This window comes from Gigantopelta aegis, chromosome 1, assembly GCF_016097555.1.
Source record: "Gigantopelta aegis isolate Gae_Host chromosome 1, Gae_host_genome, whole genome shotgun sequence".
NCBI lineage: Eukaryota > Metazoa > Mollusca > Gastropoda > Neomphalida > Peltospiridae > Gigantopelta > Gigantopelta aegis.
This window is the reverse complement of record NC_054699.1, coordinates 31,552,373-31,622,361: the sequence shown is the minus strand read 5'-3', so window position 1 is coordinate 31,622,361 and position 69,989 is coordinate 31,552,373. Positions and strand designations below refer to the sequence as shown.

Sequence of the window (69,989 nt, the reverse complement as noted above, 5' to 3'; positions counted from 1 at the left end):
ATAGCTGAAAGTAAACATTTCATAAATGGAACGAAAGGGAATATTATTAATTTTAAGGACACCTCAACACATTTTAAACTACATGTACGGCTCTTTGATGTTTAGCATATATTCTTACACACCCGTTGGTGAGAACACCATGCGGCAATTTTGATAACACATACTTGTTTACACATGTACGTGTGTTAACAATTCAAAAACATACGACTGGCTGCTCCTAGGTGATGACCAGGTCACCACTGCCATACATCCAATGAAAAACTATACACAATGGAAATCGATTACATTGTGACGTATAGTTAACCTGACAATCAAGACGTGAGTCTATGACGCGTAAGTTAGCTATAGTGCATCGGCTGTAAATAACGTTTTCGTTGACAAATATGTTAAATTTTGCTTAAAACCTGGGGTGTTTTTTTAGGATATGTAAGAAATAGAATAATACATTCGTGTCCGTTAGATACCATTTATCTCCCAACTCGTTGTTTAAAAACGTATGGAATTCGCTTTCACTCGTTAGATACATTTTAAAACAACTCGTTGTGAGATAAATTGTATCTAACGGCCACTCATGTATTATTCTCTATGTGTTATTTGTTGACTGAGAAAAAGAGAAGGAACTCGCTGCCACAACGTGTTATACCGTACCAATAAAGCAGAATATATATATATATATATATATATATATATTTTTTTTTTTGGGGGGGGGGGGGGGCACATTAGTTTGTATGGCCAAAGTTTAACGAAGAATGGTGCGCGAAGTTAAAACGGTTAACGTGGATGTTATACTCTAAATTGTTAATTAATATATAAACAATTGCTCGAGAACTTATCTTATAGGGTGTATACTACCAAATCAAATCCCATAGACGACAATAGCAACATATGTGGCTAAAACTCCTACCTGCAGCGTATCAATCGAAATAAACACCACGGATATAAATACTACAAGCCCTTACATTTAAAGTGAATCAGAAAACAATTGGGGTGGTCAAGCTGCTCATTTCAGAGATAACGGATAGCGGGTGTTAACGTCTCTATCAAAACTTCCGTGCATCTCGAACTTTGAACCAGCCGGAAGATATTTGGTTTAGCACTACCTTAAGAGTGTAGCCTATTATAATATATTATTATATAACATTTAGTGAAATATCTTAAAATATCAGTGAAATAAAAGTGTTATCAGTCACTCAGTGACGATAACACATTTTAGAGTGAAAATGTCACTATTTCACTCTAAAATGTGTTATCGTCACTGTAGAAAGTGTTATCTTCACTATAAGAAAGCCGGAACTATTTTAAAAATAAAGGTAAATTGCCAAAAGTTATATAATAAATAGAAAATTTCATGTGTTTTTGAGGGTCAAATATGATTTATATCTCATCTCGTGAAGTTTGCAACCATATCACACTCGTCGTGCAAGCGCGGCTCGTGAGATATGCTTGCAAACTTCACTCGATGAGATATAAATCAAATTTGACAAAAAAACAACAACATGAAATATCCTCTATATATTCTTTCAATAATTTGATGGGTTATTAAACCTTAACAAAATACCATTCAGCAAAGCACACACCCAGAGACGACATTTTATCTTTATATTAATCGCACAGTGTTAACTGATCTTAGACGTAACTTCTTATCATATTTGTGTAATATCAGATATAGACAGGACAATGCAAACGTACAACGCCTATTTTGTAGCAAATACATTAAAGGGACATTCCCGAGTTTGCTGCAATTTTAAAGATGTTATCGACTAACAGAGACTTTTTAACGAATGTAATTACATATCAAATATATTTTTCTGCATAAAAAATATTAGTGGCTGTATATTAAAGGTGTTTCTGATCGTTCTAATATTTGTACTAGGTTAAATTTCATTTTATTAACTAGAAATTATTTGTTCGTACGTATGAAATTATTTCAAGACAAAATCCAATATTGAGATGATCAGAAACACATTGAATATACAGACACTGATATTCTAAACAAGAAAATATATTTAATACGTAAGTTTAATCGTAGAAATATTTTATTAGTCGGAAACATCTTACAATGCAGAAAACTCAGGAATGTCCCTTTAATATTTTCAAGAACTTAACTATCTATATAAACACGGCATTCGAAATTAGAGCAAATATGTTGAAGGATTAAGTAACGGTTATGGGTATGTAGTGTTTTGTAAACCTAGTCAATGAGCTGGTGTTACTGTGTATAGGCCTACTATTACTGATGATATTGAAGGATTAACTAACATTGTGTAGTTTTGTAAACCTAGTCAGTGAGCTGGTGTTACTGTTTATAGGTCTACTATTACTGATGATACTGAAGGATTAAGTAATAGTCTGTAGAGATTTGTAAACCTAGTCACTGAGCTGGCGTTACTGTGTATAGGTCTACTATTACTGATGATATTGAAGGATTAACTAACATTGTGTAGAGTTTTATAAACCCAGCCAGTGAGCTGGTGTTACTGTATATAGATCTACTATTACTGATGATATTGAAGGATCAAGTAATAGTTTGTAGAGTTTTGTAAACATTGTCAGTGAGCTGATGATACTGTGTAAAGGTCTACTAAATTAAGTAATTTAAGTAATTAAGTAATAGTCTGTAGGGTTTTGTAAACCTAGTCAGTGAGCTGGTGTTACTGTGTATAGGTCTACTATTACTGATGCTATTGAAGGATTAAGTAATAGTCTGTAGGGTTTTGTAAACCTAGTCAGTGAGCTGGTGTTACTGTGTATAGGCCTACTAAATTACTGATGATATTGAAGTATCAATTATAGGCGTGCAGATTGCGACTCATTTTAGGGGGTCAAGTGGCAACTACCGTACTACCAGCTAATTTTGGTATTTCATGATAGCATATGTCCTGACTATCTCACAGGTGAACATTACCCAGAATTCCTGTGGGGGAACATGCTCAATTGACGTCATCAAAATGGCGACCGTGTTTAGTATATTTATCAAGCAGTCCAGTAAAATGATGAATACGTTCCAGATAAAAGCATCAAATTTTGTCCTCAGGTTGCTCAATGTCATAATTTTCTAGTTTTAATGTGAACCACTTGCCCAAATTACATTATGGCGGCTAAATTGGATTTTCAAGATGGCCGCCATAAAAAAAAAACCCTATTCATACCAATATATCAACACGCATGTTACCTAGGATCGCAATTCTTTGGTCTGACCTGACATTTTTAGGGGCAAGGAAGGAAAGAAGGAGGGAAGGAAATGTTTTATTTAACGACGCACTCAACACATTTTATTTACGGTTATATGACGTCGGACATATGGTTAAGGATCACACAGATATTAAGAGAGGAATCACGCTGTCGCCACTTCATGAGATACTCTTTTTGATTAGCAGCAAGGGATCTTTTATATGTACCATCCCACAAGACAGGATAATACATACCACGGCCTTTGGTAGGCCTATACCAGTCGTGGTGCACTGGCTGAAGCGAGAAATAGTCCACCGACGGGGATCGATCCCAGACCGACCGCGCATCAAGCGAACGCTTTACCACTGGGCTACGTCCCGCCCCCAATTATATAATTAAAAATATTACTAGCTAGATGTATATATAGGTAACGAAATATTGAGAAATAATATTGAGGAAAACAAACGTCTATTGTGCATTACCAGCTTCTCGCTTTATTATCGTTGTGTTTTTGATAGTCTTTAAGAAGAAAATGTACTCAGAATTCCTGTGGGGGAACATGCTCATTTGACGTCATCAAAATGGCGACCGTATTTAGTATATTAATCAAGCAGCCCAGTAAAATGATGTAAACGTTCCAGATAAAAGCATCAAAGTTTGTCCAAAGGTTGCTCAATGTCATAATTTTCTATTTTTAATGTGAACCACTGGCCCAAATGACAAATATTAAGACGGCCAGAAACACATTGAATATACAGACACTGATATTCTAAACAAGAAAATATATTTAATATGTAAGTTTAATCATAGAAATATTAGTCAGAAGAATCTTACAGTGCAGCTAACTCAGGAATGTCCCTTTAAGAAGAAACTGTACAAAGAAAGAAAGAAATGTTTTATTTAACGACGCACAAAACAATATGGCGTCGGAAATGTGGTTAAGGACCACAGCGATAATTAGAAATGAAACCCGCTGTCGGCTCTCCACGGGCTACCCTTTTTTGAAATGCAATCAAGTCATTAGTAATTAGGGCAGTACTATAGGGCATATCGATTAGACTATTGCATTATCCAAGATGGCCGCCACACTGCGCAGTGGAGGATGATGCAAGATGATGAAAAAGTGACGTCACGAAATATACGCCCTCATGAATAGTTTTTAAAATGATGTAATCTGTCCAACCTTCTAAGTAGGTGTGGTCTTCGGTCAATGAACCCATGTACCAAATGTTTGAGAAAAAATGTTTTATGGTGTTTTATAAAAAACCAAAACCCCCCCCCCAAAAAAACAAACAAACCAACAAACAAAAAACAAAATAAAAAAACAACAACCAACAACAATAACAACAACCCACAAACACCCACAAAAACACCACAAACAAACAATAAAAAAAACCCATACATAGCTAATACTTTATCAAATCAATTTAAAATACAGATTATTTGTTTACGTGTACCATTATACAATTGTGAAAGCAGAGAATCGTGGAATCACTAACTTAATAGCACTAAAGTGAAATTCCCAATTCCGATGTTCGTAGAAAGCAAAGTAATACATCTAAGTAACTGTGAGGCATACACACTTTACTCAGGATTTAGAACCTTATATAGAAGCTCAATGGGGATACAAATGTCTGTTTAACTCTTTCACTGGTAAAGCTAGGGGAGTTGCAATAATGTTAAATAATACATTCGAATACAAAATACATAAAATAAAAACAGATAATTCAGGAAACTTTATAGTACTGGATATAACGGTGAACAAAGAGCGAATAACACTTATTAATACATATGGACCAAATAACGATAACCCGGACTTCTTTTCTAAGATTTTATTGAATATAGAAGAATTTGATAATGAGTATTATATAATATGTGGTGATTTCAATTTAGTACTTAATCAAGATCTTGATACGAAAAACTATTTACATTGTAATCATCCTAAAGCACGTGAAAAACTCCGAGAAAATATAGGAGCATTTGATTTGAAAGACCCTTTTGCTAAATGCTAAGAAGATATACTTGGAGAAAATCAAACCCATTAAAATTGGCAAGACTAGATTTTTTTTCTCATTTCAAATAATTTAATACCACATGTTGTAAAGGTTTTAACTGACAATAGCTACAGGTCAGACCACTCTGGTGTAATATTGTATTTGAAACTAAATACAATCCAAAAAGGTAAAGGGTTATGGAAATTTAACAATTCACTATTGACGGACAAAGATTATGTAAAAATTAAGGAAGTAATAAATAATATAATTTCACAATATGCTGTTTTAATTTATAATGCACATAACTTAAACTCTATTCCAAAAGACGAAATACAGTTTGTAATAAATGAACAACTTTGTCTTGAAACACTGCTGATGGAAATAAGAGGGAAAACAATATCCTTTTCGGCGTTTAAAAAGAAGAAAAATAATGAGTTAGGAACTAAACTTTGTGAAGATATAAAAGAATTAGAAGACAACGATAACACTAACTTTAAAGTATTAGAAGAAAGAAAACATGAATTAACAGAGCTAAGAAAAGAAAAACTCAAAGGACATTATATCCGAGCACGGACAAAATGGATCGAAGACGGGGAAAAACCAACTAAATATTTTTGTAACATGGAGTCTAGGAATTACCATAGCAAGCTAATATCAAGATTAGAATTAAGTAATGGAACAGTAATAATAGACCAAAAAGATATTCTAACTGGAACTAAGTGTTTTTATCAAAAACTATATTCTGCGTCATCGGAACAACTACACACTAATATAGTGGAAGAGCTATCAGTTTATAATTTTAACAGGTTAACAAATGAAGAAGCACAAGCTCTAGAAGGAAAAATAACATACTCTGAAGTTTTAAATGTTCTTAAAAATACGAAGAACGAAAAAAGGCCCAGGCTCAGATGGATTTACAGCAGAGTTTTTCAAATGTTTTTGGACAGACTTAGGGTATTTTATAGTTCGGTCAATAAATTATAGTTATACTATTGAGGAAGTGTCCGAAGTACAAAAACTAGGTATAATCACTTGTATCCCCAAGCAAAATAAGCCTAAACAATTTTTGAAAAATTGGCGACCCATAACTCTTTTGAACTGCACTTACAAAATGGCTTCTGGCTGCATTGCAAATAGAATTAAAACCGTCTTAGATAAAATAATAAATAAAGATCAAACAGGTTTTATTAAAGGAAGATATATTGGAAAAAACATACGATTGATATATGATATAATGCAATACACTGATACATACAATATACCTGGTCTGTTAATACTTGTGGACTTCGAAAAAGCTTTTGATTCTGTATCTTGGTCCTTTATCGAAAAGGCATTAGATATATTTAATTTGAAAAGTTCAATAAAGAGCTGGATTAAAACATTTAACAAAAATTCAGTATCCAGTGTATTACAAAATGGTTATTTATCAGAAACTTTCAAATTAGAAAGAGGTTGCAGACAAGGTGACCCCCTGTCGCCATATATTTTTCTAATTTGTGCTGAAATTCTCGCAATTCTGGTTAGGAATAAAACAAATATCAAAGGCATTACTATTAATGGTGAAGAATATCTAATTTCTCAATATGCCGATGATACTACTTTCACTCTTGATGAATCTCCTGAGTCTCTGTACAATACAATGACATTACTTGATTACTATTCTGATATCTCCGGTTTAAAGATAAATTACTCTAAGTCAAAAGCCATCTGGATAGATAGCAAAAAATATTGTAAAAATGTCTATCACCATACACGTTGGAAACTGGAATGGGGTGAAAACCAGTTTACTTTGCTTGGTATTAACTTTCCCATAAATTTAAAAGATATTATAGCATGTAATTTTGGCTCTAAGATCAAACAAAGTCTGAACTTGATAAAACTGTGGTCATTTAGAAAACTGACTGTCCTAGGAAGAGTTACAATTGTTAAAACGTTATTAATACCAAAAATTACGTATCTACTAATGTCATTACCAAATCCATCAAAAACAATTATAAATAATTTAAATAAAATGTTTTTCCAATTTATTTGGCAAAATAAACCAGAAAAAATAAAACGAGAATTATTAACTCAAGATTATAGATATGGGGGTATAAAAATGCCAGATATACAACATGTAATGACATCCTTAAAAATATCATGGATAAGAAGACTTTCTTTAAATAATAATAAATGGGTCAACCTATTTCAATCTACTACTGGTTTAAGTACAAGGGACCTAATTATATATGGGGACTATTTCATTATATTTAAAAAAGAAAAGATCAAAAACAGTTTCTGGAAAGATGTATTATTCAGTTGGGTACTATTACAAGAAAAAGAAAGTCTAAAAACGACAGAAGATATACAAGGACACAATATTTGGTATAATACCAACATCTTAAAAAGTTACAAACCGTTTCTATATAATGAATATATAAAAAAAGGAATAATTTTCATAAACGACATACTCGACAATGAAGGGAATATTTTGGTATTAGAAACGTTTAGAAGAAAATATGACATAAAAACTAATTTTTTAAATTATGCATCATTAGTAGATGCTGTAAAATCTTTCCTACGTTCATTAAACAATATTAATGACAAAACATTCACATCTGTTAAAATTCCAATTTTACCTTTCAAAATGAAAATTCTACTGAACACAAATGCAGGATGTAAAGATCTGTACAATACGTTGAACAAAAAAACCATAACTCCAAAGTCACAGATAAAATATGCAAACAAAGGATTAACATACGACTGTTGTACGTGGGAAAAATACTATGCTCTACCTTTCTATTGTTTAAAAGATACAACTTTAAGGTGGTTTCAATACAGACTGTTACACAGAATTCTGGCTACTAATACTTTTCTTCATATGATACATTATGTTGATTCAAACAAATGCTCTTTTTGTAATAATGAACCGGAGACATTGCAGCACCTTTTTTACGACTGCATTGAAGTAAGAAACCTTTGGGAAGCAGTTAAAAAATGGATTTTTGAAAAAACTGGTCTTTGCATCCCACTAAGCAAAAATGTAGTTATGTTTGGAATGACAGATGGTGATCTAAGATACGTAGTAAACTGGATAACTGTCTATATAAAATATTACATTTACAACATGAAAATACTTAAACAAAGTTTGCACAAAAAGGCCATTGAAAATATCCTGATAACTAAATTCCAAATAGAAAGATGTATCTATTTTAAAAATTGCCAGTATGACAAATTTAATGAAGATTGGGAGAAATGGTTGAATCTTTTTGCTTGAAAATCGGAGAATTAATTGATACTACTTTCTTCAATTTCATCACTGCACATCTTATTAACCTAAAGGAAAATCTGGGCTTGCTTGGATATACTAAAAATTCTGTAGAACCAGAAAACCAATCTTAATCTACAATACGAGTAAAGAGTAAATAATACATGCTTCTTTCTCTCTTTTTTAGTTTCTGTTTATCTTTTCTCTTTTTTACCCCATTCATTTCATCTGTCTATTCTCTATCCCCTGTCCCCCTCAGATCAAAACCATTATTGTATTCATATTTATGTATTTTTTTTACAAATTCAAATGTATGTAACTAGAAGGTATGAATATATACATGTATTTTTGTAAGGCAATGATTCAAGGCTCCCCAACCTTGACACTGTCAACTGATCTGGGGGCAATAAAAATCATTAAAAAACCAATAAAAAACAAACAAAAAAACTGTGAGGCATCAACTCTTCATTTCTGTGGGACAGACATTTTAATAAATCGTTCTAGAGATTCTTTAACTTTCTTTAAGTTGTGCCTATTTGTGCCTACAGTGTGCCTATTTGGGTGGGTGTGGTAGTGTTATGATTTATTAGCATCTTCTATGGAGTCTTTGTACAAAGATACAATTTTAAACAATAATACATTTGTAGTCATAATTATATCACAAAGATAACAATAAATACATGATCAATATGGGTTTTAAATCAGTAACAAAGACTTTCAATCGGTTTTAGTCTAATGAGAGCTCGTTTTAATGACATCTCACCAACATATAATGTCAAATTCACTTTAAATGTAGGACCTAAGTAGTATTTAACAGCCGAGCGTTGATTTTTGTACAATAACGTCCCTGAAACAGACCATTTGAGGGTGTTAACCTAAACTTGAAATGAAATTATTGTTGTGAAATGGTGGAAATTGCATTACGTAATGTAAAAAAGGGTGTTACATGAGACCCTAACCCTCTAGGGATGACACGATTGCTTCTATTTCTGAAATTTGTATTCCACTAACTTTCTTTTCCCTTATTTTTGTCTTGCCCATCCTAATGAATATTTTATAATGTGTTTTATTTAGTCATTGTTAACAATTATATTGAAATATTGCTGTTGAGAAAACCAACCAACCAAGCATACAACCCACAGTGTTTTTGTTTATGACGTATGAGGGTATACGTAAGCATCAAGGTTAAAATTAAAGTTTATTTTGTTTAAAGGCACGACTAGAGCATATGGATTTATTAATCATCGGCTATTGGATGTCAACTACTTGGTAATTTTGACATACTTATAATTTTAGATGAAGGAAGGAAGGAAATGTTTTATTTAACGCGTACTCAACACATTTTGACGTCAGACACATGGTTAAGGACCACATAGATATTGAGAGAGGAAACCCGTTGTCGCCACTTCATGGGCTACTCTTTTAGATTAGCAGCAAGGGATCTTTTATATGCACCATCCCACAGACAGGATATACATACCACGGCCTTTTTTCACCCCAGTTCTGGAGCACTGGCTGAACGAGAAATAGCCCAATGGGTCCACCAACAGGGATCGATCCTAGATCGACCGCGCATCAAACGAACGCTTTACCACTGGGCTACGCCCCGCCCTATAGTATTAGAGAGGAAAACCGTTACAATTTTCCATTAGTAGCAAAGATTCTTTTATATATACAATCCAACCCTCCCGCCCTACGCCACTGTTGTTGTTTGGATACAGCGACATCTATACTTTTATAGTTGAGGTATCATCATATGCATACTAGCTCCCATTATTGTAGGGTGGGGGTGGGGGGGGGGGGGAGGGGGGGGGGCAGGCTGGAAGCCCGAATCGGGATAACTACAGCTATATAGGGCAAACGAACCACGCCGATTAAAACTAATTTTGAGGATAGAATGATGGAAATACATAGTAAAATGGTCTCAGATTAGCACTAGCACATTTTGCCCGAATTTGAGGTTTTGCTCCGGCATTAGGGGTCAGTTGCCCTCCGCAATTCTCCCCATCTCGTACGCTTATGGGTATCATGGAACCATCCCTCTTGGTGATGACAAGATCAATTCTTATTTCAGTCTGAATTAATGAATGTTCCATCCAGTGTACCACGACTGGTATACCGAAAATCAAGGTATGTGATTTCCTGTCTGTAGGATGGTGCACATAAACGATCCCTTGCTACTCATGGAAAAAAATAGCGGGTTTCCTCTCTAAGACTATAATGTCATAATTACTAAATGTTTAACGTCCAATAGTCTTATAAATCAATGTGCTCTGGTGGTGTCGTTAAAGAAAACAAACTTGTTTTTAGTGTTACAAAGAGTTACACGGGAGGTGTATGGAAAATGCCACATTTTGCGTTACGTAATTGTTAAACGTCCTCTTAAAGGGACAGACCCTTGTTTTAACTTCATGAGACGCACGTGCGTTTTAAATAATATGAGAAATGCATTTTGTGATATTAAAAACATCAGGAGACCAAACACACTTCGAATGTACGGAAATTGATAATCTAAACCATAAAATCTAAGTAAAATATGATTTCAGTTATCAAAACCGGCTATAATAGTAAAAAAATATGCCTTAGCGTTTAAAAACTTGGGTATGTTCCTTTAAAGAGAGTTGAAAATATTGAGTCAGTTTGGTGCTTGTAGACAATATAAAATAATTCCTTTCTGTTACACCCTTAAAGGGACATTCCTGAGTTTACAACCATTGTAAAATGTTTCCGACCAATGGAGCCTTTTCGATGACGTAACATACAAATTAAATACATTTCTTATTTAAAATATCAGTGTCTGTATTTACAAGGTGTTTGTTGTTGTCCTAATGCTTGTAGTAGCCCAAACCGGATTTCATCTCCCAATAATTTAGTACGTACGAAAAAAAATATATATATAACGAATTATAGTGAAAGAAGGACATGTTTTATTTAACGACGCACTCAACACATTTTATTTACGGTTATATGGCGTTCCGACATATGGTTAAGGACCAAACAGCCTGAGAGAGGAAACCCGCTGTCGCTACTTCATGGGCTACTCTTTTTGATTAGAAGCAAAGGATCTCTTATATGCACCATTCCACGGACAGGGTAGTACATACCACGGCCTTTGATATACCAGTCGTGGTGCACTGGCTGGAGCGATAAATAGCCCGATGGGCCCACCAACGGGGATCGATCCCAGACCGATCTCGCATCAAGCGGGCGCTTTACCACTGGGCTTCGTCCCGCCCCGAATTCTAGTGCTACGAACATTAGTATACGACCGCAAACACATTCGATATACAGACACCGGTATTCTAAACAAGAACATGTATTTAGTATGAAATAGTAGATGACAACAAGGCTGTGTTAGCACAAACATCTTACAATGGCTGCAAACTCGGGACAGTCCCTTTAAGGCTCTGTTATCACAAACATCTTACAATGGCTGCAAACTCGGGACAGTTCCTTTAAGGCTCTGTTATCGCAAACATCTTACAATGGCTGCAAACTCGGGACAGTCCCTTTAAGGCTCTGTTATCGCAAACATCTTACAATGGCTGCAAACTCGGGACAGTCCCTTTAAGGCTCTGTTATCGCAAACATCTTACACTGGCTGCAAACACGGGACAGTTCCTTTAAGGCTCTGTTATCGGAAACATCGTACAGTGGCTGCAAACTCGGGACAGTCCCTTTAAGGCTCTGTTATCGCAAACATCTTACAATGGTGCAAACTCGGGACAGTCCCTTTAAGGCGCTCTGTTATCGCAAACATCTTACACTGGCTGCAAACTCGGGACAGTCCCTTTAAGGCTCTTTTATCGCAAACATCTTACACTGGCTGCAAACTCGGGACAGTCCCTTTAAGGCTCTGTTATCGCAAACATCTTACAATGGCTGCAAACTCGGGACAGTCCCTTTAAGGCTCTGTTATCGCAAACATCTTACAATGGCTGCAAACTCGGGACAGTCCCTTTAAGGCTCTGTTATCGCAAACATCTTACAATGGCTGCAAACTCGGGACAGTCCCTTTAAGGCTCTGTTATCGCAAACATCTTACAATGGCTGCAAACTCGGGACAGTCCCTTTAAGGCTCTGTTATCGCAAACATCATACAATGGCTGCAAACTCGGGACAGTCCCTTTAAGGCTCCGTTATCGCAAAAATCTTGCAATGGCTGCAAACTCAGGACAGTCCCTTTAAGGCTCCGTTATCGCAAACATCTTACAATGGCTGCAAACTCAGGACAGTCCCTTTAAGGCTCTGTTGTCGCAAACATCTTACAATGGCTGCAAACTCAGGACAGTCCCTTTAAGGCTCTGTTATCGCAAACATCTTACAATGGCTGCAAACTCAGGACAGTCCCTTTAAGGCTCTGTTATCGCAAACATCTTACAATGGCTGCAAACTCAGGACAGTCCCTTTACGACTCTGTTATCGCAAACATCTTACAACAGCCCCTTTAAGGCTCTGTTATCGCAAACGTCTTACAATGGCTGCAAACTCAGGACAGTCCTTTAAGGCTCTGTTATCGCAAACATCTTACAATGGCTGCAAACTCAGGACAGTCCCTTTAAATGACATTACTCACAACATCTTGGTTATATTACCAATGCTGATAAACCCACACTGTGTTTCTTGTTGGCCTGCTGTTTGCAGTCGCTCATAATGATGTTATGCGGAGTCACTGTGTACAGTACTGGAAAACTGGGTCCAATGACACTGATATCTTTGTTTGTGACCTCGATTAACCGAGTGCATATATATATATATATATATATATATATATATATATATATATATATATATATATATATATATATATATATATATTTAAAGGTTATCAAGGAATGGTGCGTCAAGGAAAGAAAAACAACATGGGTGATCATATTATAAATGGTTAAATAATAAACAAAATATTCCCAACGTTGCAGCTTTAAAATTAACCTATCTAAAACAAAAGAAGAAAAAAAGAAAGAAATTCTCCAAATACCATTTTAAAAGTTAAAGTTTGTTTTGTTTAACAACATTATTAAAGCACATTGATTTATAAAACGAGTGTATATAATATTTTAAAAAGTTTTGCATTGGACGACAAGAGGGGCGAGACGTAAAGCGCTCGCTTTATGCGCAGTCGGTGTAAGATCGATCCCCGTCGGTGGGCCCATTGGGCTATTTCTCGTTCCAGCCAGTGCACCACGATATGGTATATCAAAGGTCGTGGTATGTACTACCCTGTCTGTGGGATGGTGCATATAAAAGATCCATTGCTGCTAATCGAACAGAGTAGCCCTTGAAGTGGCGACAGCGGGTTTCCTCTCTCAATATCTGTGTGGTCCTTAACTATATGTCCGACGCCATATAACCGTAAATGCAATGTGTCGAGTGCGTCGTTAAATAAAAAACATTCCTGAATTATTTGTAGAACCGCCACTTTTGCAACTTGACATAACACCTTTAAATTAACATTGGTTTAGTCTAATATTTTCATTTCAATTAGGGTTTACACAAACACAAAAATACTTTAGATTTACCTTTCGATGTTATAAGTCAAGTTCACTAAAGTTTCTAATTATTATTTTTATTGTTTCATGCTTGGTTTTGAAAATGTCTGTTAACCATTGGTTGAGTCAACCAACATTTACACATCTGACTCATTAGACCGGTCACGGTGGCGTCGTGGTTAGGCCATCGGTCTACAGGCTGGTAGGTACTGGGTTCGGATCCCAGTCGAGGCATGGGATTTTTAATCCAGATACTGACTCCAAACCCTGAGTGAGTGCTCCTCAAGGCTCAATAGGTAGGTGTAAAACCACTTGCTGCTAATCGGAAAGAGTAGCCCATGTAGTGGCGACAGCGGGTTTCCTCTCAAGATCTGTGTGGTCCTTAACCATATGTCTGACACCATATAACCGTAGATAAAATGTGTTGAGTGCGTCGTTAAATAAAACATTCCTTTCTTTCTTTCTTTCTGACTCATTATTAAAAACGTGAATCTGCATAGACGTACTGGCTCCCATTTTTGTAGGGGCAGGTGTGTGTGTGTGTGTGTGTGTGTGTGTGTGTTCAGTCTGATTATCGTCCGAATTAAACGAAAGTGCCCGAATCTATATAACAACATTTATCCATATTAGCTTTACTGCTAAATATAGGGCTGCAAACAAATCACTACGCATTTTTACATGAATGACATTTAACATTGTGACTAGACTGATGGTGGAAAGGTTTCAGGCCAGTTCATTTTGCTCGAATATCTCTATCGTTTTTGCCCGAATTTGAGGATTTACCCCAGCACCAGGAGGCAGATGCCTCACCTTACCCCACCCTCCACCCCGCCGTATACACTTATGTGAATCTAGACTAAACAAAATGTAAAAACGTGGCACCTTAACGGTCACTTTAAAAGAGAAACGTAAAACTTACCACAGTCAGGCAGGGAATACTGGCGAATAAAACGGTAATGTAAATATGTCACGTATCAAGTGTACATTAGTATACGCTATACACCAGTCATGACTAGTAATTTACAGCTAAGCTAATGTAGACCATAATAGGCACCAATTACATGGTTGTAGCTACATGTAGCTTATGAATACTAGAAAAAAAAGAAGGAAGGAAATGTTTTATTTAACGACACCCTCAACACATTTTATTTACGGTTATATGGCATCAGAATACAAGAAAAGGGCATTAAAAATTAAAATCAGAGCATAATAAGAGTATAAGGCGCGGATCCAAGGAAAGGGAGGTGGGGGTAGAGGTGCGATAAAATATGCCGGAAAATCCAGTGTTTACCAGATGAAAGTTAAAGTTTGTTTTGTTTAACGACATCACTAGAGCACATGAATTATAATTAATCATCGGCTATCAGATGTCAAATATTTGGTAATTTTGATATATAGTTTTAGGAAGGAAACCCAATGGTAGCAAGGGATCTTTTATATGCACCGCCCCACAGAAAGGATGGCACATGCCACGTGGGCTACTGGCTGGAACGAAAAATAGCCCAATGGTCCCACCGACGGGGATAGATCCCAGAACGACTGTGCATCAAGCGAGCATTTTACCACTGGGCTACGTCCCGCCCACTAGGTGAATAAAAAACAAAAACAAAAACAAAACAAAACAAAACAAAAACAAAAACAAAACAAAAACAAAAACAAAACAAAAAACATACAAAAAACCCAAACAAACAATAAAAACAAAACAACGAATATCGTTTTGTGTTGAATTGGGGGATGAAAGAAAGAAATTTATTTTTATTTAACGACGCACTCAACACATTTTATTTACGGTTATATGGCGTCAGACATATGGTTTAGGACCACACAGATTTTGAGAGGAAACCGGCTGTCGCCACTACATGGGCTACTCTTCCGATTAGCAGCAAGGGATCTTTTATTTGCGCTTCCCACAGGCAGGATAGCACAAACCATGGCCTTTGTTGAACCAGTTATGGATCACTGGTCGGTGCAAGTGGTTTACACCTACCCATTGAGCCTTGCGGAGCACTCACTCAGGGTTTGGAGTCGGTATCTGGATTAAAAATCCCATGTCTCGACTGGGATCCGAACCCAGTACCTACCAGCCTGTAGACCGATGGCCTACCACGACGCCACCGAGGCCGGTTAAAAAAAACAGGAAAGAAGGAAATAGGAAAAAAAAAGACGCGGAAAAAAGTAACGGAAAGAAGCTGAAAATTTCAAAAGTCCATTGATCAACAATTTTATGAAAAGATATCACAAATTTGGTTTGGTGGTATTCAATTGATCCCAGAGATCATGTTAGAGTAGGTTGGAATCGGAAATTTTATTTTTATTTTTTATTGCAATTCGGCACTTTATTTCAAAACGACACTCAACAAAGCACCTCTAATATATACTAATTTATACTAACTTTTTTTTATTAATATATATTAACCCTAACCCTAACCCACTAACTCTAACCCTAACCCTATTTCTTTCTTTTCGTTACTTTTTTCCTGGTTCTTTTTTCCTGTTTCTTTCTTTCCGTTTACCAATATTTGGTACCACAAGAAAGTTCATAACTGTTATATTTCTAACTGAAATTAAACAGAGAATGACTGACCAATTCACCCACTCCATATATGCTATTATTGACACATCCTCAATTTTTTTTATATACAAATATCTTGTTGATAACATATGTTTGCAGTATTATTTACAAAAGTCTATTGCTTCGAAGTACAAACACATATTATGTAAATACAGACTATCTGTACACAGCCTTGCTGTAGAAACAGGCACATATAATAACACTGAAAGATGAGAAAGACTGTAATTTGTGCAACCTGCAGGCAGTTGAAGAGGAGTTCCACTTCATATTAGTTTGTCCATTTTATAGTACTCTGAGAGGCAGATATATTAAACCATATTATTATACCCGACCATTTTCATTGAAATTAATACAATTACTGTCCATTAATAACATAAAGCGGTTAACAACATTGTGTAAATATTTATTAGCAGCAACAACTCAGAGAAAAGATAATTTATATTTATAGTGATCTACGTATCACTCTCCACAGTGTACTGCAATATAGTATTATGGGATTAATATATAACTATATGGTGGATTATGGTTAAAGGGACATTCCTGAGTTTGCTGCAATTTTAAAGATGTTATCCACTAACAGAGACTTTTTAACGACTGTAATTACATATCAAATGTATGTTTCTGCATAAAATATTAGTGGCTGTATATTAAACATGTTTCTGATCGTTCTAATATTTGTACTAGGTTACATTTAATTTTATTTCCGAAAATATTGTTTTTTCGTACGTACAAAATTATTTGAAGACAAAATCCAGTTTGGGCTTCTTAAAAATATTAAGACGACCAGAAACGCACTGAATATACAGACACAGATATTCTAAACAAGAATATATATACTAGTATATATATATATATATATATATATATATATATATATATATATATATATATATATATATATACCGGGTACAGTGAAACCCCTCTAAACCGGACATCCATAGGACCAAGTAAAATGTCAGGTTTTCAGAGGTGTCCGGTTTTCAGGGGTCTGCATTTACGTAACTACCTTCCCTTCCCCATTAAATAGTTCAGCTTATCGTTTATTTCTGCCAATGATATTTGCAAACTCTGCTTTATAAACCTCTCGCTTCTTGATAATGTCTCCGACTGCTGAATTTCCCATACTAAACTTTTCACCCAAAAATCATAACGTTGGTTTAGGTTTACTTTCGAAACTTTTAATTATTTAAAGTTTATAATCGTGTGACAGTTCAACACGGCGACGTTTAGCTGGTCGTTTTGTCATGTTGAAACTCGATATGAAAATAAATGTTTCTAACATCTGTTTGACCATGCAAAGCCAACGTTACTTTTTTTTACTCTTTATTTTGCTAAATAAATGTTTTTAAAAGAGGAACAAATTCACACGACAGGAAGACAGTGAATTAAATTCATTGTTATTTTTGTCGATCTTTGAAGCAAATCATGTTACACGTTTGTGAAGGAATATACAGACCGTAAATCACCTTCGTGACTTAAAACATCTAACCCAAACCCGAACTCGGCTCATCGTAACAGAACAGAACAGAACAGAACTTTATTACACTCGTGGCCATCGTTCGATGGCATCAGAGGAATACATAAATAACACAGCATAAACAACATCAAGATGACAATATCTGAATGAAAACGAATAAAACATATATACACAATAGAAGTCTTAGGAGGAGCAGAATTGTTTGTTGATAGTAACAATAAATTTACACAATTTCTTAAGGGTGCCAATATTTTTACAACTGAACAATATTTGTGTAAATTAAATATCTACACTGGCGATGGGTCTTTTGTTAATTGCCAACCTTGCCTACTTTGTGGCGTGTAACAGTGATCACATTGACAACAGCGAACCCGAGCATGTGCACATTATGTGTTCGCAGACAGGTAATCCGGCTGGATTGACATTGGGAGCAATTAGTGGCGCCACATTGACTGGTAGCAGTTTGGACATTCGGTTTTCATGGGGACCATTCACACTAAATTGACACATTGAGACCGAATTGTTTGTCCGGTGTTCAGTTTAAAGGGGTTTCCGGTTTAGAGGGGTACAATTTAGTGCTAAAAGTGGCGTAAATCACGGGACCGTGGAAAACGTCCCGTTTTGAGGGGATTCCGGTTTAGAGGAGGTCCGGTATTGAGGGGTTTCACTGTATACATATTTAATATTTAAGTTTAATCGTAGAAATATTTTTTTTTAGTCGGAAACATCTTACAATGCAGCAAACTGAGGAATGTCTCTTTAATGTACAATATGTGTATGTATATGATAAACTATGAATAATGTATTATTTGTATGTATAATTATGTGATATATATTTATGTTATGAGTAGTATAGGGGCCTGTCTGGGGTCATGACCTACTTTCCCGTGATCACGTGACCTTGAGACAATGGCCTTTGTGTAGGAGACAATGGGCTTCGTACAGGTGTCTGACCTTGATAGGAAACAATGGCTTTTGTGTAGGAAACAATGGCCTTTGTCTAGGAGTGTGCAGGTGTCTGACCTGGGTAGGAAACAATGGCCTTTGTGTAGGAGACAATGGGCTTCGTACAGGTGTCTGACCTTGGTAGGAAACAATGGCTTTTGTGTAGGAAACAATGGCCTTTGTATAGGGGGGTGCAGGTGTCTGGTCTCGGTAGGAAACAATGGCTTTTGTGTAGGAGACAATGGCACAATGGCCTTTGTGTAGGAAACAATGGTCTTTGTGTAGGAGACAATGACCTGGGTACAGGTGTGCGATCATGGTGTATTCAATTCAATGTATTGCATATTACCAAACAAACTGGTGTCAGCAAACAAATAAAAGCAAAGAAACAACAACAATTAATAATAACAATATGTACAGGCCAGGTGTAAGTCTGACGTTGGTTTTCGCTTCATTGTATAACGTCTACTGTGTTGTTGTATTTTTGTATTCACAGTGGACATAGACGTGAATGTTTTTGTCACAGTGTTTTATTCTAGACACCCAAAATAATAGCCGTTAAAAGATTTCTCGTGGGGAAGGACTGTAACTGTTTGCTGACTGTTTGGTTTAAAGTGAGGCTTCATGTCGCCAGACAAAATGCGTGTGTGATGATTTTCATTCATTTGTATTTCTTTAGCACATTGTCGACGTTTTCTTTGTTGCCGTCATTCAGCCATTCATTCAGCCATTCATTAATTCGCTTTATAATAGAGGAGTACTTTATCAGACCTCTTCATCAGCCCTCATACAAAGGCATTTTATTACGCCTCTCCGAGTGTTTATGAAACCAGGTGAACTGCAAAAGACATACCGACGCGTGCCCGTCTTAAGTAGCAGAATAAATTTGTTATGGTTTGCACACTGACCGTCAAAGTTTGTTTGTGTTTAGCGACATCACTAGAGGACATTGATTTATGAATCATCGGTTATTGGATGAAAAACATAATTTTGACAGTTTTTAGAGAGGAAACCCGCTACATTTTTTCCATGAGTAGCAAGTGATCTTTTATATACACAATCTAATACCCCTTATGGGGCCAGTATTTCATAATTAAATACAAACTTTTGTGCGTGCGTGCGTGCGTGCGTGCGTGCGTGTGTGTGTGTGTGTGTGTGTGTGTGTGTGTGTGTGTGTGTGTGTGTGTGTGTGTGAAACACTCCCAGCCCATTGCTATGGAGAAAGAACGCTTGACTGCAACACAGCTTTTTTTAGTTATGTCCTGAGTCCATGAGTGTCTCTCTGGACGTGTCCCTATGGTAGTGACACTGGTAAAGGGTAATATGTTGGTAACGATGTTTTTTTGGGAGCTCGCACGATGAGATTTGTGCCTGGGAGGAGGGGCACTGGTCATACGTATCACACACATTCAAACATTCCTGTACCATATCTTTATGCGTCATAAGGTATATATGTAAAATAGTTTTGGAAAACTCGTCATTTGAGGTAGAACCTTCAGAGGAGCAACATGTCAGACCAGTACAAGTTATATGTACCCGACGTGGATAAGTGGACCCGTTTCTATAAACTGCAGGCAGAAGGTAAACTTCAACCTCATTTTCCAGTGCAACGTGGTGGAAAAAGTCAGATGATGTACAGTGTAGATCGATGTTTAGAACTGTATGACCCTACATGGAAAAAATAAAAAGAGGAACAGAACAAGTCCCCGACACCCAAAGTCGTCATGGTGTCCCCAACACAACAGGTGGTAGAGCAAGCCAAGGCCGATCTGAAACGGAAACAACAACAACAACAACAAAGTGGTACGGGCTGGAAAGCCCCGAAACTGCAGAAGCATTTCTAAATAAACTATAAAAGGAACTATGTGGGTCAGATATGGTCATTTCATTTAGAGTCGTCATGCAGAGCACATGTTCAGAATGTGGTTTCACATTCTCTCGGAGAGACGCCATGTTAAGACATTTTCAACAAAAACATGCTAAAGGTCTACCACCACCACCACCACCACCACCACAGCAGCAGCCACCACCACCACCACAGCAGCAGCCCCCCCACCCCACCACCACCACCACCAACACCACCACCACAGCAGCAGCACCCACCACCACCACCACCACCACCACCACCACAGCAGCAGCCACCACCACCACCACCACCACCACCACCACAGCAGCAGCCACCGCCACCACCACCACCACCACCACAGCAGCAGCCACCACCACCACCACCACCACCACCACCACAGCAGCAGCCAACACCACCACCACCACCACCACCACAGCAGCAGCAGCATCCCCTAAGATTGCTACATCCCTTCACCATGATCGTGTCGGGACCCACGTCGTGTGGAAAGACATTTTTGGTATACAAATTGTTGAGAGATGGTAAAATCCAGCCGCCTCCTCAGCGCATCATCTGGCTTTACAAACGATGGCAACCTCTCTATGATACGATCAAAATGGTTGCTCGAGTGAAATTTGTTCAAGGTATACCTGAGAATTTGGAAAAGGATCATTATTTGGATCCCAGAGTCAGAAATCTCATCGTGTTGGACGACCTGATGTCTACAGCTGGAAAAGATTCTCGTATCACCGACCTGTTCACAGAAGGAAGTCATCACAGAAACCTCTCTGTGATTGCCATCAACCAGAACCTCTATAACAGCAAAGACCCGACACAGAGAAGAAACTGTCATTACCTGGCACTGTTCAACAACCCCATCGACAAGCAGCAAGTTCTGACTTTGGCACGGCAGATGTATCCGGAAAATACTGGTCATTTCATGCAACGGTTTGAGGAAGCTACCCACAGGCCCTACGGACATCTCTTGGTGGACTTGAAACCGACCACGCCCGAACATTGGCGCCTTCGACCTAATGGTTTAGAGACGGGGCCGTCCGAATGGTATAAAAGCACGAGCGTAACGGCGAATGTCTCAGAAGAGTTTCAACCACCGTCGGAGAAAGAGCTCTACGTGCAAATCATGCAAAGAAACGCATTCAAGAGAAAACTACCAGGCATACCCGCCTACGAAAGTGACGACGACGAAGAAGAAGATGAGGTAGAGCCCTATCTGAAAAAGGTCAAGACGATGCAGTCTTGCGATACGTGCGGTCTGGTCTTTAAAGACGGGGGAGTGACTTGCAGCGACACGTGAAAACGTGCGAGGAGGGAAATGAAGAGCCGTCGTCCGATCTGGAAAACGAAGGGGTACGTCTGATGATCGAGCGTGAATTCGACATCAATCGTGACTATTTCGAAAGCAAGAGGAAACGCTACGAAGAAAAAAAAACATGTCCCAAGATGCCATCGAAAGAAACATGAAGACACTGCAATGGAAGTTATTTAAAGACACGTACTCTCGCTTTCTGACGTATATGCATTACTTTGACAAAGGCCCCAACACGAGAAAAAATTCTACAGTTTGTGAATCCAGACAGAGATCTCAGACCTCAGATTCGTTCTAAATTAAATCAGTATCGTTCATGGATTGGCGAATATTTGGACGAACAAGACGACGACGATACCGACGATGAGGAGGACGACGAAGATGAACAGAAATGAACACTCATATTATTCACGTGTCACCCTTAAGGCCTCTCGATGTAACCCAGTGTGTGTCCATTGCATGTGTAGTTGTCTATAGTGATTGTAATTTAGAAATAAAAAATGAAAAACCAAACCATTGCGTTTTTTTGTGTTTTTTACTCTATGACTAGATTTGTGATTTAATATTTCTGCCGCTACTTTATAGTATCAAGAGTTGTGTGTACTGGACAGCACATACCACGGCCTTTGATATACCAGACATAATACACTGGTTGTCTATAAAGGCTTGTAGTCTTGGGAAATACTCGTGTCTAAAATGTAGTTAAAAGAATTGAATACACTATGATCGCACACCTGTACCCAGGTCATTGTCTCCTACACAAAGACCATTGTTTCCTACACAAAGGCCATTGTGCCATTGTCTCCTACACAAAAGCCATTGTTTCCTACCGAGACCAGACACCTGCACCCCCCTATACAAAGGCCATTGTTTCCTACACAAAAGCCATTGTTTCCTACCAAGGTCAGACACCTGTACGAAGCCCACTGTCTCCTACACAAAGGCCATTGTTTCCTACCCAGGTCAGACACCTGCACACTCCTAGACAAAGGCCATTGTTTCCTACACAAAAGCCATTGTTTCCTACCAAGGTCAGACACCTGTACGAAGCCCATTGTCTCCTACACAAAGGCCATTGTCTCAAGGTCACGTGATCACGGGAAAGTAGGTCATGACCCCAGACAGGCCCCTATACTACTGTTATGAAAAATGTACGTTTTCCTATGAACTGCATGAACTGTTTACGGCGATTAAATTATTATTAAGTTGTACAAGGATTTCTCATATTTAAAAAAAGAAAAAGTATCATTAACAGTTGCGGAAATATATAAAACATGTAAAGTAAAATATTCGTGCAAAGTTAAAGTCTGTTTTGCTTAACGACACTACTAAAACACACTGATCCACCAATCATCGGCTGTTGGATGTCAAACATTTTGAAATGTTTGACTCATAGTCTTAGGGGAACTCCGCTGTATATTTCCATTGGCAGCACTTTCCAATTGGGGTGGGTGTTGAGGGACGTTGCTCAGTGGTACAGCGCTCGCCTGATGCGCGATCGATCTAGGATTGATTCCCGTCGTTGACACATTGGGCTCTTTCTCGTTCCAGCCAGTACTCTACAACTGGTGTAAACAAAAAGACCCTGGTATGTAATATCCTGTCTGTGGGATGGTGCATATAAAAGATCCCTTGCTGCTAATCGAAAAGAGTAGCCCATGAAGTGGCGACAGCGGGTTTCCTCTCTCAATATCTAGCTCAGTCGGTTGAACACTCGCCTGAGGTGCTTGCGTCCCAGAATCGAACCACCACAGTTGATCCGTTCAACTGATTTGCTTTTTTATCGTTCCAACCAGTGCACCACAACTGGTCAAAGGAACGTGATATGTGCTTTCCTGTCTGTGGGAAAGTGCATATAAAAGATCCCTTCCTGCATTAGGAAAAAGATAGCGGGTTTCCTCTGGGGTTTACCAAATGACGTCATTTACAAAATAATCACCTGATTCAAATAATAGTGAATGAACGTTTGCATTCTAACGCGACATAAGTATCAATGGAGTTTACACAAACAATACTACAGGCATATTTAAAGTTAAACAAAATAAATTCAGTTATGTATTGTTAAAGTATGCATATAAATTTAATTATAAGATTTGACCGCAATTATTTTTTGGTTCATGCAAGTATGAACCGATAAAACGATGTGCACACTTTTGTATGACCCTACGCGGAGTCATACAGTGAGCACATCGTTTTTTCGGTTCATACTTGCATGAACCAAAAAGTAATTACGGTCAATTCTTATATATATATATATATATATATATATATATATATATATATATATATATATATCTATGTATATGTGTATGTGTATGTGTATGTGTATGTATATGTATATGTATATGTATATGTATATGAATGTGTGTATGTATATGAATGTGTGTATGTATATCTGTGTGTATGTATATGTATATGTATGTCTCTCTCTCTCTCTCTCTCTCTCTCTCTCTCTCTCTCTCTCTCTCTCTCTCTCTCTCTCTCTCTCTCTCTCTATATATATATATATATATATATATATATATATATTTTTTTTTTCAACGATAGACATGTTTCTTCTTTTTTTTCTTCAATGCACTTTCAGAGTTTTGACGTCAGTATAGTTTCGTATGCTATAACTTGGTCTTATTATGAAGGTTACTGATGTTAAATGTCATAACTGTTTTACTGTGGTGAAGAGCTAACCATTTGACTGTTTTGACATAATAGTCCATCAGGTCAGATGGAAATTTTAGCCAACCGGTACCAAAGAGCTGACCAAGATTATTTTGTATCATTGGAAAGGTATACATCCCAAGAGTTCATTTCTGCCTGATAGCAAGCCGAATATAGTAGCTTAAGTGTTGTACGCCATGTCGAACACACCCCCTATCAAAATAACGAAAACAACCTGCTAGTTGAATAATCTTTAAATATAACTAATCAATTTGTATATGTATGTATGTGTGTGTGTGTGCGTGCGTATGTTGTGTGTGTGTGTGTGTGTGTGTGTGTGTGTGTGTGTGTGTGTGTGTGTGTGTGTTGTGTGTGTTTGTGTGTGTGTATGACATGCTGCATTCAACTAACGTTAAAAATTATGTTTTAATTTATTCAATGATTATATATTTAAAATAAAATAATGTATTCAATTTGTTTTTTTACCTTTAACCTGGGAGTGATGGTTATCCTACAGTCAGTACAAGGAGTATATATATATATATAACATCCTGTAAACGGATACCTTAAGAAGTGGCAGCTGTGCTATAGACGAGATGGCTAAAAGCTATTTTACCAAAATACCTTCTGACTCTCCCTTGTGCTTTGATTACAGAAAACGGGTTGACATTCTATTTTAATTAAATACTAGGACTTTACTAAATATTCATGAATATTCATGATGTTTGTGAATGTGTTTATGCAATAAAATCATCCAGTGCATCGCTGTCTTCATCACCAGTGGATGAATGATTGTTTAACGACACTCATCACCAGTGATGCTGGTTACTACAGTTTCGTATTTTGCAGAACATTTTCAAGTCATTTGATAGATATGTGCAGTTAGACAGAACACAATACCTCGAGCATTTACAGGCCATCATACTAAGAAGAGTCTCGGGAGCGGGAACCCAATGGACTCAATTAATTTCCAAGAGCTGTTTCTCCCCAGTTGCACCGACTCTCCATCCTTTGCCATGTGGTGTTCGAACGTTGGCGTTGGCTCTTAAACTCCTCCTCCAGACAGCTTCTTGATAATTAGCTTGCATGGTATGTGTTAGCAAAGCATCATGACATTTTGGACGTTGGTGAGGATCAATCTGCCACTTCTTCCCCAATAATACCAGGTATTTAAATTTGTTGTCGGATGTTGTTGTTGTTGACTTAGGTTCGTATACGGTCTCACGACACAAATGTCATCTGCCATTGAAATCCATGTTAAATTGCCCAACTTCAAACAACGTACACCATTGCGAACATACATTATATAAGCATTTATTTTTACTCCAAAACTGAGAACATTTCCGTCTCAGTTGTTTGCTATATGACCGCATCTGGCTGTAGTACCTGTCCGAACAGGTGGTTCATTAACCGATTCACCCCGGCTGTCTCTTGTGCTATACACCCATGTCCCAAAATGTCTGTGCACAATATTACAAAATAACACGGGCAAAATACAGCCAGAAGGATTACCATTCAACATACATATTGTTTTAATCCATTTCCTAGAAGTGAATATATTGACCATAACATGCGTCACAATTAGGAACTATAGTGATGAATGAACTCACATCCGGAAGTGAACTGTGTAGTGAGACCTAAACGACATGTAAAGGCTTCCATTTTATAGAACATACCAGCTTTCAAGTTCCATTCTACACCCATTTGCTGGAATAAAGACTGGATTAAAGGATCTGCCATAAGGAGCTTCAGACCATTGATCTTCCCATGCCCAGCAAATGTACTGACACTGTCACAGCCTGTGAATGTGTGCATGCCTAAGAGTGCTGTTCTAACAGAACACCCTAGTAACATCGCTATGTTGTCAATGTCAGTATACCTAACTCTAGCTGTTGTTCTGCATTTCATATAGAGGGTGAATGTTATGTCTGTTTTGAAAGCGAGACAAAGCACTAAGACGTCTGTATCATCTCAGACTATCACAACTGCCTGGAAGAATTCTGGTGTCTGCTTCTTCTTGACTTGACTGCAGTTCAGGAACATCCACACAGCCTGCTTCTGTGATTTGATGGCACTGCTCATCACATGTGACATAGTGCTTTACCGTTTAACTTGCTGGTTGGATCCGGTCACTAGTAATGCAAGACGTTTGTTTTGCTTCGAGTGCTCACAAGAAACTTTCGCCACTGGACTACTGTTTGTCTGGATGTGACATTCTTGTATTGTAGGTCACCATTTTGACCTCGCATTTGCCTGTTCATGCCTTTGATAGAAGTATCCCGGTATACACCATGTCACGATGTCAATGCGATCACTATTTGCAGCTGATGCTTCATGGAGTGCTATGGACAAGATGGACGAGGACAGTTCACCAAAGGTTTTGCGTTCTCCTTTTATTTTATTCACACGTGAGATTCCATCAACTATGCAAGCTGAGTGCCTTGGAATTGTTTCTGCCAGTGCTGCATTCTTCTGCAGGGTCTTCGCCAGAACAGATTTGCTGGTCTCGCATAACATCCCATCAGCAGTTGCAAGAGACCAGTGAACAGGGCCAAGAGGATATTCGAGAACTTCTCTCATATCAATATCTCGTGTCTGTGCCATTAGGATCAAGGTACTAAACAAGTTTGTTGTTGATTTGAGCATCATTGTTTGACCATTTGTCTTGATCTTTGTTCCCTTATTGGTATGGGTGAATGTTTTTAACATAGCTTTTGGGAGAGGGTCATGGAATGTTACTGTTGGAGGATCACTGTCAAGACGCTGTACCTTGAATGTCTGATATAGCCCTTCTCCTAGTATTTGAGCCCTAGATATGTCATCAGCAATGCCCTTTTGAGTTGCATTAGAGATGTTTTGTAAATCAACTGATTCTTGACAAAGACTCACAAAATCATCTATGACACCCACTATTGATGCAACTGGGTGCTCATCTTTCTTTATACGCCGATTGCTCAGTTCTGCCTTATGAAGATCACTCTTGCTCAAGCCCAGCATATCACGGAACATTCTAACATATCCACTCCTATATTCAGTAGTCAGGTAATACCGACTTACTGGCACTATTTCAGACTAAAACGGCAGGTTCAGCATGATGCTTTGGTGTCCTTACTGACAGTTTCTTCACATGTCTGATAAACTGGTATTTTCACACATGGATTTGACGGTCCTATCTGGACAGCGAATGCACCTTCGTAAAACTTTTGTGAACATCGGGATAATTTGTTGGTAACTGAGACATCTCTGTATAATATGCACTCAAATAACGTGCATATATCATCTGTCGTAGGAAAGCACCATGGGATGAGTGAACGTACTGAAGCCATATGCAGGTTCCAATCACCTTCTCGCGATGCTCGTATCAGTCTCCTAGCATGTCCATGTAGCTAACCCGGAAGGCGGAGAGTGCCCCATGGGCCGTTCTCAGAAAATGTTTTGAGAAGTAATAGAGAAGATAATTCAGCTGTTGATTAGCCATGGTATTTCTGAAGACATCTGGTGTTAATTCATCATGGAGATCTCTAATGACTTTTAGACCTGCTATTATTGTGACAATGTGATTTTAATGATTTTCATGAAACCTTTCCATGACAAATGCAAGAGTGCTTCAAATACATATTTGAAGGGTCCACGGGAATAACATACGATGTCACTCTTTTCATATTTTAAGATAACTGATTTTTAAAGTTTACAACTCTAGTAATGAAATTGTGAAATATTTATACCTAAACAAGGAGGTGGGTACTTTGTAAGCAAACTTGTCTCCTCTGTAATGTATTTGCACATCATATCCAAAAACCACCTCCACCCCACCTCCCTCACCCCTGGGCATACTTTATGTATATCCCCTTAATATATTAATGTACGCAATTTTCACCTTAATTATAATACACAGTTCATTTTATATCACTGGATAAGCAGGGAGGGATTTTGGGTGGGAAGGGAGTGTATTTGGTGCGAATTGGTGTTTGTCGTTATTTTGGAGGCGGGGGGGGGGGGGGTGTGTCACAATGTCATACAACACTTAAGCTACTACTTCCAGCTTGCTATCAGGCAGAAATGAACTCCAGGGATGTATACCTTTCTAACGATACCAAAAAAACTTGGTCAACTCTCTGGTACCGGTCGACCCCCTGGCCTGATTGACTATAACGTGAATATTATGATTAGATATTTTGAAAACAAGTGTCAACGCTCACGTGGTACAAGTGGCAATTTCACAAAACATCGTAAGTTTACGTCTGCAACTCGCAGTTATATACCGGGCATACATTTACAAGTGTTCGGCATCCATTTCACGAAGAAAATTACATCATTACGAAAAATGGAGCATTTTAAGTACAAAAGAAAATGAAAACGTGTATTTTTAACTATGTTTGTTTTACTATAATAGTAACAAGAAACTGGACCCAGAAGTTTAAACCAAATGTGTCCACGTTCAAGTTAAAGATAAAGTTCAAGTCTAAATGTAACTTTTTTTGCAATGGACAGCGAAGTCGCAGTCACGAGAATGTAGTGAATTAGGCCGCATCTGGACAAAATAGTCAGAACTATACTACAGGACTTGCCATTTTTACAAATGTATTTATACACATGACTCGCTCCAGTCAGTGCACCACTACTGGTATAACAAAGGCCGTGGTATGTGTTATCCAGTCTGTGGGATGGTGCATAAAACATCCCTTGCTGCTAATGGAAAAGAGTAACCCATGAAGTGGCGACAGCGAGTTTCCTCTCGCAATATCGGTGTGGTCCTTAACCATATGTCCGACGCCATATAACCGTAAATAAAATGTGTTGAGTGCGCCGTTATATAAAACATTTGCTTCCTTCCTTCTTTTATACACATGAACGATGAACAATAGCAACAAAAATTGAGTTTTATGTGTATACAGTCACATGGTTAGTATATAGAGTAACATGATACAGTACAAACATACACTAAATTTCTCGTACGCCATGACACTGATTTTATAAATATATCAGAAAATATATTCCTTAGTGATAATGTTCCAGTATGAGCCTGGGCCGTTTCTGGTAATGCTCCAGTATCATCCCGGGCCGCTTGTGGTAATGTTCCCGTATTATCCCGGGCTGCTTGTAGTAATGTTCCAGTATCAGCCTGGACCGCTTGTTGTAATGTTCCAGTATCAGCCTGGGCCGCTTGTGGTAATGTTCCAGTATCAGCCTGGGTCGCTTGTAGTAATGTTCCAATATCAACCCGGGGCGCTTGTGGTAATGTTCCAGTATGAGCCTGGGTCACTTGTGGTAATGTTCCAGTATGAGCCTGGGCCGCTTGTGGTAATGTTCCAGTATGAGCCTGGGCCGCTTGTGGTAATGTTCCAGTATGAGCCTGGGCCGCTTGTGGTAATGTTCCAGTATGAGCCTGGGCCGCTTGTGGTAATGTTCCAGTATGAGCCTGGGCCGCTTGTGGTAATGTTCCAGTAGGTGCCTGGCGGCTTGTGGTAATGTTCCAGTATCAACCCGAGTCGCTTGTGGTAATGTTCCAGTAGGTGCCTGGCCGCTTGTGGTAATGTTCCAGTATGTGTCTGGGTCACTTGTGGTAATGTTCCAGTATCAGCCCGGGCCGCTTATGGTAATGTTCCAATATGTGCCTGGCCGCTTTTGGTAATGTTCCAGTATCAGCCTAGGTCGCTTGTGGTAATGTTCCGGAATCAGCCCGGACCGCTTGTTGCAATGAATCAGTATCAGCCTGGGCCGCTTATGGTAATGCTCCAATATCAACCTGATAATGCGATTTTTTTCGCACTTTTCAGTTTTAAAATGATCCAAAAGCTAATTCAAGATGTTCTAGAAAATACCTTGTCTGAAAGACAAAGCTTCAGCACTTTGTAGTTTTAAAATGATCCAAAAGCTAATTGAAGATGTTCCAGAATGTACCTAGTCTGAACGACAAAGCTTCAGCACTTTTCAGTTTTAAAATGATCCAAAAGCTAATTCAAGATGTTCTATAATGCTAATTCAAGATGTAGCTAATTCAAGATGTTCCAGAATGTACCTAGTCTGAACGACAAAGCTTCAGATCTTCTAGAAGTTTTAAAATGATCCAAAAGCTAATTCAAGATGTTCTAGAATGTACCTAGTCTGAACGATAAAGCTAATTGAAGATGTTCTAGAATGTACCTAGTCTGAACGACAAAGCTAATTCAAGATGTTCTAGAATGTACCTAGTCTGAACGACAAAGCTAATTCAAGATGTTCTAGAATGTACCTAGTCTGAACGACAAAGCTAATTCAAGATGTTCTAGAATGTACCTAGTCTGAACGACAAAGCTAATTCAAGATGTTCTAGAATGTACTTAGTCTGAACGACAAAGCTTCAGCACTTTCTAAAACATATCTCTGCGGAACACAGAGTCAAAAGTTTTACATTTTTGTATACACATCCGTATTTTCACGCTCTTGTTTTATAGGAAATATTTCTGAAACTCACGGCAGGATAAAGTTCTCTGAAAAACAACAGAAAATTGGTTAGGATTGTAACACATGAAACGTTCTTTAAGGTGATCATTTTTGACATATTCACTATGGGTATGTAAAAAAGAACGACAAACAAGTACCCCTATTAGGTGATTATGAGTTTCGAATCTTTTTAAAATTGGACACCACATGTTATGTTTTTGACCAGTTTTAAACATCAGTTCTCTTACTACAACCTTTCTAAATATATGTATATATATATATATATATATATCTATCTATATATCTATATATATATATATATATATATATATATATATATATATATATATATATATATATATCTATATATCTATATATATATATATATATATATATATTTAGAAATTTCCAGGGTATGTAATTTTACCCTTCGTACCCTTTGACAGAAAGCCTGACAACCCAGATAGCGAAGGTGTGTGTCAAGGGTAGTGTTCTAGAACCTTAACTGGAAATACGCACAAAGCTAAATTGAAATAAAATTAATGAATATGAGAGTCTGTCTATCCAGGCATGACCCCAGCACAGTATGGCTTTGTTCGCCTAGCTACTACACGGCCCGAACAATACTGTACAATGAAACATAACCACATGTATGAATATTTATATGTATAGGGATCCGGTCGTTGTAGTTGCATAAGTTTCACAGGGTTGGTATGAAAATATACAGAGCTTGTAACATAGTCACCAATTTAGCCAGTTGCTCATAGATGACGATAACCGTAGCTAAAGATTGGCGCATGAACACAAACTCTAGCAAGAAGTGAGTATTTGGTAATATAGGTTTAATACAATGCATGGATATGAATTTGTTATTACTTTTTCATAATTTGTGCATGTAAATTAATAATTCACCACACGTATGGGACAAACAGTAAAAGTTCGTAGCTAAACATTGGGGCATGACTCTATTAAGAATGTACCGGCCTCAGTGGCGTCGTGGCAGGCCATCGGTCTACAGGCTGGTAGGTACTGGGTTCGGATCCCAGTCGAGGCATGGGATTTTTAATCCAGATACCGACTCCAAACCCTGAGTGAGTGCTCCGCAAGGCTCAATGGGTAGGTGTAAACCACTTGCACCGACCAGTGATCCATAACTGGTTCAACAAAGGCCATGGTTTGTGCTTTCCTGCCTATGGGAATCGCAAATAAAAGATCCCTTGCTGCTAATCGGAAGAGTAGCCCATGTAGTGGCGACAGCGGGTTTCCTCTTACAAACAGTGTCAGGATGACCACATGTTTGACGTCCAATAGCCGATGATACGGTAAAAAAAAATCAATGTGCTCTAGTGGCGTCGTTAAATAAAAAACTTTACTTTACTTTACTATTAAGAATTAGAGGGACATTCCTGAGTTTGCTGCATTGTAAGATGTTTCCGACTAATAAAATATTTCTACGATTAAATTTACATATTAAATACATTTTCTTGTTTAGAATATCAGTGTCTGTATATTCAATGTGTTTCTGGTCGTGTTAATATATGTAAGAAGCCCAAGCTGGATTTTGTCTTCATATAATTTCGTACGTACGAAAAACCCCAATATATATATTTTAGGAAATGAAATGAAATTTAACCTAATACAAATATTAGAACGATCAGAAATACGTTTAATATACAGCCGCTAATATTTTATGCAGAAAAATATATTTTATATGTAATTACAGTCGTTAAAAAGTCTCTGTTAGTCGACAACATCTTAAAAATTGCAGCAAACTCAGGAATGTCCCTTTAATGGTAAAAAGTCAGTATTTGGTAATATAGGTTTAATATAATGCATGGATATAAATTTGTTATTACTTTTCCATAATTGTTGCATGTAAATTAATAATAACTCACCACACGGATGAGACAAATAGTAATATTTAAACATTGTAGTAAAACAAGAAGTTTGTTTTGTTTAACAACACCACTAGAACACATTGATTTATTAATCATCGGCTATTGGATTTTAGCCATTCGGTAATTCTGATATAGCCTTAAAGAGGAAACCAGCTACAGTTTTCTATTAGTAGCAAGGGATAGTTTATATACACCATCCCACAGAAATGATAACACATACCATGGCCGTTGATATACCAGTCGTTGTGCACTGACTGGAACGAGAAATAGCCTAATGGGCTACCGACAGGGATCGATGCTAGACCGATTACGCATTACGAAAGCGCTTTACCACTGGTCTACACCCGGCCAAGTGTAAATCTCGTCGGATATATATTTTGTAGTGTTTTAATTATTGGCGGGAATAGTTTTCAGTTCCGAAATGGCTGTATTTTTAGATTTGCTGCCACAATAGCGATACCGAACGTTTTACACGGTATACCGTCCATCTTTACCAACAACACTAATTAAAAAAATATAAAAATAATAACAAAACAATAATTTCTCATCCATTACGTGAACACAGCTGGAACAACTGAAACATTAATACATCTTTCAATTTTATGTTAATACACGTAATGCCACACTAGGACTGATGATGGAAACACTGTTTAACTAAAACCTTATTTTAATATTAATGACGGATTTCATTTACAACATTTAATTTAATGTTTAGAAACGTAATAATTTGTTTTATGAACATGCGAATAATAATAATAATGAAAAATGTAACATTATTCAATGCATGGCCTGTCTTGTTTCTTCCTTATTATTCGGTAAACGGGGAACACAATAAACATAATTTCACATCTTGCTAGACAGGTTCACACAACGCTAGTCAGTTAGAAAATGAATGTACACTATTTATCCTATATCAAGCCAACAGGTGGTGTCCGCATCACATGTGGTGACCGGCCTCGGTGGTGTCGTGGTTAGGCCTGTCTTGTTTTCTCCATATTATTCGGTAAACGGGGAACACGATAAACATAATTTCACGCCTTGCTAGACAGGTTCACACAACGCTAGTCAGTTAGAAAATGAATTTACACTATTTATCAAATACGCAACCCTCCACAACAAGAATGTGCTGCAAACTCATTGGATGTAAGCACGTAGTCGTAAAATGAACCAGAAATGGACAAACATGTGGTTAATTTTGGGCAGTTCTACCTACCTATACTACCTACATACCTCAACGGTATCCACAACATGTTAGAAAATGCAAAGTAGAAAATTATCTATCCGGAATCTGCTAGAGCCCAAGACTAACGTCAATAGTATTTTGTTTGTTTCTGGTTTTGCAGGCGACATCCAATTTTTCGGGGGCCTCGATCATTTATTGTGAACACACACAAAACTATAAGACCTAAACGCCAATTATAGCACGCTCACAAACACGGTAAATACCTTATTTTCTACCAGTTCTGACTTTGGGGTATATTGGAAATTTGTATAAAATTTAACTTTTGGAATATAGACTACTTATAAATCATCACTAGTATTTTTCTTTTGATTTGGGTTTAGTTTTTTGTAAAACATGCTGCCGCGCTAAAAACTGACTATTAGTTAAAGTTGTTTGTGACTTAGTCACTGGATATTAATACCAAGCCTATTAGTTCAATGGTACATCTTAAAATGATTTTAGGTTGTAGTTTTTGTGAAAAAAAACACTGAATATTAATACCTGACTATTAGTTAAATGGTACATCTTTTATGATGTTAGGTTGTAGTTTTTGTGAAACACACCGAATATTAATACCTGACTATTAGTTAAATGGTACACCTGTGATGATGTTAGGTTGTAGTTTTTGGGAAACATACTGAATATTAATAACTGACTATGAGTTAAGTGGTACACCTGTGATGATGTTAGGTTGTAGTTTTTGTGAAACACACTGAATATTAAAAACTGACTATTAGTTAAATAGAACATCTGTTACGATGCTAGGTTGTAGTTTTTGTGAAACACACTGGATATTAAAAACTGTTAGTTAAATAGTACATCTGTTACGATGTTAGGTTGTAGTTTTTGTGAAATACACTGAATATTAAAAACTGACTAATAGTTATATAGTACATATGTTATGATGTTAGGTTGCTGATTTTGTGAAACACACTGAATATTAAAAACTGACTATTAGTTAAATAGTACATCTGTTATGATGTTAGGTTGTAGTTTTTGTGAAACATACTGAATATTAATAACTGACTATTTGTTAAACAGAACATCTGTTTTGACCTTAGGTTATAGGTTTTGTGAAACATACTGAATATTAATAACTGACTATTAGTCAAAGTTATTGTGAAACACACTGGATATTAAAAACTGACTGTTAGTTAAATGGTACATCTGTTATGATGTTAGGTTGTAGTTATTGTGAAACACACTGGATATTAATAACTGTCTATTAGTTAAATGGTACATCTGTTATGATGTTAGGTTGGTGATTTTGTGAAACACACTGAATATTAAAAACTGACTATTAGTTAAATAGTACATCTGTTATGATGTTAGGTTGTAGTTTTTGTGAAACATACTGAATATTAATAACTGACTATTAGTTAAATAGTACATCTGTTATGATGTTAGGTTGTAGTTTTTGTGAAACACACTGAATATTAAAAACTGACTATTAGTTAAATAGAACATCTGTTACGATGCTAGGTTGTAGTTTTTGTGAAACACACTGGATATTAAAAACTGACTGTTAGTTAAATAGTACATCTGTTACGATGTTAGGTTGTAGTTTTTGTGAAACACACTGAATATTAAAAACTGACTGTTAGTTAAATAGTACATCTGTTATGATGTTAGGTTGTAGTTTTTGTGAAACACACTGAATATTAAAAACTGACTATTTGTTAAACAGAACATCTGTTTTGATCTTAGGTTATAGTTTTTGTGAAACATACTGAATATTAATAACTGACTATTAGTCAAAGTTATTGTGAAACACACTGGATATTAAAAACTGACTGTTAGTTAAATGGTACATCTGTTATGATGTTAGGTTGTAGTTATTGTGAAACACACTGGATATTAATAACTGTCTAGTAGTTAAATGGTAAATCTGTTATGATGTTAGGTTGTAGTTTTTGTGAAACATACTGAATATTAATAACTGACTATGAGTTAAATAGTACATCTGTTATGATGTTAGGTTGTAGTTTTTGTGAAACATGCTGAATATTAATAAGTGACTATTAGTTAAAGTTATTGTGAAACACACTGGATATTAAAAACTGTCTATTAGTTAAATGGTACATCTTTTATAATGTTAGGTTGTAGTTTTTGTGAAACACACTGAATATTAAAAACTGACTATTAGTTAAATAGTACATCTGTTACGATGCTAAGTTGTAGTTTTTGTGAAAGACACTAGATATTAAAAACTGACTATTAGTTAAATAGTACATCTGTTACGATGCTAGGTTGTCGATTTTGTGAAACACACTTCATATTAAAAAATGACTATTAGTTAAAGAGTACATCTGTTATGATGTTAGGATGTCGATTTTGTGAAACAAACTGAATATTAAAAACTGACGCTTCTTCAAATATAAGTTTGTAGATTTTTAATTTGTGAAACATACTGAATAAAGAAACCAACCAGACAACTGGTTGAATATATAGGTCCTAGTACATATTATATGATGTTGGGTTGCAGATATTGTGCAACATATCGAACATTAAAGACTGGCAATTGTCTAAATTGCAGCATATATGCAGGAGATATGTGCGCATGTATCTCACTATCAGTTATACATATATCAAATATCAAATTAGGGCCGTCTGATCCTGGATTAACACTCATATCTAGTTTAACGTGCTCCTCTACCACTTGGGTTTCGAACACGCCTATCCAGACTCCAGCTTCCGATAAAATCGGGGGTCTGACTCGGGACAGGAACTGGAATGTGGCGCTGAACCCTCCACTTTTGTGTACCTAAGTAGGCCTATGATACAAACCCAACCTTAAATGTATGACAATGCGAAGGAAGGAAGGAAATGTTTTATTTAACGACGCACTCAACACATTTACTGTTATATGGCGTCAGACATATGGCTAAGGACCACACAGATATATAGAGGGAAACCCCGCTGTCGCCACTTCATGGGCTACTCTTTTCGATTAGCAGCAAGGGATCTTTTATGTGCACCATCCCACAAATAGGATAGTACATACCACGGCCTTTGTTATACCAGTTGTGGAGCAATGGCTGGAACGAGAAATAGCTCAATGGGCCCACTGACGGGGATCGATCCCAGGTATCACAATGCGATTCAGAAGCTTAACCACTTTTATTTTCGTCATTACAGACCTGTACCTAGGGGGAGGGAGAGGATCAGTGTGCGCCTAGAAAAATTATGAAAAAGATGTGTTTTGTTTCTGGCTTATCTTTCATTACCTTATTTTCGTGCTTATATCCAGTTAAGGTTGAAGCACGCTGTCCAGGACAGTGGGTTAGTTGTTAGTTGGTTGGTCGCTAGTGAGAGAGAAGAGGGTGTAGTGACCTTACAGCTACCCAATGAGCCCTTAAGAACCCGCTCTGGGCTTGGAGCCGGTACCGGGCTGCGAACCCTGTACCTACCAGCCTGGGATCTTTTATATGCACTTTCCCACAGACAGAAAAGCACATACCACGACCCGTGTCCAGTTGTAGTGTACTGGTTGGATCCACCGAGGTGGTTCGATCCTGCTACGCCAGCACCCCAAGTGAGCACTCAATCGACTGAGCTAAATCCCGCCAAAATGTGTATTAATTGAATGCCTTATTAAAAGGACTGTCCCGAGTTTCCTGCATTGTAAGATGTTTCCGACTAATAAAATCTTTTAACGTCTAAAAATACGCATTAAATATATTTTCTTGTTTAGAATATCAGCGTCTGTATATTCAATGTGTTTCTGGTCGTCTTAATATTTGTAAAAAACCCAAACTGGATTTTGTCTTTTTAAATAATTTCGTACGTACGAAAAAATATACTTTAAGAAATAAAACGAAATTTAACCTATTTAACAAATCGTAGAACGATCAGAAACACGTTTAATATACAGCCAGTGATATTTTATGCAGAAAAATATATTTGATATGTAATTACAATCGTTAAAAAGTATCTGTTAGTTGATAACATCTTAAACTCGGGAATGTCCCTTTAAAGGTTTCAAACGCTAAGGCATATTCGTTTTACTATTATAACCAGTTTTGATAACTGAAATCATACTTTACTTTGATTTTATTGTGTATATTATCATTTTCCGTACATTCGAAGTGTTTTTAGTTATCCTGGTGTTTTTAATATCACAAACTGCATTTCTCATATTTTTAAAAACGCACGTGCGTCTGAGAGTTAACTGTTATGGAGTCGAGTTTTAGTCTATTTTTTGAGGGTATTTCACCATTTCAAAGTCTCGAAAATGTAAACGTAACACAGAGTGTGCTGTTTTTTGGTCGTCTAAATTCTAGAAAGACCATTTAGATCAAACTCTGCATGGTAGGTTAGACATTACATATGTAAGCAAAAGTCCAATTTTAAAACTATTCGCCCATTTTTGCTACATTTATTATTATTATTATTTAACATTTCTTCGTTTCAGTTAATCATGAATATGATATAATTATGTATATTCATGTACCAAGTTAAGCAATTTGGGGGGAAAAGGGTTTGGCGACATTCTCGTATATACTTTATTAGCCGTAAACATACAGTTCATAGGGATTACAAACATTAAAATATAATACATATATCATTAAAAGGATAAAACGTTCGCTCGTTAGATACATTTTGATGGTAAATGGTATCTAACGTTCACTGATTATGTATTATTACCTTTGTATCCAGCGCGTATTATTTTATTTCTTTATTTGTCAAAACGTAAGTTTTAATACAGGACATTTATAGTGTAAACAGAACAATTTAAATTAATTTAATCTTTTAACAGATTATAAATGAATTGATCTTTTTAACAAATTATTTTATATGTGTAAAAAGTTTTAGAATAAGAAAAATTTACAGTTTGTAAAAGAAAAACAGCAATACTTGCACATAGTGAAGAATATCGTTTGCTCATGGAGTTTGAATATATATTTCCTTCATTACTTTATCTAATTAATGTGACAGAACCTAATTTTTAAACACTACGACGTATTTTTCACAATTAAAGCCGTTTTTGGTCATTTAAATTAGAAGTACATGCACATTTTAGTATTTAGAAATGGTTCTAGTCATCCAGGCTTTTGTAGTACCCCAAAATTCATCATTCTAAAGACGTACGTTCGTCTAACACGTAATGGTTATCGAAACAAGCTCTAGTCTGCTTTTGGATGGTATTTCCCCTTTTAAACATCAGAGACTTTAGCTTCTCTCTGTTATAACCTTACCGAAACGTGTTGAAGGTTTGTAGATTGACTAAAGATAGCGTCCATTTTCACGGGTTGAAACCAGCGTCTGCGCCTTTAAACTTTATATTTGATTGTTCATTCTTTTCATTAACGTGTTTCTACTACAAATATATACCAAACATTAAAGATAAGATTGACTTTATTGTTTGCGTCTGGTGGTGCACCACATTTTGGTGGCGTGCAATCATCTTAAAGACACTAGAAAAGATATATTTGGACAAATGAAATGTTATGGAATCCTTTCGATTCCATCCGGAACTTATATTACAATTTCTACGTCATACTGACTTTTATTCTAAATTTTAATTTTACCTATCAGTGATATTTGTATTTTTTGCACAGTTCTTTACATTGTTTTTATTTACCTCTGTGGGGCGAGACGTAACCCAGTGGTAAAGCGCTCGCTTGGTGCGCGGTCGGTTTGGGACCGACCCCCGTCAGTGGGCCCATTGGGCTATTTCTCGCTCCAGCCAGTTCATTACGACTGGTATAACATAGGCCGTGGTATGTGCTATCCTGTCTATGGGATGGTGCATATAAAAGATAACTTGCTGCTAATCGAATAGAGTAGCCCATGAAGTGGTGACAGCGGATTTCTTCTCTCAATATCTTTGTGGTCCTTAACCCTATGTCCGACGCCATACATAGCCGTAAATAAAATGTGTTGAGTGCGTCGTTAAACGAAACATTTCCTTCCTTCGTTATTTACCTCTTGCATATTTATATTGATGTTGATCATCACTTCATGCTTTGCGTTTACCATAGTTTGACACCCAAATAGCCGACGTATGTTTCGTGCTGGGATGTCGTTAAGCATATATTTTATTCTATTACTAATTGCTATTTTCAAAATTCTGCCCATTTTCAACCCCCCCCCCCCCCCCCCCCCCCTCCATCCCGAGTCAGGCCACCGATCTTATCGGAGGTCGGACTCGGGATGGGCGTGTTCGAAACCCTAGTGGTATATGGGCACGTTAAACTAGTTATTATCATCATCATCATATTATTGTTTGCGGGTCGTATCCGTTAGTTTACGGAATAGCTATGGTATGGATCCTACGAACTAGGGGTTGCCAAAAGTTGCCATCTTATTTTTATGACGTTGCCAAAAGAATTTATTCGTATATATTTATACATAATTTATAGTTTTCAGTTTTACTTCTTGTAAATATATTTGTTGAACTATTTCTGATTTGAAAGTCTCTCATAACTCCATAGGAGTAGCCTGTGTACTTTTATTGGTGTATTATTGTATTATTATCTTGTTTTTATTTTAATCTGTGCAAAATTGGGAATAAAAAAACCCGACATAACCTTTGGGATTATCAGAGTTTAGGTCTCACTACACAGTTCACTTCCGGGTGAGAGTTCATTCTGTATAGTTCCTAATTGTGTCATATGTTATGGTTCACATAGTCACATTTAGTAATTGGGGAAGAATTAAAACAATTTGTATTTTTAATGGTAAGCGTTTTGGCTGGATTTTGCTCGTTATTTTGCAATATTGTGTGCATTAACGTTTTGGGACATGGTTGTATAGCGGAAGAACAGGTGGTTCGGACCGGTACTACAGCTAGATTCGGTCATTTAGCAAAAAACCCCAAAAAAAACCAAACTGTGATGGAAATGTTCTCAATTTTGGAGTGAAAATAAATGCCTATAATTATAATGTATGTTCGCAGTGGTGTATCATGCTAGTGCCAACGAGAACCTGTTCTACTGGCAAGCTTCATTTCAACTTGGAAAATTTAACCTGGATTTCAATGGCAAATAACATTTGTGTAGTGAAACCTTTTAGTCCGTCCCTTCATTCTATAAAATGTTGTGGGTTTTTTGGTGAATAAAATCAGTTTAGTTTGACGAAAGAAGAAAAGTAAAAGTATATTGGAAATAACAAATAAATACTATTTGTGTGTGCAATTTACAAATCAATCGGCTTATAAATAAATAACTTGTAGTAAATTCCATAGTATGAAAAAAGGCGTTCCCTGTGGAACGGACTATAGAAGCATAGCTGATAAAATCCTATAATATCTGGGACAGTGACCCCAATCATCCCAATACCAGGGAAATATTGATGTGTTAGAAATAAGACTTACACATTCCACCAGCAATACAGGCCAACACACAGCACCACAAGTATTGTACCAGAAACAATCCCAACCATGCCGTAAAATACATCTGAAAAATATGAAACAATTCAATAAAACATCAGATTCTTTACAGGGAAACAACCGGCCTCGATGATGTCGTGGTTAAACCATGGGACATAAGGCTGGTAGGTACTGGGTTCACAGCCCGGTACCGGCTCCCACCCAGATCGAGTTTTAACGACTCAATGGGTAGGTGTAAGACCACTACACCCTCTTCTCTCTCACTAACTACTAACAACTAACCCATTGTCCTGGACAAATAGCCCAGATAGATGAGGTGCGTGCCCAGGACAGCGTGCTTGAACCTTAATTATACTGTCTGCCCTTAAACTTTCTGGATAAGACGCCGAAAAATGTTTTTGCTCACCTTTGCTTTGTTCTGTTAAGGGGTTTTCTGTTGTGCTGGACGGTAACTGGACGGAGCGCTTTGATTGGTGTGGTAAATCATCGCCTGCGTCAGTAATTAGCCAATCAGCTGCAGTGACTGAAACAAAAGAACAGGTCTAAGTTCAGACAGTAATTTTTCGGCAAATGATGGCAAACTATTTTCACTGGTTCCTGTATGTCAGTCCCGTAGGAACGATATCTGGAATAAAGGTGGGTGGGAGTGGACACAACATCTAGTGGCGGGGTGGGGTGGGGTGGGGTGGGGGTACACATCATGACCGCCACTCCACCCGGTTCCTACTGGCCTACATCGTCATTCCATTTGATGGACAGACAGACAGACAGACATATTGTTTATTAAAGTCTCACCTCAGTTAAAACATAAAACATCACTAACCATAATAAAATCTAAAATAGCACTGAGCCACTCCATATATAGTAATGAGAGACTATAAAAATATTAGTAATCGACATAGATAAAAAAATTATAAATATTACATTAAAACACATTTAAAATATTTAACACGAAATAAAATATATAAAAGATTTATCTAACTAAAACCCCTAAATGCAATTAATAATATAGTATCATACAAGTAACTTATATAAAAAAAAATCAGTTAGCGTATAAAACACCATGACGTTTTTCTAAAATTAATTTGTAGGTCTTGGTACTTAATCTGTACAAAGTATGACTGGATAAGATATATGACATTTTTTTCTGACGTGTAGCGTACACAATAGTCTAGAAAACGTTATCGGCAAACGGCTGACTGAACTTAACCCCAGATGTCAGTCAATATACACAAACACCGACGGGAGGATTCTGGAATGATTGTCACACCACCCCGTCTCAATATTTACTGACTCAGTGTTTACCACCTCATAATTTAGTCTCTTTTATAAGTCGACCTTAAATGCTTCAGAATATATATAAAAGAGATAATTCAAACAAGGATTGTAATCTTTTTCACTTAGCTATATACTAGTTTTGTAACATATATTCACACGCAGGCGCACACAATCACAAACACAGATACACACAGAGAGAGAGAGAGAGAGAGAGAGAGAGAGAGAGAGAGAGAGAGAGAGAGAGAGAGAGAGAGAGAGAGAGAGAGATGATAGACACATGCAGACACAGAGAGCCATACGTGAACGCACACACGCACATACACATGCACGCACGCACAGACACCATTTGCATAAAAAACCCAACATTTTTAGTTAAGGAGGTGCGGAAACAAAATTACGTGGGTCCCAGATCATCAATCTTTTCGTGGAAAAAAACAAACAACTTTCGTTTTGAGGGCGAAGTCCCTTTAAAAAGCCTCTGTATCCCGAAACTGGTCACAGTGGATAACAACCTGGGCCAAGTTGTTCAAAACGTGGTTAAGCTAACATTGGGTTAGTCTAGTATTTTTACTTTAATGATCTTTGCATTAAAAAGAACAAAATAAAACAACTTAACCCACAAAAAAACAAAACAAAAAAACAAAACAACAACAACAACAAAACAAAACAAACAACCAAACAAACAAAGCAAACACAACAACAACAAACAAACACAAAAAATAATTTAATTTAATTATGTTGTTCTAAGTCAAGTCTTTTCTAAAAAAAACTTTATTTTTTTAATTTTTTAATTGTTTATTAATTAATTTTTTTTGTAGTCATTTAATATCTTGGGCCGTGCTTATAAAACTTTTAGAGTCCAGACGCAATCTCTAATGACGTCACACGCATACAATTTGTATGGCGTTGTCATGGCATTAGTGTCCCAGACTCTATTAGAGTCTTGAGTCTAGACTCTAAAATTGTCTAAGCACCAGGCCAGGTTTTTATAATATCTCTTAACCACTAGTTACACTCACGTTTCAATAACTGGCCCCTGGAATAATAACCTGTTTCGGTTGGATCAAATCTCACCGTTTACAGTGAGCTATCAGTCTGGCTCCCCATGACTCCCCTGAGACCAGGGCCTGTACTGATACAACTTTTGAAGTCTTTACTCGAAACTCTAATATAGTCTGAGACAGTAATGTCATGACAACGCCATTCAAATTGTATGAATGTGACGTCATTAAAGATTGAGTCTGGACTCTAAACGTTTTATAAACACGGGCCCAGTTCAAGGATCTGGGCAGGACGTAGCCCAGTGGTAAAGCGCTCGCCTGATGCGCTGTTGGTCTGGGATCGATCCCAGTCGGTGGGCATATTGGGCTATTGTTTCGTTCCAGCTAATGCACCACGACTGGTATATCAAAGGCCGTGGATGGTGCATATAAAAGATCCCTTGCTACTAAAGGAAAAAAATATATAGCGGGTTTCCTCTCTAACACTATACATGTTAATAATTAACAAATGTTTGACATCCAATAGCCGATGATTTAATAAATCAATGTGCTCTAGTGGTGTTGTTAAAGAAACAAATTTTAACTTTAAATTCAAGGACAGTAATTTTAGTTTCCCGTAACGCGAACCACAACTGGTGTAACAAAGGCCGTGGTATGTGCTATTCTGTCTGTGGGATGGTGCATATAAAAGATCCCTTGCTGCTAATCCAAAAGAGTAGCCCATAAAGTGGCAACTGCGGGTTTCCTCTCTCAATATCTGTGTGGTCCTTAACCATTTATCTGACGCCATATAACCGTTAATAAAATGTGTTGAGTGAGTCGTTAAATAAAACATTTCCTTCCTTTAAAGTACTATATACGGATTAAATATGAATGCTCAATATGGCTGCCCATACAGTATTGTACTCATGGCGTAATAGACGATGGGGCGGGATGGGATGGGATGGGATGGGACAGAGGCTCAGATAAGACCAAGTTACTTTTTGGTCTTGAAAAACTAAATAAACGTGAAAAAGAAAAGGAAGTTTCGTACTGGAGACTAGCTACGGACCGTTCTTCTTCAAAACATTTTGTCATCTATTGGACCTGCGACCCATAACAAGTGTCAACGTAATAAATAAGATACTCAACCGTTTATCTTGACTGTACTACTATCCGAGATTCTAGCTTAGTAACACTGTTTCTTCTGCATCATCGATCCACGTCGGTGGGTCTATTTCACGTTCCAGCCAGTGCACCACGGCTGGTATGTCAAAGGCTGTGACATGTGCTATCCTGTCTGTGGGATGGTGCATATAACAGATCCATTGCTACTGATGGAAAAATGTTAAGAAAACCAACCTCGGTGGCGTCGTGGTTAAGCCATCGGACATAAGTCTGGTAGGTACAGGGTTCGCAGCCCGGTACCGGCTCCCACCCAGGGCGACTTTTAACGACTCAACGGATAGGTGTAAGACCACTACACCCTCTTCTCTTTTAACAACTAACCCACTGTCCGGGGCAGACAGGCCAGATAGCTGATGTGTGTGCCCAGGACAGCGTGCTTGAATATAAGCATGAAAATCAGTTGAAATGAAATCTAGCTGTGTAGCTCTCCAAAGACTACATGTAAAAATTATCAAATGGTTGACATCCAATCGCCGACGATTCGTAAATCAATGTGCTTTAGTGGTGTCGTTAAAGGGACATTCCTGAGTTTGCTGCAACGTTTAAGGTGTTATCGATTAACAGATACTTTTTAACGATTGTAATTACATATCAGATATATTTTTGTACATAAAATATTAGTGGCTGTATATTAAACGTGTTTCTGATCGTTCTAATATTTTTACTAGGTTAAATTTCCTAAAATATAATTTTTTCGTACGTACGAAATTATTTGAAAACAGAATCCAATTTGGGCTCCTTACAAATATTAAGGCGACCAGAAACACATTGATTGTACAGACACTGATATTCTAAACAAGAAAATATATTTAATATGTAAGTTTATCGTAGAAATATTTTATTAGTCGGAAATATCTTACAATGCAGCAAACTCAGGAATGCCCCTTTAAACAAAACAAACAAACTGGGGTTTTTCTTCTCCATCCACACCCCACCCCGATTTCCTCTAAGCAACAAAATAGCAAACTTATCATACACACAAAAAACACCAAAAAAAAACATAATTCACAAAATATTCGTCTCCAAACAGTAGATCATTAGACTAGCCACTATCTTCAAAACCCCACAGCCAATACCATTTCGTCTCCGTCCAGCCATATTTTTTCCATGTGATTAAAAGTAGTTGCTTTTTTTCCGCTAAATATACCTAGATTTTGACGTATCAAACACTATTTAAATAACAGCATGTCTGGCCTCCCTCTATGCAAATATTAATAATATAAACACAATCGTGCTATGTTTGCAGTCAGGGTCTGTAGTCAGGGAATACAGGAACGGTAGGTCTTTTTCAAAAGGTGAAAAGGATTCGTGTTTTCCTTTCGGATTTGAAAAGAGAGGGAAATTATCTTTAATGACACGTCTAGACATCAGTTATTGATAACGGGGAGAGATGTCGCACAATGTACAGCACTTCTAGGAGCAATGGTCCGCAGGATCGATCGTCCCAGCCAGTTCTCCGCCTCTTAGTATATCAAAGACCGTGGCATCTACTGGCTACAGGGAAGGGCATATTAAACGATTTCTCAGCTGTTGAGGCCCATTTTGTAATAAACGACCCATTTTGTAATATGTACCCATTTTGTAATAAAAAACGACCCATTTTGTAATATGTACCCATTTTGTAATAAAAACCGACCCATTCTGTAATAAACGTAGGTACCCATTTTGTAATAAAATCGGACCCATTTTGTAATAATAAATAGGTGCCCATTTTGTAATAAAAAAATGCCCATTCTGTAATAAAGGCTTAAAACGTCAGATTACAACATAGGTATAGGCCTTTGTTTAATATATACAAAGTGAAATAATATTAAACTTTGTGTTTAGATTTATTTCGATGGTCGATGGTTCGCCTGCGATACGAAATTTCTAACGCTAACCCCCTAAATATACATTGTTTTCTTGTTCCAACCAGTGCTATTCGGTTGGGGTATGAAGAACCAAGTATGTTCTACAGCTGTGTATCAAAAATAGTAGCTTGTGTGGGTAGTCTGTATCATAATTATCGGAACAGCAACAGCTGATTAAAATACTTTGTGATGTTAAAGAAGCATACATTAAAGATTTAATTAATATTGATAAGTATATTAGTTTGGCACAAAAATTATAAGTTAAGGCACTCTCTTGTCTAAAAGCATACTAGTTGTCACTTTTCTTTTATACTGTTTGTGAATGTAATACTTTTATGCATGTAGGTAACATTTAGTTTATATATTTCATTGTATTATTACCTAACATGAAAACCAAAAGCGTGTAATTGAGGAATATAATAATTGAATTCTCTTCTGCGTTTATACATACTGTGTATATATGCTGTGCTGATAAGCTTACAGCTTAAGGCAATAAAATAATTGAATTGAAACACATATACATTTAAAACAGGAGATGATTATTTTGTCGTGCATTGATTATACTCTACGTATGGATGAAAATTTGGATCCTAGCTAAAATAATACAAAGGTGAATACATATACACAATCCAATGAATGCATATGTAAGCTGCACATTTTTCTATCCCAGCCCTTGAATTCTCCTTAATTTGCATCAGTTTACTTTTAACTAAATGTTGTTTATTCGTACTATAGATTACACATCAATTTTCTTTTTTCAGATCCTTCACATCCTGCTTCTGCATAATAATAATGTTAGAATAAGTTGTATTGGGAAAAGAAAATTATAAATTTTACGCAACCAAACGGACGCTCTCTCTGTCTCTGTCTCTGTTTCTGTCTCTGTCTCTGTCTCTCGCTGTCTCTGTCTCTCTATATGTCTGTCAGTCTCTCTCTCTCTCTCTCTCTCTCTCTCTCTCTCTCTCTCTCTCTCTCTCTCTCTCTCTATGTGTTTGTGTGTCCATCTTTGTATTTATCTGTGTGTGTCTCTGTGAATATATAGTTTTGATAACGGGATTTTTTCATGAAAAGTTTCATTATTCAAAGAGAACTTTCCTTTGTTAGAAACGATGACAATTTGGCTAACAACTTTCAGTTATTTTTGCAATACAGGTCTGTCTGTCTGTTTCTCTCTCTCCCTCACTGTTTCTCTGTATGTCTCATTATATCTGTATCTCTGTCTCTGCTTCTCTCTGCTTATCTGTCTGTTTTTCTCTCTGCTTGTCTGTCTGTCTGTCTGTCTGTCTGTCTGTCTCTCTCTCTCTCTCTCTCTCTCTCTCTCTCTCTCTCTCTCTCTCTCTCTCTCTCTCTCTCTCTCTCTCTCTCTATGTGTCTGTGTGTCCATCTTTGTATTTATCTGTGTCTGTCTTTGTGAATATATAGTTTTGAAAACAAGGGGTTTTTTTCCTTGAAAAGGTTCATTATTCAAGGAGACTTTCAGTTCTTTTCAAAACATACGTTTATTTTTCAGTGAATTCATACATTTATAATAATATTTTGTGTTGACTTCAGGAGGAAGTACCTGTACATGCTTATAATTTATGTAAAAAATAAACCGGTTTTGATACACAATGTTCCTTATCGACATATTATTAGCACATTTATGAATTAACAGTTCCTATTGTCATGCATAAGGGATAGTTCATGTTCAGTTACTACGATTTAACATTTCCTGACATAGTATATGTTTAATCTATGGGATCGTTCAATTAGTTGTGCAGCAGTTTATTCAAATACATCAACTCTTATTCAAAATTCTGTAATATTATTACACTGTATATATTTAAAATGTTCATATTTATGGGATTATTAGCAAATGTACATAGAAGTTTAGAAAGAAATATATATATATATACCTAATATTGCCGGTAACCATAACAAAAGAAGAATAAGAATAAGAAAGGCAAGTGTGGGTAGTTATATATATATATATGCATTCAAGACCGCATATGAGCACATAGTCAGGCGGCAAACTAAAGTACAGTGTAAGCGGTAAATCGGTTAATGGACAGTACCTGTACACAATAATTGTAGAATTAACTTCCACAACCATCGGCTGAATGATCACATGTGTTTTATGTGTATTGTTCACTTTCTCGTGGTGGGTGGGGGATGGGGTAGGGCGGCAGGGGGGGGGGTGTGTGGGGAGGGAGTGTCAGTGGGAAATCACTTTTGACGGATACTAGTTTAAGTGTATTTCAGCTTAAGTAGTTGTCAATTAAACCCACTGTTTTTAATCAGCTGCTACGGCTTTTACAACACATTCATGTAGGTTACTTTCTCTTACACATATCTACACTTAGATTATAATGTAACAGTCGTGGCGTAATGGGGGGGGGGGGGGGGGGGGGTGGAAGAAGGAACTGGTTGGAACGACAAAAAACCCAATTGATGTGTTCACCGAGGAGGTTCTATCCTCTTACCCAAGTCCCCCAGGCGAACGTTCAACCGATTAAGCTAGATCCCGCCCCGATCATGATAGATAATACCACACGGTGGGTTTCGAAAAACAGCAAGGATATTTTATATGCACTTTTCCATAGTCAGGATAGTACATACCAGGGCTTTTAGTATACCAGTTTTAGGGTACTGGTTGGAACAGACAAAAAACCCAATTTGTGTGTCCACAGAAGTTCGATCCTGCGACACAAGCACCTCAAGCGAGCGGTCTGGAGTAATGGATGAACGGAAAAACTGAATAGGTTCACTTACAGAATCAACGTTAAGACATATTCGTACCCCTGACGAACTCCCAACCACTGAGAAAAAATCTAAACACAAAGTTTAAAATTATTTCAATTTGTATATATTTAACATCTATGTCGTATTCTGACGTTTTAAGCCTTTATCACAGAATGGGCATTTTTTTTATTACAAAATGTGTACCTATTTTTTGTTACAAAATGGGTCCGATTTTATTACAAAATGGGTACCTACGTTTATTACAGAATGGGTCGTTTTTTATTACAAAATGGGTACTTATTACAATATGGGTCGTTTTTTATTACAAAATGGGTACATATTACAAAATTGGTCGTTTATTACAAAATGGGCCTCAACATCAGCGCTTCATTAGTAGGAGTAGCGTATGTGGCGACTGGGTTTTTTCTCTCTGTCTACCTCTCTCTCGGTCTCTCTGTGTGTGTGTCTCTCTCTCTCTCTCTCTCTCTCTCTCTCTCTCTCTCTCTCTCTCTCTCTCTCTCTCTCTCTCTCTTTTTCTGTTTTGTTTTTTTTTTTTTTTTTTTTTGTTTTTTTTTTTTTGTGTTTTTTTTGCAAACTACTAATGATAGCGAGCGTTAGCTGGCAAGAAATATTGAGTATATATCGAGTCATTTAATTACTTAAATTCTGCATTTAACAGAACAGCTGTCGTGCGATTATCGCTTTAATTTGGCAAATGAAAAACAAATTGTAACAAGAGCGTGAAAACCAACACGAGCCTGGACAGAGGTCAGATTTAAATGTCACCCCACGAGTAGCACTTAACACGGTCAGTGTCAGGATATAAACTAACACGAGCATGGACAGAGGTCAGATTTAAATGTCACACCACGAGTAGCACTTAACACGGTCAGTGTCAGGATATAAACCAACACGAGCATGGACAGAGGTAAGATTTAAATGTCACCCCACGAGTAACACTCAACACGTTCAGTGTCAGGATATAAACCAACACGAGCATGGACAGAGGTCAGATTTAAATGTCACCCCACGAGTAACACTCAACACGGTCAGTGTCAGGATATAAACCAACACGAGCCTGGACAGAGGTCAGATTTAAAGATCACACCACGAGTAACACCGTAAGCATAGCGGCTTATTGGTATGAACAAACAACAATACTAGTAAACATACAATATCACATGTACATACAATTAGGATAATAAATAGAACACACACACACACACACACACACACACACACACACACACACACACATGTACATATATATTCTCAATAAGGAGAATGTAAATTATAGTTTTATAGGTAGAGTATTATATACAAATTGACATTCAAATGCAACATATTATATATCTTGATAATTCCAGTATATTTAGACTAAGGAAGTTCGAATTTTAAATGCTTTAAATATATATTTTCCCAATTTACACAATATATTTTTGTTTTTACTGGTCAGCAACTGTATAAACTTTAGCATAGATGGCCTATTCCAGTAGTATTTCTTTATATAATTTTCTCTTAAATCTCTGTACAATGTACATATTAATACAAAATGATATTCATCTTCTACATCTCCGCTATTACAATAAATGCATATTCTATTGGGACGACTTATTTTCTTATATCTACCAGTTTCTATTGCCAAAATATGTGAAGATAGCCTTAATTTCGCAATACATGTTTTATAAATATCAGCTATAGGTTTGACCAAGTATTGTTGAGTTTTTAAGTCTTCGACCAAGTATCTATACAAATTGCCGCATTTCACAGATGTATTTAGCTGATGGTAAAGATTCTGCAATGCTTGGTCAAAAATCCTTTGTTTAATTAGTGATAAATAATACATCGTACTTTCTACCAGATGATCCTGATTGTCCCAAATATAACCAAGCCCCAACTCTTGAAATGTTTTCTTAATAAAAAATACCCAGTTATTTTTATAGACGCAGCTAGATTTCATCTCACTATACATTGTACTCATTATACAATTATCAGTTTTGATCAGTTTGAACCAATATTTCAGCATACGATAGGTACGTTCATGCACCAATGGATATCTACCTAATTCAAAATAAATCATAATATTGCTTGTACATCCTTTAACTTTTAGAACATTTTTACAAAAATCAAGGTGAATTTTTTCAATTAAATCTGCTTTTTGAAAACCCCAAATTTCACAACCATAGAACAGTACGCTAGCTACATACATATCAAATAACGCCAACAATGAACTTTGGTTTAAAAACAAGGGCTTGGAACTTTTCTTCATTGCAAAACATGCTTTTCTTCCTTGTTCAGATATACATTTTATAGCATGTGAAAATTTGCAGGTAAAATGTAGGACAATACCAAGATAGTTAAATTGGTCTACTACTTCGACCGAGTCACCATCATAGGACCATTTTTCATCATCTAGTAATTTACCACGTTTTCTGAAAATCATAATTTTGGTTTTTGTTTTATTTACAGTTAAACCCCATTTGATATTATAAAGGAACAATGTGTCAAGCATATGCTGTAATCCATGTATACTTTCAGAGAAAATAACCATATCATCTGCAAAGAGTAACAGAAAAACACTGAGATCTCTAAACATAGTATCAGGGCAACCCTTAATAATAAATTCATTTTCTAGGTCATTTAGAAAGCGTGAAAAAAGTATCGGTGATAAAACTTCACCTTGCATTAGGCCAATGGTATTTTTAAAGAATTCAGATCTAAAACCATTTACATTTATGCAGGATCTAACACAGTTATACATAGATTTTAATACTTTTAACAGTTTGCCATTAATTCCGTACTTAAATAGTTTGGTCCACAGATTATATCGATTCACAGAGTCAAACGCTTTCTTATAATCCACAAAACAGCAATATAATTTACCATTATGTTCCAGAGATTTCATTATTATAGAATATAGCGAAAATATAGCATCAACAGTGCTAACTCCTTTTCGAAAACCAAATTGCGCATCTGTTATAATGTTGTATTCTTCTGACCACTGATATAACCTCTTGTTAAGCACACCGGTGAACAACTTAGCTAAACAGCTTACCAAACTTATACCTCTGTAATTGTTCGGATCATTTATATTACCTTTTTTATGGACTGGTACAATGACAGCAATTGACCATACAGTCGGGTAAAATCCAGTATTACATTAAATAACTTACAAATCACTGACAATAATATATTTTCAAATTCGATAAAGAACTCATTCATAATACCATCTAGCCCGTGGCTTTTGTTGCGTTTTAATTCTCTAATTACTGCTAAGACCTCGCTTTCATTAATTGGCTTGTCTAATTCATCAAACACAGTATCACTATTTTCATTGGTTTCATAACCACAAGTCGTATCTAAATTAATATCAACGGAACTACTGTCCTTAAAATAATTGAAAAATTCAGTTAGTGTTATATCAGCTCGATTCTGTTTACATTTTGAAAAATATTTATAGAATTGTCTAGGGTTATATTTACGTAAGTAATCTAGTTGGTTTTCCTCTAGTAACTTGTATTGTCTTTTCAGTTTTAATTCCATTTTCTTATACTCATGTTTACATTCATGCAGTGATTTATGATTTTTATCACACTTATGCTTGTTGAATGCACGCAAGGAATCCATATATCGGTTATACAACACCCTGCAATCATGAGTGAACCATGGTTTGTCGATTTTAGTATGCGAGAATACATTTTGTTCGTATTGGCCACTATTATTGTTACCGACTAAAGATTTCCCTCTACTTTTGTGTTTCACAACAACGAATTGCTCTGTTATATCTTTTAGAGTATGAGTAAAACTATCAATAATGTTATCCAGACCCTGTTGTGAATTTTCTATATCTATAGGTAAACAAGCATTCAATAAATCGATGTTAACACGTAAAGCCTCTGAACACAGAGGTTTGTAGTCAGCTGACCACCGACGCCTATCGTATCTGTGACCTATTTCACCTGGTTCTTCCTCCCTCCCATCAGCCAATCGGAGGCCGACTAGCTGTAGCGATACGAGCAAAGGGGCGTGATCTGAATATTGATTAAAACACCCCACATTAAACGATTCAATACATTTAAATAAACTTGGCTTTGTAATTAAATAGTCCACAACACTTACACCTTGCAAACCATTGAAGGTAAAATCACTGGAGAAGCCATTATTACATCGTCCGTTAACAATACGGAAGCCTGATGCTTTATAAAAATTAAGTAACTGCCGCTCAAATCCGTTGATTCCTTTATCTGGGTTAGAACGGTTGTCCTCAATCAGATCGTCTGTGTACGAACATACATTTTCTATATGGCCAAGGACAGTATTGCCCAAATTATCAAATTTTATATAGTCAGCATTTTCTGCTGTTCTACTGTTAAAATCGCCAATTAAAAATATATCACCCAAGCCCGAATACAATTCGACACTGTTATGTAATTCCTGGTAAATATCGATTTCGTATAATTTATAGTAGGACGAATTTTGTGGGGGTAGGTAAACACAGGCGATAAATGTATCATTATTGCGTTTACTGAGAAGCTTATCAATTTTCAACCAAATAATACTATCATAGCTATTATTACAACCGTTATAAATGGCTTAAACTTGTTTTTGATCATTACGATCAATCCACCGCCTTGAAAACACTTTCGGCGTTTCATAGCAAACACAAAACATTCGTAACCATCAATTGCTAACTCGTAATCGTTATCCAACCAACATTCTGATAGAATAACTAAGTCGTATAGTAAAATATGATTTTTGAAATTATCGTCACATAGTTTTTCACGGAAGCCCCCGTGCACGTTCCAAGCTATGCAGTGTAATAGGTCATTCACATTCTCCGACTTGTCCTATGCAGTCACTTCTATGGGTTCATCTATCGCACGTGGTATCGGATGATTGTGCGTGTCGACAGTAACTGTTGGTGACGAGGAAACACGCGAACGTTTCGTTGGCGGTCTCGTATCACGCGCTTGGGTCTGACTGGGTCGTAGTTGACTCTGTGTGTACTGTACCACATCACGATACGTACGCTGATCGGCGTGTATTTTTTCATCATAGGGTCTCCCATTAACAAACAATTTGTCCCGGACCAGTTTTGTCTTGTGCCCAGCTTGTCTTAGTCTCTTAGCCACAGGATAGAGTTTTTTACGGCGTTCTTCGATCACGTACGGAAACTGTTCACTGATACCGTACGGCTTTCCCTTTAACTGGTATGCATGATCTTTGATTAAAGTTATGTCACGTTGGAATACAAATCTGGCCACGATTGGTCGATATGCCCCAACACGTTTCCTTCCGAACCGATGAACATTCCCAAACTGAAAATCCACGTCCAATCCAAGTTCATGTTCCAGGAATTCTCTTATCTTGTACTCGGTAATTTCATTAGGACTCTCAGCAAGGCCAGTAAATATCAGATTATATTTCATTGAGCGGCATTGCAGGTCAGTTAGCAAATCTTTCATTTCATCATTCTCTCTTTTCAGTACATCCATTTCCTTTTTGTAATCTTCATTACTACTGCCGGTGTTCTTAAGAGTGCGCTTTATCTGATCTATTTCAGCTTTATTTTTATCACTCATCGTTTTAACACCATCGTACAGATTACTCAACCCTTGCATATTTGTCTCCATGTTTTTGTTGTTCACGTGAACACTTTTAACATCGGCCTCTAGTGAAAGTATCTTGTTTGATAGTGACAAGATAGACGATCACTTAACACGGTCAGTGTCAGTATATAAAGGAAACGAGTTATTTAAACTTATATCCCGAATGAAATAATTTTCAGGTTTTTACGAGCTTTAGCGAGTAACAAATTACTATTATTTCACGAGGGAAATAAATTTGATAATAACTGGTATATAATTTGTTATTCTATTTATTACTCCATTTTAAAAAAAATTTTTGAAAATATTTATTTTTGATATACATACATGTACATATATGTATATGTATATATGTATGTGTATGCATCTTTAGTAGGTTAAAAAGAGATGCTAATCATATTCCGAACTTTCGTGTGACCAGGCGGGGGCCGGAGAGGAGGGAGGTCAGAAAGACAAAACCGCCTACGCCCTATGGCCCCAAAGAAACGCCTAACTTCGACATCATATTGTGATTGTGCAGAAACACAGTCCCGATCAAGGGGGCACGACGTAGCCCAGTGGTAAAGCACTCGCTTGATGTGCGGTCGGTTTGGGATCGATCCCCGTCAGTGGGTCCATTGGACTATTTCTCGCTCTAGCCGTTGCACCACGACTGGTACATCAAAGGCCGTGATATGTGCTATCCTGTTTATGGGATAGTGCATATAAAAGATCCCTTGCTGCTAATCGAAAAGAGTAGCCCATGAAGTGGCGACAGCGGGTTTCCTCCCTCAATATCTGTGTGGTCCTTAACCATATGTCGGACTCCATATAACCGTAAATAAAATGTGTTGGGTGCGTCGTTCAATAAAACATTTCCTTCCGTTCCGATCACGTATTACGGTTTTGTCGTTCAGAAGTAGTACCTACAAGGCCATTGGTTTGTAAGTTTCAAATCGTCCAATAGTATTAGGTGTAATAAAAATCACAATGCTTTTAAACCAACACTACTACACATACGACTGATTTTGATATGCCAGTCGTGCAGCACTGGTTACAACACGGGAAATAATGGATCAGATTACTGATATGGTGCTTGCTGCAAGTAATACCTTTTCGTTTTCACTGTATTCTGTTTATTTTTAGCTGGAAACCATGGCAGCCGATACAGAAACAAGCTTCTTACCAAAGGTACCAGAAGAAACGATTCAGATTAACGACGAACACAAGACGCCATAATGGACGAAGGTCAAAGGTTACTTACGGAAGGATGCCCTGATGTATTTGATTCTCGTCGGGATTGTGGTGGGATTCGGCGTAGGATTCGGGGTCAGACAGCTGAATCCTTCCAAGGATGCGATCATGTGGATTGGTAGGTTGATATTTTGGATTAGGTGTAATGTTAGTTTTACATTGACTTACGTACCATAATTATTAAAGTGCAGTTCCAGATATATGATGTATTGAGCTATACCAATATGAATATGTATTTTTTTTCTTAATTATATACCAGTATATTTTCATTTAAAAATATTCCCCTGAAAAACAGAACCAGCTAAATTCGTTTCTAGAATTTCCGTAAGATTTGATCCGTGAAGTCACGAAGGGAACTCCTTTCGATAGCCAGAACCATTGTTCATTGGTTCTTTTGTGATTATTATGGGTAAACGGCGTGTTTGTTGGCGGCTGTAGCAATACAAAAACCGATAAATTTAGTCTTCTCGCATTTCCTAGTAATGTTGCTGTGATAAAGTTGTGTGTGGATTTGATTAAAACAATGTGGAAAGACTGGACAGGAAGAAAATGGCAGAGACCGTTGCGACAGCACACACTTTAGTTTCGATTCGTCGGAACTGGCTTGTCGGCTTAAGCGAGATATGTGAATACCATGTGTTATGCTTTAAAAAAAAGATAACGTACCAACAATTGTTCTACGACACAAAACAAATGACAACACGCCGACGCCATCCACACCGAAACGACTTTGGGGTGCATATCGTCAGCGTCCGAAACTAAGTTAGGCCTATGCTTGTAACACCGGTCAGTTTGTTTTCTCATGCACGGTTCGTGCAATCAACATTCGATTTGTTGTTGTTTGCATCTCGTTCATTTGTGAGGTTTTTCATTACAGTTCGAGAACATTTTCATTAACAGTAAAGTTCAGACAAGTAAGTATCTATAGCCTAGTCCGTCCCATTCTACAAACATGCCTTTTTTTTGCAAATAATTTGAGTTTGGTTTGACGTAAGAAGAAAAGTAAAAGTCTTTTTAAAAATAAAAAAAAACGACTTAGGGGGGGGGGGGGGACTGACGGATCGGGTACAAACTCTATATCAGATTTTGATTACAATGGCAAACAACGGGCCTGAATCGGCTCAGAAATAAGTAACTTGTAAATTCCATAGTATGAAAAAAAAAAATATTCCCTGTGAGACAGACTATAAATACATTAACTTAATTTTACTACACCTTCCTACAGAGAACAACTCTTCAATGCTATGGAATTTACTACAAGTTATTTGTTTCTGCGCCGATTGTTTATAAAATTGCACACAAAGATAGTAGAGTTTCGATATTTCCAAAACACATTTACTATTATTCTTACGTCAAACCAAACTGAAATTATTCACAAAAAACATCTTTATAGGAATATGGGATGGATTATTAAGTCGTTTTTATTTATTTCTTAAAATTACCGATATCGGGTCCACTTGACTAGTAGAAGTCAAGTGTTATTTATCGTCTTTTCTACCACATCACAAGCACTAGAACATATAGTGTAGCAAAATAATTCGCACAAAAAGCTAAAGAACAAAACAGGAATAAAACTTGTCATTCAGTGGTAACCTGTCTAACACGAACATTTTCATCGTCATCTGTCAGGCCGGTGGTTCTTCGGATGACGTTCCTGGTTCAAACTGATGGTGACTTTTTTTCCGACAATATACCCCCAGACCCCACTAAACAACTCTGGCGCTTTGCGCCCTCGTGTGAGGCACTTTATGCCTCATCATAAGCCTAAAGGACCCCCCCCCCCCCCCCCCCCTCAAATCCTGGCTACGGGCCTGGGCATTATTTGTTGTGTTGCACAAATATTAGTCCAGTCGTCATCACTACACTATTCATCGTCGAAAGAAGAATCCCATGATAACTGAGCCTGGCAGTCACTGTCAGTCCCACTTTCGCTGGAAGTCATCTGGTGGTAGGTTTCTGTGAAGCGAGTTCCCTTCATGACGTCACGGCTATTTACGGGCATATGTTGTTACCGAGAATTTTACTCGGTTGTTTCCGGCAGTGTTCTACGGGAGTGCTTTTTAAATACTTTTATGGGGCATTTTGGTAATTATTGATTTACATATCGGTGTAAAATATTATTGCAATGAATTAAGAAGGCTCTTAATTGTGGAATTTGAAATTTTAGTGTATGGTCTGGCACAGCACTTTAATATTTATGTAATATGTGGATGGGTAAGCCAGTATTTAAGTTAACGTTAGCTTTTCTTTTGAACCGCACTCTATTTGTGCATAGACGGTAAAGATAAACAAAGATGACAATATATGAAGATGAAAGTCAAGGCACATATATAATGATGATGGTATAGACTGAAACATACATCAGGGTTGAAGCTGACAATTAAAAAAAGAATTGCTTTGGAGTTTGACGAATTTGGTAAGAACATTTGTAGCCAAATAAAAATTCCAAACAACCAAAATAGTTGCAGATCTACAAATGGGCAGCATTTTCTAATTGGCTTTTTGGCAAATTATTAAAGAAATAGTTTTGGCAATTTCAAGTTTAATTCGCATTTTTGATTTGGCGAAGGACAGCTAAAACCCTGATACATAGAGCAAAATGGCTGTTCACAAAGATGAAGACAGATAAACCAACGGGGATTGATCACAAACTGACCGCGAATGAAGCGAGCGCTTTACCACTGGGTTACGACTCGCCCCCACCCCCATTTAACAAAATAATGGTTGATTCCATGAATATCTATCCAGTGCCTTGTCTATAGGAGAACAGCCACTCCCAAGGAGATCTTTTACTAGATGTCATACCTCTTGCACCAAACGCGGACTGCCACTCCTGGACTAGTTTGCCAAATCAAAACCAGCACCAGACAAAGCTCATTAGAATACGTACAGCTGTGATAGTATGCACCCACGAATCGCTGTCATATAGCGATGATACCAGGTGTTCGCGAAAGTTGAGCATATCCTGCCCCACCGGAGTCACCAGACATATAAACAAAGAATGTCGACATTGTGACATAAAAAACCCACTTTACGATAAAGACTGGCTACACATAATTAAAGGATGACGACATATAAATATGATGATGACGTAGATGATGTCGCTGTTAATGAAAACTTTATTTTTCCTTTCTGACAGGTATTGCCGGGGAACTGTTTATGCGAATGCTTCGCTTGATGATTCTTCCGTTGATAATTTGTTGTCTGATATCAGGTAAAATTCACAGTGTACAGTGTAGTATCAATGATATTGCTATGGTTAGTAAGGTCATATTAAATTTTATATATATATATATATATATATATATATATATATATATATATATATATATATATGTGTGTGTGTGTGTGTGTGTGTGTGTGTATGTGCATGTGTATGTGTATGTGTATGTGTATGTGTATATACATATACATATACACATACGCACATACACACATACACACACACACACACACACACACCACACACACACACATATATATATATATATATATATATATATATATATATCGCCAGAGGCTCGCATAATACAATTTTATTCTTAACATATGATATTGAAATTACGAAAAACACTCTGGTAATATATATACAATATGAGATATATAATATATATATATATATATATATATATATATATATATATATATATATACACACACAGATAGAGAGAGAGAGAGAGAGAGAGAGAGAGAGAGAGAGAGAGAGAGAGAGAGAGAGAGAGAGAGAGAGAGAGAGAGAGAGAGAGAGAGAGAGAGAGAGTGAGTTTGGTATTAGGTAAAATAATCATAATGTTCAATGTGGTTACAGTGATATTGTTATAGTTAGTAGTGTGATATCAGGTAAAACTATCATATTTTACATTGTGATAATAATGATATTGTTATAGTTAGTAGTGTGATATTATGTTAAACTTACATATTGTACCGTGTGGTATCAATAATATTATGCTCTTTTTTATTATTATTATTTGTTTTGGTTATGTTAGTGTGACATCTTATGGATACATCCCTAGTTAACTGTTAAACATGATGATAAATCTATAATTTAATCAGTTGTGATATCAGGTGATGCATGCATAGTAAACAAGGTGATATGCTATATATTTTCATGTTACATGCAGTGTGATATAGGATGAGCTAACGTTTACGGAATACTGACAGTTATATACTGGACTAGGATAGTTGTAAAAGGAAATATTTTACTTATTGTAGGAACGGCATCACTGGACCCGAAATCTAACGGTAAAATCAGCCTCACAGCTTTCGTATACATCGTGTCCACCAACGCACTGGGCATTGCAGTAGGGGTGGTTCTTGGTCTCTTAATTCGACCAGGTTAGTAAGAGTGAGGAGGACTGTTCTTGTATTAATAGGGGAGGGGAACAGTTGTCCCACAGAGAAACAACGCCCTTGTTGGACTGTCCCCTCTTGATAGATGATTACTAGTGTTTCGACGACTTCCAACATATTCATCATCTATTTTCAATTAGTTTGTCCACGATTAACCACCCAAAAAAACAACAGACCATGCTCCTTTTCACTCAAACCGGAAACTGGTATTCTTTATTTAATTTTCTGATTTCGGAAACGGAAACCGGAAACGAAATCATAATTTAACTAAAGTCTTCAATCCATATCCCCCCCCCCCCTTGATATGAAATAACCTTTTTCATATCAACACTCAATATCTCTAATGCTATTTCTGTCCATTTATGTCGACTATAACTATTTTACTAAAATATAAGTCAGTCCTTCATTACTTAAACTATCAGCACTATGTCCACACACTATACACAAACTGGAACTGTCAGTAAACATCACTATTTAGAAATGTCAGTCTTCTTCGACATCACATTCTAATGGACAAAGTTTGGTAATAGGTCTCAACAATACTTTTTCCGCGGTTTACACTTTTGCCACACGCACATGACCATCTGGCCTGGGAAAAACTTCTATGACTCGCCCTAAAGGCCACTGACCACGAGGAGTGTCTGTATCCACTACTATCACAACATCACCTACACGAATGTCCCTTTCAGACTTGAACCACTTCTTTCGGTAGCCAACTAGGTAGCCATTCTTTTAACCACCTTTTCAAGAAATGTTTAACAAGTTCTTGAACTCTTCTCCATCTTTTCCTAGGATGAAAATCACTCTTATCAACGGATTCTGGAGCAAACTGTCCACCAATACAACCATGTAAAAAGTGATTAGGTGTCAAAGGAATATTGTCATCTGGATGAGCACTTTGATATGTCAACGGCCTCGAATTAATCAACGCTTCTGCTCCTGCAAACGCTGTCACTAAATCTTCATCAGTTACATCAGCACTACTTAAAATTGCATATATCGCCCGTTTTGCAGACTTAATCATACACTCAAAGACCCCACGAAAATGGGGTGCACTTGCAGGATTGAAATTCCACTGCATACCTTGATTTGCTGCAGATTGGAGCAATTTGTCCTTATCAAACTTATCAGCCAGCTCACGAAGTTCTTTTACAGCTCCTACAAAATTTGTTCCGTTGTCGGACAACATCTTTTCCGGAACACCGCATCGACTTGTCATCCGATATAATGCATTTAGAAATGAATCAGTATCTAATCTATAAGCCATTTCAAGATGCACAGCTCTCGATGACAAACATGTAAATAAGCAGAGATACCGCTTTTCTCTACGTTTTCCTCTGCCTCGAACAGTGATAAATGGTCCAGCAAAATCCACTGCACAATGACTTAATGCTCTAAGACTAAATCTGATATTAGGAAGAGGAGCCATCACTTGTCTTGCAGGTCTAGCTTTCCACCTTCGACATTCAGAACACTTTTTTTCCCACTCACGAATCTCTTCACGAGCTGATATTATCCAGAAACGACTAGACAAACTTGCTAGTATCTGATTAGTTCCTGCAACATGATGCCCTTTTTCATGATGTTGTTTTACAATCAACTTTGTAACCCAACTTTTCGAGGCAATATAATTGGCATTCGAACATCATGCGGCAAGAAATGTGCAAATTTGAGACGTCCATTCATGCGAAGAACTCCATCTTCATCAATAAACGGTTGTAGCCCAATTAGTTTACTTCTCAGAGGTAATATTTTCCCCTTTTTGAGGACTGAATACTATTCAGGGAAAAACTCTCGTTGTGTCAAGATTATCTGACTAATTTCTGCATCTTCTATTTCATCTGGTTGCAACTCGCCATACAATCTGTCATCTTTTGACATCTGGCAGTTTCTGATAAACCGACTAACCCAAACGTGAACTCGTGTCAATGTTCTCCAACTTGAAAATTGTTTTGCATCCAATCTCCATTTCAGATCATTTTGATGAGCAACAAATAAAGTCCTAAAAGGCATTTTCACCTCAATTTCAGAAGTCTTTATAGCAACTTGAAAATTCTTGTCTGGCCAGTTTTCTTCATTCAGTCCAAGAAAGTCAGGACCTTCCCACCAGAAAGTTTCACTGATGAGCTTTGAAGCAGGTATTCCTCTAGAGAGCATGTCTGCGGGATTAGCTGCTGTTGGGACATGACGCCATTGTCTAGTTTCTGTCAAACTTTGAATTTCTCCAATTCGATTTGCTACGAAGGGTTTGAAGTTTCTGCTTCGACCACGAATCCACCAAAGCACATTCATACTGTCTGTCCACAACACTACTCGAGAAATCGGAATATCTAGAATTCTGCTAATTGCTAGTGACAACCTCAGTCCAAGAACAGCTGCAACCAATTCTAATCGAGATATACTCAATGCAGCAAGTGGTGAGACTCATGTTTTTGCAGCTATCAATCGACACGAGACCTGTCCATCACTATATGTACTTCTGGCATAAGCTACAGCACCATATGCGACTTCAGAAGCATCGACAAATGTATGCACAGTCCACGACACTATGTTTTTTTCTGATTAAGACGAAGACATCGTGGTACCGCAATATTGACTAATTGACCAAGTTCACTAAACCACTGTTGAGCCTTTTCATTCAAATTGCTGGTCAATGGATCATCCCAATCTAAGCTCTCTATCCACATTTCCTGCATAAGTATCTTTGCTCTGATTGTGAATGGTCCCAGAAACCCCATAGGATCGAAAAGCCTTGCTATCTTACTCAGGAATTGACGTTTTGTCAGATCTGTATTGATATCTTGCCGAACCTTGAACACAAACACATCTTTCTGAGATGACCACAATACACCTAAAGTCTTTGTTGATGGCAAGTGTCCCTCATCCAGATTGATTTCTGATGCTCTGTCCTTTTCAGGTACTTCTTCAAGCAACTTAACGGAATTCGACAACCATTTTCTGGCATGCATTCCAGCTCGTCCCCACAACCATGACAATTGATGATAGAGTTGTATTGCTGTATCCTCATCTGGTACACTATCCATACTATCATCCATGTAGGTAGACTTCACAACTGTCTCAGCAGCCATCGGAAAGTGTTCTTTGTTTAACATAGCATGTTCTTGAGTAACATACTGAGCTAAAAATGGCGACGAATTAACTCCGAACTCCGAACTCTTGTGAATTCGTATTCATCTGGCGACTTCGTTTGATCGACATTCCACCATAGAAATCGATGAAATTTTCTATCTTGTGGAGCTATTTCTATTCTCAGATACATTTCGGCTATGTCGCACCCCAATGCAACTGGATGTTTACGAAACCGTAACAGTACATCAAAAAGTTCTCGCTGTAATTTTGGTCCCTGATTAATCACACTGTTCAACCAAATGCCATCAACTTTTGCTGCAGCATCAAACACTATCCTCGTCTTTGTAGTAGCCTTGTCTGGACGCACCACTGGAAAATGAGGTAAATACCATTTTTGTTCTGGCTGTTTTTCTTCAGGTGGCACTTTTCTAATGTACCCTTTCAACTCGTACTGCTTTAGAGTAGCTTCATAATCATCTGCGATTGACTTCTCTTTTAACAGCTTCTTTTCAGTATTACACAAACGACTGACCGCCATGCTGTAGCTATCTGGAAGAGTTGGCCTATTATCCTTCCATGGAATGGCAATTCGATACCTGTCATTTACGAATTCCAGTGAATTCTTTGCTTTCTGCAAAGCTGACCGATTCTCTGGACTAAGAACTTGTGTGTCATCTTGCTTCACTACTTCTTCTATTTCCCAGAACTTCAAAAGAACACTGTTTATATTTTCAACTACATTCTGCTTTTCAACACAAATAAATGTACTGTTGTAATTAGTTGTGTGACTGGTTGACAACAAACCTATAGTTCCAATACATGTCCAACCAAGGGGAGTTAAACGAGCGACAGGTTCTCCAGGTCTTCCACGGATGTCCTTATAAGAACAATGCAAAGGCAATTATTATTTTTTACAACTAACACACTCACATTTATAACCAATCACAGGACTTGTGGTGTTCACTTCTCTATCAAACGTTGGGTGCACCTCGAACTTTGACCCAGCCAGAAGGTATTTGGTTTAGTACTACCTATACTGATAACATACATTTTTCAAAAAGTGTCCAGCTATGTGTCTTTATGACAACCAGTGTCTGGTGTATTCTGACATAAACTGACAACCTCACTGAAACTGTTGTTTCTACAGTGCAACCTAATATAATGTACACCTCAAAAGGCTTATATATTGCACGCAGTTTTGTACAAATGCAATATGTCATATTAAACAACAAAATGTTTTAAAATAAAACTCCTGAAGATATTTACTTTCAGTTGGGTGTGTGTACTCAGGTATATATGTAGAGACAACAAAGATAGAGTACCTCTACCCCTTTAAAGAATTCCATTAAAACGCATGCACTTGATTGACCCCTAGATTATGAAGACCTTAACAGGCACATCAAAGAAATATCAGTATTAAAAAAATGCACTGTCTGAGGAAGGAAACACCAATATGACTGTACCTGTATGAAGTAACGACTTAATGTCCTGAACATTAGTGTTGGGAGGAAATCCTGTATGCTGGGTGTGGGTGTCTTCAATTTACCAGGTGTGGGAATTTCAAATCCTTTGGCCATACTGATTTTCATAATGAATCATCAAAACCAATGCCAGCCACCAATATTCTGGCTATAGTTTATTTATAGCCTACTGTAGTTGGAGGTTTAATAGTTGTGATATCTGGAATTATCATGTAGCTTTCACACATTTATTTTTGATTAATTACTGAAAAAAGCTATTTTTAAATGACAAAATTATCTGAACATCTATTTTCTTGCATTATTTTCTAATCCAGATCAATACAATATGTATATTGGATGTATTCCTACAATCTGTAATTCAGCATTTTATTTAGCTAGTAACATTAGGTAATACAGCTTTAACAATAAAATAAATTATCAACTTAATCCAAGGCAGATAATCAAATCTGAAAAAATTGGTTCTGAATCTAGTATAAACTCAAAATGCTTTTCATGAGAGCTAACTAAGTGATTATTAAGAAGAACAAATTGATCTGGAGATCTAAATATATGTTTAACAACCTTATTGTTATGTATAAATAAGAACAGAAGTAAAATAGTGACAACAAATTTAATTATGTTTTTGGTAAAGTTTTTCTTCAAATTTACTTTAAATTTTGCATAAAACTACAAATGTGTCTAAAATATACCTTAGCGCCCTATAAATATCTCAAAATGGCAATAAAAATCAAGTTATTTACAAATTTGAGTTTTCAGAATTTCATACATGAAAAAGTAACTATGTTAATGGAAACTAAAGACATTAACCCACTATTGGCAAATGCTATTTTTAATATAAACATAAATTGCTATTAAAATCTTAGTTCAGGTTGCCTATATATAATACCATATTTAAGAGCAGTTGTATATGGCAAGTCAAATACCATGTAAAAAGAAATTATTGAAATCTTGGCCAAAACCAACTTTTCCTCAGTGCTAACTTTGATTCAAACTCCATTCAGAGCCATGTAAAGAGATTATTCTCAAGGTCAAGGTCATTGTGAACTTGCATGGCCGAGTGATGGCTAATTAATCAACCAGTATAATTTAATTAAATGAAATGACAAAATTATAATATTTTTTTTATTATGCATTGAATATGTGCTATAGGGTGTATACTACCAAATCAAATCCCATAGACGACAATAGTAACATATGTGGCTAAAACTCCTACCTGCAGCGTATCAATCAACATAAACGCCACGGATATAAATACTACCACCCCTCACACTTAAAATGAATCAGAAACAAATTGGGTGTCAAGCTGCTTGTTTCTGAGATAACGTGTAGCGTCTATGACTATCCTAGTTCCGCACAAAATTCGAGTACTTTATTTTTTTACAGGTACCCCATACATGTTTCAAGCACAAGGCTACTTGACACATTGGTACTAGATGAAATAAAATTGCATATTTTTTTTACCCAGATGAAACTATTATTTTTTACAACCAACACACTCACATTTATAACCAATCACAGGACTTGTGGAGTTCACTTCTCTATCAAAAGTTGGGTGCACCTCGAACTTTGACCCAGCCGGAAGTTATTTGGTTTAGTACTACCTTTAATACTATAATTCACTACACTATCTTCTGTTATACACAATGTGAACTACCTCACTTTTCACTATGTCAGCAATATATTAAACTATACTTAAACTTCTATTTCAATACTTCTGACTCTTCACTACTTCTACACTATCTTCTCTTATACACAGTGTGAACTACCTCACTTTTCACTACGTCAGCAATATATTAAACTACACTTAAATATACTACATATTCCTATCTAGGAATAATATCACTTATGTCCAAGACGCTTTATCTCAATGTTAACTTTTCACAGTACATAACACAGTACGTCTGGGCTCTCAATTTATGATTGAAGGCTAACCTATATCTAAATAATAAATTTTCTAATTAATTATTATTGCCAAATATAATTAAATTATCATGTTTACTGATGTTGTTATTAGTGAGAATGGCTATCTAATCCAAATTCTTTATTTAAACACCCACAATTTTAGAAAATAAACAAAATGGGTCCCAACACACCTAATGTAAGGGTAAAGCCAGACTGACGGCCAGCATTAAACGCTGCCTTGTTATAACTTTTGCTAATCAGCGAAAAATCAGCGCATTGGGAGTGTATTCAGGTTTAAAACAACCAAAATCAGCTGGCTGAAATCAGCGTCGCTGAATTCAGCGTGCCGAATCGGCGGATTGGCTAAATCAGCGAAATAAGACCCGCCTCTGTTTGGCTGGGTAAGGCTAGTCACGCTAAAAGTACACCCGACTAATACCTCAATAAATTATCTAAATAAACATATACATAAAATTCTAATCTCATTCATGTTCCTACAAAAATAATAATTTAAACTTTGGTTTTTCAAACTTTAGTTATATTTAACGCTAAAAAGTTTGACATCTGTGACCCGGATGTACAAATAATCTAATTTTTGAAGGTCACGGACAACTCGGCCATTACCGCCATTTGCAAGTGCGGGAACATGTAAAAATTATTTGTTAAACACTCAGAAGTGACAAGAAACTTCGTGCCACGACATGAAATATGAATTTGGAATGTACATAAGTAATAATTACATCATTTAAAAGGATCGACATTCGCCCAAACGTAATACAATGGACATAAAAGACTTCGTAAGTTGGCGGTTGGTAATGGTCTCATACCGGAGTTATGTGAGCCCCAGTTTACAATTATGAAAAAACCCCGTAACTCACAACAGTATTACTTATAAATATTATCACAGCGTAGTTTTTCTTTATGAACGTTAATGAACAGAAGTCTCAAGTTGGTGATGTAGGTTCTTATATTTTCCTTTCCAACATGAAACATGATTAACAAAGTTAACAACATGGTGATACAGATAATATACAAGTCGGAGCTCTTGGGTGATTGACACACATGTCTCCTGATAGAGTTGACATTGCTTATGTTACAAAACTGTCTCTCGGATCTTCCACTAGAGTTTGTGCTTTGTGAGAGAACTTCAAGGCATGTGAACAGTATCTGTTCTCCCCAAGTCTGTCTTTCATGGGTAGATTATCCTTATTTATAAGACGCATACTAAACACGTATCTATGTAATATACAGTTGTCAAGATGTACCCGTGCAGACGCCTGCAATATCCGTAGCAACAATTAAATTGCATTGTATTATATTGCTCGTAACATATTTAATTAGTGCTTGACGCTAATTGTTTTGATTGGCATGTCTCTAAGTGGATACCATGGCAGACGTCAGATTACCAATTAACTAATTCTAATTAATGCACATGTAAAAATAAAGATATAATCCGTATTGTTATAAACTTGAAGTGTAGCTCTGTGACAGTTATCCACCGTCCGGAAGAAATGACACGTCCTCGTGTCTAGCGAATAAACTTGTTAAGGTCGTTTGTATACAGTGCTTGAAATAATTGTCCCGCGTCCGAAATGTGGTATCACAAATAAACTGTTTTATCTACTAGACAAGTTTTTCGCTTGTATCATAATCTCGTTGAGTCAGTTTGTTAACATTGACGTCGTCTGAAGCAGTTGTAGTTGACATGCTGTTTATCTCGAGTTCGAATCCAGGCACTGATGCTGATGGTGCTGTTGTCTGTATAAACGTATACATGGTTTTGGCTATGTGAATGTCAAGCTTACTTTCTAACATCACTTTAGATATCTCAAGATTATAAACTTACTGAAAATTAATACGTTTAGGGTTTATATTATTTATTCCGAAAAACATTTAATAATCAAATGAGTTGTTATTTACCTTCGGTGATATTTGTCTCGTCTTGTCATGTACTGTTGTGGATATGTTGTATTACTCAATGTATTTAGTCTTTGAACTAGTTCATAATTTTCAAGTCTAAGATTTTCTAACTCAGTGTTTTGTTGAACAAGCTTATCGTAATAGTCTAAAGCCATTGGGATAGGAAGTAAAAAATATACTAAAGATGTCTATCGCCATACTCGCTGGAAGTTAGAATGGGGTTTAAACCAATTTAGTTTGCTTGGTATAAATTTTACTTTAAATTTAAATGATATAATGGAATATAATTTTGATTCTAAAATCAAGCAAATTAAGAAAATAAGCTCTCAGCCGAATTTGACCTTTGCCGCTAAGCAGCTTGAAGTCGCGCTCTGCTCTGTGGATCTCCTCCCCCCCCCCCCCCCCCACACACACACTGCTGGGGTCGATGGTCCAGAGTTTGGGTGCGCTGACGGAGTATAAACTGTCACAGAAGGGAGGGAGGAACTATGTAACTTTAGTGTACGTAGACCAACCACAACAACCTGCGACCAGGAGAAGGAGAAGACAGAGACGGAAGAGGAGGACCGAAACGGCAGAAACGGCACAGGGGGGACCAAAGCCGGTGGCTACTCCACCGGTGGCGGTTCTTTCGCCGCCGACGCCGAAGACACCGTCCCCGCCGCGACGCAATCCGGCCAGCCCGCATCAGATCGAAGCGGACCCACCGGCCAGCACTGACTCTCCAGAACCCACGGTTCGACACCCCCAGCCGCCGGCCCTTATAAGGGCCAATCTTATGGCGCTGTTGAAAA

The 69,989-nt window shown here is 37.0% G+C and overlaps 1 protein-coding gene and 1 long non-coding RNA gene across 2 annotated transcripts; one reads left to right on the top strand and one right to left on the bottom strand.

The window, feature by feature from the left end:
• Positions 1 to 30,797: 30,797 nt before the first annotated feature.
• Positions 30,798 to 44,028, bottom strand: LOC121367724. Its single transcript, XR_005957426.1, has 4 exons — positions 43,894 to 44,028; positions 42,003 to 42,119; positions 41,582 to 41,663; positions 30,798 to 31,190 (listed from the first exon to the last, which is right to left on the bottom strand). It is a non-coding gene; the product is annotated as an uncharacterized LOC121367724 (long non-coding RNA).
• A 12,354-nt stretch (positions 44,029 to 56,382) lies between these two features.
• LOC121375937 (neutral amino acid transporter A-like) lies at positions 56,383 to 63,802 on the top strand. The gene is made up of 4 exons (XM_041503702.1): positions 56,383 to 56,570; positions 59,592 to 59,666; positions 60,665 to 60,787; positions 63,720 to 63,802. Exons 1-4 carry the CDS (start codon positions 56,477 to 56,479, stop codon positions 63,800 to 63,802), a joined length of 375 nt encoding a protein of 124 aa, XP_041359636.1. The 5' UTR covers positions 56,383 to 56,476.
• Positions 63,803 to 69,989: the final 6,187 nt, after the last annotated feature.

Bases quoted from the DNA above. Each gene is read 5' to 3' on its own strand.
- LOC121375937 (XM_041503702.1), top strand. From the start codon at position 56,477: ATGTATTTGATTCTCGTCGGGATTGTGGTGGGATTCGGCGTAGGATTC. The intron at 59,667-60,664 runs GTAAAATTCACA...TACTTATTGTAG, and splicing joins AATTTGTTGTCTGATATCAG to GAACGGCATCACTGGACCCG. The intron at 60,788-63,719 runs GTTAGTAAGAGT...TGTCCTTTTCAG, and splicing joins TGGTCTCTTAATTCGACCAG to GTACTTCTTCAAGCAACTTA.